At 43.9% G+C, this 60,948-nt stretch overlaps 1 protein-coding gene across 1 annotated transcript; it reads right to left on the reverse strand.

Moving 5' to 3' along the window:
• Positions 1 to 2,585: 2,585 nt before the first annotated feature.
• On the reverse strand, positions 2,586 to 60,388 carry CD38 (CD38 molecule). The gene is made up of 8 exons (XM_030314172.1): positions 59,793 to 60,388; positions 20,356 to 20,485; positions 17,443 to 17,578; positions 11,854 to 11,939; positions 8,236 to 8,309; positions 6,388 to 6,480; positions 5,990 to 6,076; positions 2,586 to 2,993 (listed from the first exon to the last, which is right to left on the reverse strand). The coding sequence occupies exons 1-8, from the start codon at positions 60,044 to 60,046 to the stop codon at positions 2,930 to 2,932; spliced, it is 924 nt and encodes a 307-aa protein (XP_030170032.1). The 5' UTR covers positions 60,047 to 60,388; the 3' UTR covers positions 2,586 to 2,929.
• Positions 60,389 to 60,948: the final 560 nt, after the last annotated feature.

A 60,948-nucleotide genomic window follows, 5' to 3' on the forward strand; every position in this document is an offset into this window, starting at 1 on the left:
AGTTGGGATGGTAAGAGCATATTCTAGAGCAGACACGAATAGAATGGGGAGATGGGTAAAGAATGAGACTATGAGCAGTAAGAAACTCAGTTGAAGATGTCACTTATAAGAAGAGGGATAAGGAGGATCTATTTATGTATGTGGACCAGAAAGTCCCTAGGGCTAGAGACGGCTGTATGGTCAGTGGCAAAGATACCCAAAGTTGGAACTGCAGACAGACAGGAAGCAGGGATGGGCATCATGGGAATGAAGATACAGAGATGGTATACAAGGAAAGAATTCCCCAGCTGCCTCTTCTTAGTCTCCCCCAGCTTTGAACTTGAACACTCAAATGAGTCTTCTTGGGGGAAGCCTCTCACGAACTGACTACTGCTCTGTTTTATCTAGAAGGGGACATAAAGAACGAAATTTTTCTGACACTTCAAGGAATATCCTGGTGAAGAAGGAAAGTACATTCAAGAGCCCAGAAATCAGCAAGCATACCCATCAGTAAGGCAAAGAAAGTCCTGAGAGGAAAACAGCCAGGTCACCCAGGGGGTTAGCAGGGACCTATCACTGAAGACATGCTGCAGGTGGAGTTCATTGAATCCTGGGGCAAGCCTGAGTCTTAATCAGAACTGGTCCTGAGCACCCATTTTCATGTCCAGCCCAAATGAAAGCCCATAGGATGTGCCTATGTGGACACGGGGGCCAGCAAAGATCCGTGGACTGCCCACAGTGGCTGTAACTACCATGGCTCCTGAAAGACACTGGATTGCCACCCAGGGGCTGGCAGAAAGTGGTCAAACTTGGTGGAGTGCTTGCTTACATACAAGGCACCGTGAAAGACTGTCGACTGTTGTCATCTTTTAGTCCTCACCACACCTTCATGGGGGTAAATTATAATCCTTGTTTGAGTGGCAAGGAAGCCAAAGTTCAAAGTTAGGTATTTTATTCAAGATAACAGAGCGACACCAAAATATGAACCCAGAAACTCCTGCCTCCAAAATTCATGCTGTTTTCAATAAACCTAATGGGTTCCCTGAAAGACCCTCAAATTAGTTTATTCTTCCTTCAACAATTCTACATAAAAAAAAAGAAAGGAAGAAAGAAAGGAAGGAAGGAAGAAAAGAAGAAAGAAAGAAGAAAGAAAGAAAGAAGAAAGAAAGAAAGAAAGAAAGAAAGAAAGAAAGAAAGAAAGAAAAGAAAACCTAGAAAATCTCCGGATGTTTGAAAATTAGGCAACACATTTCTAAATAACAATTAAAGTAGAAAATATTTTTTAATTGAATGATAATAAAAAGAGACACATGAAAACTTAAGATCTGCAAAAGCAGCACTGAGAAGATTTATAGTACTAACTGATGAATAAGAAAAGAAAGTGTGCTGAAAATCAGTGATTTGTCTTAAGCTTCTATCTTAAGAAGCTGAATAAAGTGGGGCACCTGGGTGGCTCAGTTGGTTAAGCATCCAACTTTGGCTCAGGTCATGATCTCATGGTTCGTGAGTTTGCGTCAAGCTCTGTGCTGTCAGTATGGAGCCTGCTTGTTATTCACTCACTCCCTCTCTCTCTCTGCCTCTCCCCTGCTCTCTCTCTCACTTTCTCTCTTTCAAAAATAAATATGTAAACATTAAAAAGAAAGAAGCTGAATAAAGAAGCCCAAGGAAATTAGAAAGAACTTTTATATCCCTAATAATAAAGAGAAGAGTGAAAAACAATTAAATAGAGAAAACAAAGCTAAAGGTCAGTTCTTTGGAAGAGTAATAAAAGTGATAAATCCTCAAACACAACGAATCAGGAAAGGGACAACAAATTGCCAGTATCGGAAACAAATATATGTTTTAATTGCCTATTATATAGGTAAGACACTGAGGAGGAGGAGGAGGAGGAGGAGGAGAAAGAGGAGAAAAGTGTATTTGTTTTGAAGCCATCCATAAAAATCGTAATTCAGATTCTATTATATTCAATTTAAACTCACATGCATTTATTAAAGAACATAAAGCATGTCTTTATAGGCCTAGAAAGAAAGCACATATTTTGGAGTCAGACAGAGCTGAGCTGAAATCCAGCCTCCACCTTGAGCTAAATGTATGACTTTAGGCATATTATATAACCTCTCTGAACTTCCAGTCTACCAAATGGAAGATAATAATACCAACCTCATAAGGCTGTTGGAAGAGTGGGAGGTAAAACACATGGGTGGCTTCTATCCTACAGAATTCTTTCCCCAACATGACCCATAACCATGGCATTTATGCTTTAACTATGTGTAGAAAGGATACAAAATAAGATCCTGAGACAAGGTCATTCATTCAGAAATGTATCATTTCTGAGAAGTGTCGGTATTTACCTTCCCTTAATTACCTGTATCAATAAGAAAGCTTTAGGGCGGTCATCTTCAAAACAAAGGCCATTACCAGGGCACCTGGGTGGCTCAGTCAGTTAAGCAGCCATCTTCGGCTCAGGTCATGATCTCACAGTTCGTGAGTTCAAGCCCCACGTTGGGCTCTGTGCTGACAGCTCAGAGCCTGGAGCCCGCTTCGGATTCTGTGTCTCCCTCTCTCTCTCTGTCCCTCCCCCACTCATGCTCTGTCCTCTCTCTCTCTCTCTCAAAAATAAATAAACATTTAAAAAAAGGCCGCTACCAACATATAAACAACATAAAAGCACATATGAAAACTAAAATGAAATAATTTAACATAAAATTTTCGTTTTAATTTCATACCATAATTTTTTCATGAGTATTAGAAAGTCAACGTAAAAACTATTCCAATAACATAAGTTATTTTTAAATTTTGGGGGGAAGGCTCCCAGCTCTAGTGTTGGCATCATGACAGAAGATCCCCCCCCACCAAGTCCTCAGCTTCCCAGCAGTAGCGTGTCTCCTGAGTTACCCATGCTGATGCAGACCACAAGACTCAAAGATCTGAAACCACCATGCTGATCGGCTCATATCTTAGATCTGCAAGATGAGTGCTCAGGATATTTCACACATTGAAGAAACCTGATAGGCCTATGACAAGAGAGAGGGGAAAAAAACAAAAACAAAAACAAAAACAGGAGATCAAGAGGCAGTACAATATATCTATGGTTCAATTCCCCAGTGCAAATAGCCTCTTCATTAGCAACAAAAGAATACATGAACCACTCGGCATCCAAACAGTTTCCTCTCCTGCGGTGACAACACAGAGAAAGGTCAAGTCCAGGAGTGAACAACTTAAAGCGTGGCCCAATCTGGTTTCATGTCACTTGTAAAGCCAGAGAAATAAATACTGAGAAGATATGTTTGATGACAATGTGTGGAGATGAAAACAAATGTCTGGCTCTAACATGTCACAAGTACGTGCTATGAATGTCAGCTGATGACCAGAAACAAGAGAGGCAGCAGCCTGAGATGAGGGATCTCCAATATTTTCTGTTGATTTGCTTTCTTCTCTCCAGAAGCTTCCTGAGAGAGGATTGAGCCACAGGGTCAGAGATAGAGAGAGGGTAAAGACTCTCTGGAGGAAGGCTGGTGGCCATCAGCAGGAAGACCGCACACCCTTTGCACAGAACAAATGCTAGATAAGAATCTAGCCAGTGAGGGTCTCTCAGTTTCATGAAAATGAGATAACAAATCAATAGGGTCCAGTGGGAGTGGCTGGTCTATGGAGAAGAGTGGAGAGTGAGGATTGTGGTTCATTAAATTGTAGCTGAACCTGATTTTGTTAAATGTGAGTCAAGAAAGAGAGAAATCTTTAGAGGCAGCAACCAGCACCCCTGGGCTTCTGGGATGGGCCATCTCAGGCTTGTCTCTAGCCAACTATCATCACCAGCTGGACACAGTGGCTCCAATCCTCGCCAATATGGTAACCTGGAATCCTCCACGTGAATACATTCTGGGGGAAAAAAAAGTGTCCTTTTCCTTAAGGAGATACTGCTATGGAAAAGAAATCCTTCTAAGACCTGAGAAGGTGGCTAAGATTCTGAAGCCACCTTTGCTTTATACTAAGTGAGGAGAACAGGAATACGTTCCTTAACTAGTTTTTAATTTGGGGAAACTCAATTTTGGAAAAGAAGTAGCAATTATGCTGTTAAGATGGTCTCTCTCCATAAATATGAAAATATTCATATCCAGTGTTCCAATAAAATGGACACACTTTGGATATGTTGGACAACATGCTGATGGATAGGGACAGTATATTTTGAAGTAACTTACAGGGAGTAGTGCACCCTTTAGGTTCTTAAAAAATATGCCACAAGGGGGCACTAACCAGAAAAACACGCTGACATTTTTCCAGTAATCCAAAAAAGTACTGTTAACCTTCTGTTGATTCCACTGGTTAAAACATGAAGAAATCCTGTAGAATCCTGAAGAAAATGTGAAGAAATCCTGTACACATTTCATCAGGACTGTGCGTGTGTGCATGCAGAAAAAAGGAAAAGGACGTGAAGGGGATACAGCCAAAGGTTAATAGTATTCGTCCCCAGGTGGGATTTATAAAGGGGTAACAGCAGAATCCACAGGAAGTCTGATCTATATAAATGTATTCACACTTCTGTTTGCCTATTAAACAATCACACCAAAACAGCTGGACAAAGTTGGCTAAATTGGAAGGTATGTCTGAGATGGAGTGATTTCAACTTCAGGATATGTCGATATGCATGATATTCACTGTAGGCTCCTGTGGGGACAAGCAGCTTTCTTGAAAAGCCACAGAACTCTTACCATACAAGGGGCCCCGAGGAGCAGGTAATTTAAAGAATCATGCTGAATATATTACAGCCTCATGGTTGGAGAAAAGGACCAGTGACTTCAAATATGACCCCCAAGTTTAAGGTCACATGAGCTGATGCTCAGCATGACAGGTGTTGGCTTACAAATCACTTCCTTTGATGTTGGCCACTTTGATGTGGGCCAAGTCCAGATGGAAGGTAGGCTTTTGCATCTTCCCAGGTAGAGAACGAGTGAGCTCAACTGGAGCCTGCAGTAGGCATGAATGAGGCTGACTGGTGGCCATTAATGAAAGAAAGGGGAATAATTAAAATGAGGGGGGGAGGGGAGAAGGATGTTGAGGATAGTTGAGGATGAGACCCAGGTACATCCCCCAATCTTCTCCTAGGTCTTTAGCGTCCCATTTTCCCGACACAACACATCTTTGAGTAACTTAGACGGGTCAGATGTCTGCAATGTTTCTTTTACAGTTGTTCTTGTCTCTTTGTTCTGATTGTTTTCCCATCTGACTGTGGTGGAAAGCGTGTGTTCTTCCCAGAGAGCAGTTTCCAGAGAGCAGCCAAATGACGGAATTCAGGTCATTTTGAGACAAAAGCCCTCAGTGAATATTCTTGGAATCTGTCCTTCTGCCTTTCTGCTAGGGTTGGTGGGAGAAGGTGGTGACAGAAGGAGACAGGAAAAGGGTTCTCGGATTCCAACCTCTGTGTTCTCTGAGAATTTTTTACTCTCTGCCTCAGTCTTATTGTAAGCCGTCACTTATGGGAAAATCTCCAAAGGTGCTTCTGGAAGGAGTCCCTGCTTAAAAATGAGTGAGGGTCCCAGTTTAGATAGCAGAGTTGCTGATGACTTTAAAAATATATACCTATCTGTAATTTTAAACTTTTCCCTAATAAACACATATTACTGGTAAAAAAAAAAAATTAAGATTTTGCATTTTCTAATTTATGAAAGATAAAGTTTGGTAGACTTCCATGTGGCAACTTACCAAGAGTCAGGCATCTATGCTGAGATCCAACTAAAGAAACTTCACATGCAAAATACTGCCATGTCACAAAGGTTGTACAAAATCTTTGCATTTGACAAAACATGCTTTTGTTCCCCTGCAAGTCAGCAGGTTTGCACCCCTGTGTCAGGCCTCTCACGTGGGAAGCCAGGAAAAGGTCATCATCCCAGATCACCATCAAGGCCCGAGAGGGGCTCCCACCGCCCTCCTGGCTCAGAAGAGGCTGAGGAAAGGGGGAAAAAATGCCTGTAGATGGCAAGACAGCCATTTCTTTTTTCCAGAAGTCAATTACCTGTAATTATTCTCGCAGGTAAATGTAATATTCCTTTTGCTTAGAATCAGTTTCAGATTTTTAATGGAGGCATCCGAACACGAGTCACTGGGAAAGAAAGAAAAAAGGAGTTAAATGACAAGGTCTTGCAACCATTTCCTGAGTCTCTCGGTTTCTTCTAGGTAGCAAGCCCTGGGCAAGCCCCTGGGAAAAGTGAAAGCAGAAGTTGCTTTTAAGAGCTCACAGGCCAGCAGGGGAGTGGCGATGAAATTGAGAGGTTGTTGCGATGGGCCGAATGCTGAGCCCATCATTTCCTGAGCCAACCTGTTCTCAATGCATTCTTGTGACTGTGGCTTTTTCCCTGGACCGATTCCTAAGATAACCCTGAGAATATATATGCACAACGTAGTAACATATACCTGGAAATATTTCTGATGTCCTGCATCACCCAGGCCTGTAGCGTATGAACCTTCTCTGGATGCAAATTAAAGACTTCCACACGTGCAAAAGTGCTAAGGTAAGAAGAGGCAGAGAACATTGTTAACCCCAAACGGAATCGTTCAGCCAACCACAGGCCTCGTCAAAAAGCAGCAGGCAGGGAACCACTGGACCGAGCCTGCGTTGTGGGATTGACCCATGATTTGCACTAGAAACGGCCATTCTCATTCATCGTGACCCTCGCTGAACAGGATTCTCAAAATAAGATTCTTCATCGGGACATTGATGATGATTCTTCAAGTACTTGCTCTTCAAAGAGGAGCCTCCCACCAACATCCTGAGCATCGTCTGGGACCTAGTTAGACCTAGAGAATCTCAGCCCACCAGCACCTGCTGAATCAGAATCTGCAGCGGAACAGTCCCCAGACGACCCACACTCAGTGACGCTCCAGATGCACTCCTCTAAGAGCCCCGGATGCCCTGCTCTGACCCCAGTCCTAAACTCTTCTCCACTGGTCTCGGACACCTGCCACTCTTGCGGCAAGAACTTGGACCCCGAATATCAGATTACGAAATCCCGGAATGTTGACGCTCTCACCCAAAAGCCTACAAGCTTGGGGTCAGAGGAAGACGATGGGGCGTCTGGGTGGCTCAGTCGGTTAAGCGTTCAACTCTTGATTTCGGCTCAGGTCATGATCTCACGGTTCGTGAGTTCAAGCCCTGTGTCGGGCTCCATTGACAGTACTGGGCATCCTTGGGATTCCCTCTCTCTCCCTCTCTCTCTGCCCCTCCCCGGCTCGTGCACGTGCGCGTGCTCTCCCTGTTTCAAAATAAATGAATAAACTAAAAAAAAAAAAAAAAAAAAAAGAAACTCTAAAAAAAAAAAAGAAGAAGACAAAAAGACAGATGCTTCTTTGCAGAAGTCAATATCAAAACCGGAGAGAAGGAAAATTAATTTGGGGTACCCAGGGTGCCAGGAGCACATCAATAGCCGCCCCTCCTCTCGATCCAGCCTTATCCAGAGGAAGAGTGACGAACAAAGTCTGGGAAAGTAACCATGTTAGTAACTGTATAGCAAGAGGTCAGAGAGGGAAGGCATTGGTGTGGCCCAGTTCAGCGCTGCAGATTAAATGAGAGAGTAATAGCTGCGACTCACTGAGCCGTCTCTGTGTTGTGAGACACAGAGCTCAGCACTTTCCATACATTATCTCAGTTCATCTTCAAATCATCAACACCTCTGCAGGTGCATGCCACAGGGGCTCCCAGGGGTCACACAGGAAGACCAGAGCCCCTACTTTTAACACTATCATAATACGGAAGTTAAAAGCCCCTACTTTTAACACTATCATAAGTTAGGAGCAATGCCTATAGAGATAGTTAAGGGCCAAGAACCCAGCCCAGTAGTGGTTTGACTGCTCAACTATGATGCCCACTCTTCACAGGGGACAGAGGAGTCAAACCAGGCAGGTCTTCGTGGATGGAGAGGATTAAACAGGTGGGTGTGGGGAGGGGAGCCAGGCATGGGCGAACCCCATGAACAAAGGTGGGAAATGGGAGAGCTCAGAACACTGCACCAGGCCTCAGAAAGCCAAGAGGAGGGACTGGACACAGTGCAAGGGCCATTAGGACATTTAGAGGATTTTACGAAAAGGAGACACCAGACAAAAACACTGACTTAGACAAATCTCTCCGTAGAAAACAAACATTTTACCTTTTCAGCCCAAATCTTCAGTACTGACTTAACCATGAAAAGCATATTCTTCTAGGGATGAAATATTTACCAGGAGGCTGTGCTAACACTTGCAAATAGGATGCAAAGAAACGAGTACCTTCTTTCATCAAAGGTGTTATGGACGGACCCATTGAGCAACACATGGACCACACCACAGGCATCTTCTGCAAACTTAAAAGGAAAAAGACAAGAAGCTGGCCATTCCTCAGCACGCAAATTTCATTGCCACACTCCAGCAGCTCCTTCCAAAATAACTCTCGGCTTTAGCTGGTGAAGGAGGGAGTAGCCTGTGTGTGTCTAGCTCAGTAATGCCAGGTGGATGTAATTTTCATCCCAAGCCATTGGCAGGATTCTGCTTCAGATGAGAATTCTGGAAGCAGATGCTGCCATCTGTGTTTGAACAATGAAGGTCAACATCATTGTCGACAGTGTCGTTAAACTGATGGCTCAGAAGTTGGAAGTCCAGGGAGTAAGAGAAATATTGCTGGAGGAGGAAGACAAAAGTGCTTTCTTGGCGCCATGCACTGTAGACGCTGCACATTTCCCTTAGGGAGAGCAGGGTGGACAGTTCAGGGGCAAAGGAAAAGGGGACACAAAAAAAGGGGAAACTGAGGAGAGAAGGTGTCACAGGCCTGCACAGGTGCAAAGGGAAAGAGAGAATGAATGAACGAATACATCATTGAGCAGGGAGTTATTTCTTCATGCAATAAACGTTCAGCTGGGATCTTTGCCAGGTGCTGAAAAAACAAAACGAATGAAGCAAAACAATCTACGTGTTCTCTCCCAGAAGCACCCCCCACACCCCTGGGACCAGCTCAGGTCCACGCCTGTATGATACTGTGCCAATGAGCTCATTGCGAGTTCAGTCGCCAGTAATGAGCACTCTTTGAGAGCTGTGACCTTGGCTGTCCTGCCTGTCACCACAGCCCCGGAGTCTTAGAGCTAGTGCATGGCACGGAATGGGCGCCCAGAGAAAATCTGTGGAGGGAAAACAGGGAAGGAGGAAGGGAGGGAAATGGAAGCAGGAAGTCCAAATACTCAGCGATGGAGATTAGGAAAGGAACAGAAAAAGCAGCCCAGAGGCCAACAAAAGCTAAGTCCAGCAGGACAGATAGGATCTCACCTGGTAAAGGCTGAGGCAGCTGCAAACAGAAAGGCCAAGGGGTCTGAGAAAACAGTAGTTTGGTGAAACCCTCAGTGGATGTGCAATTTGGGTAGAAAAGTGAGTTCAGGGCACCATGAATGCTTGGCCAAGGAATCTGGCCTTTATTCTGCAGGTGAGAAAACACCACTGAACAATCTGGAACCAAATTATTAGAATCCAGTGCAGCTTCTGTTTTTCTACTCGGACAAAGTAGAAAGAGGCCCATTAGTACCAATCAAAGTGCTAAGTCAACAGAGTCCTTCCGGGGTGCCAGAAACTCGAGTCCCCATGAAATAAGCGTTGGGTTAATTTGCCCCAAGGTCACATCACTTGGAAGCAAGGAAGCAGAGTGGGGATTCCAACCGAAAGCAGCTCTCTTTTGTCAGAAAAAGAAACGATTTTGGGGCACCTGGGTGGCTCAGTTGGTTAAGCATCTGACTTGAGCTCAGGTCATGATCTGGCAGTTCGTGGGTTCAAGCTCCGCATCCGGCTCTGTGCTGACAGCTCGGAGCCTGGAGCCTGCTTCGGATTCTGCATCTTCCTCTCTCTCTGTCCCTCCCCTGATTGTGCTCTGTCTCTCTCAGTCTCTCAAAAATAAAGAAACATTAAAATTTTTAAAAAAGAAAGGATCTTGTCTGATAAAACAAGGTTGTCTATGCACATCTATGAGCATTTGGCCAACAGAGAGCTGCGGCCCCAGGGGATGGCACGGCATCTTTGGTCACCTTCACCACTGTGCTCGCTCCTAGCTCCAAGTAGGTGCTTGACACATGTGAAATGTGACAGGGGTGCCTGGGTGGCTCAATTGGTTGAGCGTCTGACTCTTGATTTCGGCTCAGGTCATGATCCCAGGGTCATGGATCCAGCCCCCTGTTGGGCTCTGCACTGAGTGTGGAGCCTGCTTAGGATTCTGTCTCTCTCAAGGTGCCTGGTGCCTTGTTCGGTTGAGCAATCAATTCTTGATTTGAGCTCAGGTCACCATCTCATGTTTCTGAGTTTGAGCCCTGCACCAGGATCTGCATTGTAGGCACAGAGCCTGCTTGGCAATCTTTGTCTTCCTTTCTCTCTCTCTGACTCTCTCTTTCTTTCTCAAAAATAAACTAAAAAAAAAAAAAAAAAGGATTCTCTCTCTCCCTCGGCCCCTCTCCCATTCACACTCTCCCTCTAAAATAAAAAATTAAAATTAAAAAAATAATAAAAGATAAAAGCTGTTCACAATAGTACTGTCCCAAAACATATCAGAGCAGGAGACAATAAATAGGAACTCTTCTCAGAAACAGCAAGCAAGCGAACATACAATAACAACAAACTCTACAGTGCCTGTGTATAATTATACAGCACTTAGTAGGTACTCAGCAAATATTTGTTAAAGGAATGCATTCTGAGTTAGCGAAGATAGTGGTATTTCGACATAGCAGCAACCCCATGGGACAGGTATTATTCTCATCCCCATTTGGCAAGTGAGGAATCTGAAGGTCAGAACGGTTTAAAGAATCTGTCCAAGTTTAAATGGTCTCCTTACTTCAAATCCCAGACTAGCCCCTCGTCTCCACCATGCCAGAGTTTACCGGAATCTCCTTAAGGGTGTGAGGCTTTAGACTCCACTACTTACTAGCCCAAGTGACCTTGGATGGGACACCTAACCTCTGAGTCTTAGTGTCTTCACCTGTAACATGGGGATTTGCACCTTCCCACAGCACCTACTGTGAGGATCAAATGAGGAGACACAGGCAGAGCGCCTGGTCCAGAACTTGGCATAAATAGGCACTCAACAAATGTGAGTTTCACTTGCCCCAGCTCCTCAGATGTCTACACTCAGTTCCAGAGAATTATAAATAGTATAGACTTACTTTCTCCCGTTTTCTCTCTTTCGGTTCTTTCTTTCCTCCTTTCTTTCCCATTTTCCTTAGTTCGCTTGCAAAGCAGCAACTTATAAGAAAAATAAGTATGTGCCAAGGCAGCTTACAGTGAAGTCAGAAATAGATAGCAGTGGGGAAGGGATGAGTCCTTCCTTGCCTGAATTCTGGCTTTGGAGTCAGACAATTTGGGATAAACTCCCAGATCTGCCACTTACTACGTACGTTTAGTAGACGGTTTATTTACCTGCACCTCTGTTTCGTTATCTAGAAAATGAGTATGATACTCATGCCACCCACTTCATAGGACTCTTCTGGGGGTGAAAGCTTTTAACCCACGTGAAGATGCCTGTATCTGGTGCACAGTAAGTGGTCTGTAAATGTTGATTATTCAGACTCTCCCAGGAATCTAAGATTGGCCAATGCCTAGATCAGAGGATTAAACCAAGCTGGAGGTTCCTGGCAGCCAAAGCCCAAAAATGGGAAAGAGCAAGGACTCGTCATCTAGAGCCTACGGGACCTCTATGAATGCCCTAAAATTATATGTGAAAGTATTCTGATATGTGCTTTGGTACATTTTTCCTCAAGGAAGAATCCTAAACTTTTGTTCCTAAATGAGTCTGTGATCCAAAGAGAATGAACACCAACCACTGACTTGATGACCTCTTCAGTTCTTCGGTCGCCAAAATGCTAAAATTTCCCTTTTGGTACTTACCCTTTTGGACACAGTATTCCAGAATACAGAAACAGAGTTGTTGCTACAGTCTGTCCTCCGGTCTGGACAAGATTGATAGTTCATTTCTAAAAGACATAGTTTATAGAGAATAATTAAAGGAGGAAAGAAAGGGTATAATTAAAGTCCATTCCTCCCAGGCTGTTTGATCACCGTGGAGCCATCTTCCAACGGCATGGCTGCCAAGATGGAAGACGGGCAATGGACTCCTCTCCCCCTACTTTGACTAAATGCCCCTGAATCCCTTCCAAGTCCTTACCTTACCCTCCAAATCCCAGACAGGAACACAGTGACAAGGTTTGAGTCATCATTCTGGGAAACTGCAGCTGAAGTTCATCTGACAGAGACAAGCCCTCGGCATTATCCCCTCATCCAGGACAAACTAGAGCTCACACTGGGCCCGCAGGAGCCACTCTTGCCAAATATCCCTCTGCCTCTTGCCAGCTCCCTTGTTGACAGCTTTCCTCCCCCTCCTGATGCAGTCTCCACATGCCCAGGCTCAGAGAGCCCCCGAGTCCGTCTACACTCACTCTCCCCCATCAAGACAGGCTCAGGAGTTGGTGAGATACAGCACACGAGCACTTTGTTTCTGTGGCACCTCCCCCAAACGTATCTGCCTTAATGCACCAGCGTTTAAAAAAATTTTTTTGAGGTATAATTGACACATAAAATTGTAAGATATGTATAAATTTTTTAACGTTTATTCATTTTTGAGAGACAGAGACAGAGCGTGAGTGGGGGAGGGGGGGAGAGAGAGAGAGAGAGAGAGAGAGAGAGAGAGAGAGAGACAAAATCCGAAGCAGGCTCTAGGCTCTGAGCTGTCAGCACAGAGCCTGACCAGGGCTCAGACTCACAAACCGTGAGATCATGAGCCAAGCTGAAGTGGGACGCTTGACCAACTGAGCCACCCAGGCGCCCCCTAAAATTATAAGCCATTGAAAGTGTACAATGTGAGGATCGTACATAGAGACATATACATAGAGACATTGTGTAAAGATTCCCCCATGTGGAGTTAATGTAACACATTCATCACCTCCCGCGTTTACCTTTGTGTGTGTGAGCTGTGTGTTCGAGAACATTTAACTACTACTGTTTTAGCAAATTTCAATTAGTAATACAGTGTTAGCAACTCTAGTACATTAGAACCTCAGACCTTATTCACCTCATAACTGGAAGTCTGTACCCTCTTACCGACCTCTCCCTCATCCCACACCTCCTCCCAGCCCCTGGAAACCACTTTTCTCTCTGTTTCTAGGAGTTCGACTTTTTTTTTTTTTTTTGATTCCACATATAACTGATATCATGCAGTACTTGTCATGTGTCTGGCTTATTTCACTTTGCACAATGCCCTGAGATTTCTCCGTGTTGTTGCAAATGAGATTTCCTTTTTTAAAAAGAGAATGAATAATATTCCCTTGTGTCTGTATGTGTGTATGTGTACATACTTCCTGTGTTTTATCCATTGCACTTGACGACACGCACAGTAATTGAGACTTAGGTCCCGAGGATAAAGAGACGAATCCGATAGAAGCCCTCCTTTCAGAGACCACATGATCTAATACAACCAAATCAATGGGAGAAACATCAACCTGGGTTGGAGGGGGTATGCAGCACCATTTGGGAAGGCTGGTGCTGCACTAGGTTTTGCAGGAAGAATAGGAGTCTTCGGCTAGACCAGACAGAAAGGTGCTCTAGGCAGAGAGGACACATGCAAAGGCCCAACAGGTTTAGATTAGCACCACCAGAACAGACGGGTGAGGAGGGAATGATGGATGATAAGGCATAAGAAAGACAGAGCCCAGACCATGCTAAGGAACTTAGACTTTATCCTAGAGGTGAAATGAGGTTTCAGGTCAAAGACAGAAACCATCCCACTGCGGTGGCCACCTGGAGGCCAACCCAGAGAGGTAAGGAGTGAGCAGTAAGAATCTTACAACAGTCCCACCAAGAAAGCAGGGTGCGTTCGAGTGCTGGACTCAGGCAGCAGAAACGGCGATAGAAAAGGCAAACACGTTGGTGACTGACTGGATACGGGACAGGAGGGCAGAGTGAGAATGAGGGCAGAATCTGCAGCCGTCTGACTTCAATTCTGAATTATCAAGCAGGCAGGGCAGGTGCATGACGAGAGGCCCTGGAACTTTCTTCTGTCCCAAAAGTCAGGCACGGGGCAGCAGTTTCCTCTGTGGATATGTGTACAGCTGACCCTAGAGAAGCAGCCGTCTTTCTACCTCCTCCTGTGATGAGTTAAATTTTGTCCCCTCGAAAGATATGTTAAAGACTTAACCCCTCAGTACCTGGGAACGTGACCTTGTTTGGAAAAAGGGTCTTTGCTGATATAATCGGTTAAGATGAGGTCATTAGTGTGGGTGGGTCCTAGTCCGATAGGAGTGGTATCTCTTTTTTTTTTTTTTTTTAATGTTTATTTGTTTTTGAGATACAGACAGAGTACGGGGGGTGGGGGTGGGGGGCAGAAGCAGAGAGAGAGGGAGACACAGAATCCGAAGCAGGCTCCAGGCTCCGAGCAATCAGCACAGAGGCCAATGCAGGGCTCAGGCTTGTGAACCATGAGATCATGACCTGAGCCAAAGTCGGCATGCTGAACTGATTGAGTCACTCTGGCGCCCCGAGTGGTATCCTTTTTAGAAGGGGCAGTACATGCGTGGGGGTGCCTGTGTGGCTCACTTGGTTAAGCATCTGACTTTGGCTTATGTCATGATCTCATGGTTCCTGAATTGAAGCCCTGCATTAGGCTCTGTGCTGCCACCTCGGAGCCTGGAGCCTGCTTCGGATTCTGTGTCTCCCTCTCTCTCTGCCCCACCCCTAGCCGAGCTCGTGCACGCACACTCTCTTCCTCTCTCTCTCTCTCTCAAGAATAAGCAGTAAAGGGGGGGGGGGGGAGTATGCTTTAAAAACAAAATCACACAAATAAAAAAGGAAACATTTCCATGCATGGATGTAAATAATTACTAAATTATCATTCAAAATTAAATTTGAATCATCTCCCAACAGGGGCAAAAATGTTGATGATAATGGAACAAACACACATGTTGTACGGCTCTCCAAAGGTGCTACTGTTCATAGGTTTTCAAGAGCTCAAACTTTTTTGTCTTCACAATGACATCTGAGAAGTGCCCTGGGTTTTCACTTCCTCTTTCCACACACGGATGTCTCCCCCTTGCTACCTTCCATGATGCAAACATACCATTAAATAAAATTTTAAAGTCACGAGTGAAAAGAAAGGAAGGAAGTTTTACAACAAAGTAAGAGAAATTAAATTAAGTACATTAAAAAAGCAGAATTTGCCATATTTCTGGGTGGAAAGACTCTGGATTAAAGACTGATTTTAAAATTACAAAAATAAAGATACTACATAAAAAATATGGAAGATTCCCCAATCTAGACAGAAGAAAATCTAACCTCGACTTGAAGCCCAGCCGCCAAATAGGAAAGGGTCGGCAGATTCACTGCCTTTCTGCACAGCAGAAGACAGAATACAAACAGCATTAAAAGAAAAATACAAACTGGCAAAAATAGGCTTTCCACCAGTATGCCAGAGAAGAGGTGAGATGACACACAGTTAAGACACAAGGGCTCCAGCCAGGAAACCTGGGTTCGCTCCCAGCCCTGCCACTTACTAACTCAGGGAATTAGTGCTCAGGGAGCACTTACTAACGGGAAAATCATATAACAGCCCTCAGCCTCAAGCTTCTCATCTGTAAAATAGGATCATCACGGGACCTCCTGGGGCTGTAAGGAAGGACTCACTGAGTGGATACTCACATAGCATGTAGCACAAAGGCTGGGATTTTGTAAGTACCCATTAAGTACTAGCTACTACTATTAATTTATATAGAACCAACAAAAATAGTCAAAATATATGAACAGGCATCCAATAAAAATCATCAAGATATATGAACAGCCAGTTTATAAAAGAAATAGAAATATCTACCATGAAATATATAAACACGATTGGCCTTGCAACCAAAGAAGTGAAAAATAAGCCGAGGTATTATTTCTTTATCAAATTGGCAAGAGCATTTTCATAAGTGCGAACATCCAGTGTTGGCAAGGGTATGGGTGAATAAGTAATGTCACAGATTCTGATGAGAGTATAAATGGTGACCTCCTTTTGAATGACAAATGTATCTGTTTCTACCACAGTGTATTCAGCACCGAAATCTCATTTGTAGAAACGTATCTTTCCAAAGTGCTTCCACAAGCACTCAGCTGTACGTGAGCCCTGGGTGTGTGCCAGTGTGGGTGTGTGTAAGCATGTGAGTGTCTGTTGTGCACAGAAGCAACAGTTGCTAAGCAACAACATCTAAAAACAACCTAAATGTCCATCAACTGGAGATTGGGTTAAATAAATTATGGTACCATCCCCAGAGGAGATACATGAGGGCTTTTGAAAAAATATGGCTGTAATTTCTATCTACTAATTCTAAACGAATAAAGCAAAGTTGCAGATTGTGTATGTGTACGTTTTAACACATGTGTTTATGTGAGCACGGGGCCACGTGTGGAAGGATTCTTACCGAACTGTTGATGACAGTCCCCTTCGGGAAATAACATGGAAATGGAGGACTGGAGAAGGTACAAGGTGACCTTCACTCTTTTTAAACACTTCTGTACTTGGCAAGTAAGCATGCAGCCTTTTTATAATTGGAAATAATGTAAACCTGGGAAGAAGAAGCTACCATAATAAGTTTTTTTAAAACAGTCAAAAGCAATAAAAATAAGAACAAAATAATATAAATGGGGCATCTGGGTGGCTCAGTCAGGTAAGGGTCGAACTTGGCTCAGGTCATGATCTTGTGCTCCGGTCTGTGAGTTCACATCGGGCTCTGTGCTGTCAGCTCGGAGCCCGGAGCCTGCTTCGGATCCTGTGTCTCCCTCTCTCTCTCTGCCCCTCCCCTGCTCGCCCTCTGTGTCTCTCTCTCCTTCCCTCTCTCTCCCAAAAATAAATAAACATTAAAAAAAAAGAATAAAACAACATAAAGTAAAAATATCCACCGTATAAATAAAAAGAGAAAGAAAAACACAAAGAAGTGAAAACGGGCTCGATAGAGTTTTCTGGATAGAAAGCACCTCCCCACAGTGAGGCATTCTGGGTCTTTCTGGGCAAGATAAGGCGACCTCTGAACAATGACAGCAGAGCCATGCACTGGCCTGAGACGCAGAGGAGCCCGTCCACCTGCTGCCGTGGCCATTCCGTGGAACAAGGGCTGTGGCCTGGCTCCCTCTCAGGCCTCAGCCTGCTCTGCTATTCTCTAGTCCCGAATAATGCCCTCACAGAGAGCAAACACGTCCAGTTCAGAAGCAGGCTACCCCTGCTCTCAGAGTGGGCAGATCAGGGAGCACAGACGGGCCCAACCTCGCAAATCAGTTTTTTTCTAGAACGCTGAGTTGATCTAAGGAACGCTATTTTACGGGAACCTGAATGATCGCTAAGTGTGTAGATGGCATCAGGGCAGGTACCTGTGGCTCCTCCCACCACACCGATGCCCCTGGCAGAGCCCAGGGCTCCTTCGCCCTGCACTCCCTGCAATGCCAAACAGCCCAGACCCTCACCAGGAGAGCCTGGGTCTCCACACCACCTGAGGCCGTCCGCCATGTAGCCCAGCAGTGTGTTCTCCAGGGTGAACAACTCCCGCTGGACCCATGCGTATTCGTGCACCAGCTCATTTGTTTTGCTCCAAAGGAGGGTCTAGGAAAGAAAAACACAACCTGTTATGGAGAGCAATTCAGTGAGTCAAAAAGCAAAAACAAAAACAAAACCCACATCTTCTTAAATGAGAGAAAAATAGAAAAGACCAGAGTAAAACCCCTAGAGTAAAAGTGAGCGTTGCTGAGTGCATCACTGTGTTCTGTGTCCATGGATGGAGGCTGTGTGTGTGTGTGTGTGTGCGTTTTCTAGGTCACATTATTATTTTTGGTGGCAGTGAAAAAAAGTCTGAAAGCCACGGATGAGAATCTTACAATAAACACAGAACTAGAGCACATCTGGAGGAGACATTAGGAAATTCCTAAAGTCATCTGCAAAACAATTGTGTCTACGTGCTATTTTCTGGGAGAAGTGCTCTTGGGTTCTTAAAGGGCTCCAGGACCCTGTTTCCTTCCCCAAATCTTTCCTATTCCCACAAAGAAAAAGGAGAGAAAGGAAAGAACAAATACGGTAAATTTTTTTAGGGTCCCTTGTAAAGGTCAAATGCCAGAACAATCTTCAGCCCATGGATCTATTCCCCTTTTTTTTTTTTTTTTTAGTTTTAAATTAATTTTTTTAATTTTTACTTATTTTTTTTTAATTTACATCCGAGTTAGTTAGCATACAGTGCAACAATGATTTCAGGAGTAGATTCCTTAATGCCCTTAACACATTTAGCGCCTCCCCTCTCCCACAACCCCTCCATTAACACTCTATTTGTTCTCCATATTTAAGAATCTTAATGCTTTTGTCTCCCTCCTTGTTTCTCTATTCTTTTTGCTTCCCTTCCTTTATGTTCATCTGTTTCGTATCTTGAAGTCCTCATATGAGTGAAGTGCTATGATATTTGTCTTTCTCTGACTAATTTCACTTAGCATCACACCTCCAGTTCCATCCACATAGTTGCAAATGGCACCTTTTTTTTTTTTTAAGTTTATCTCTTTATTTTGTGAGGGGGTGAGGGGCAGAGAGAGAGAGAAGGAGAAAGAGAATCACAAGCAGACTCCACACTGTCAGCACAGAACCCAACTCGGGCTCTATCTCATGGATCATGCGATCATGACCTGAGCCAAAATCCAGAGTCCGAGGCTCAACCTACTGAGCCACCCGGGTGCCCCTCTACTCCTTCCAGATAGGAGGGTGTGGAGGGCATGGTTTGAAGCGTGGGCCCCAGAGGCACGTGCCCTGTGAAACCAGCGTCACTACTTACAGCTGCCTGACCCTGGGCAGCCAGAGCATCACTAAGCCTCACTTTCCCCATCTGTAAAATGGTATCGATAGTGACTGTAAGGAACCCGAGATGTGAGATGAAATGAGACAATTGCAAATAAAAAGTGCTTAGTCCCGGGTCTGTTGCCGAGTTAGGGATCCTTGGGGTTATTTGCCAAGCAGCTCTTCTGTACCGGCCCCGTGTCGGTGCACCTGGCCGGTTCTCTGGAATAACCCTAGCTCTCCACCGAGCGGATGAGAGGCTATAATAGGTGCCTGGCTCGGAGGCTACACAAAGTTGATTTGGGGTGCACTGAATTTTCACCTTAAATGCTGACTTGAGGAAAGATGTACGCCATTCCGCACTTGTTCCAGTACAGTCTATGTATAAACCCCAGGCCCCTCTGGCTCCAAATCCCAGGCTACCAACATTTCAACTGGTCACTTTCAAGGCCACCAAACGTAAGCAGTCACTGACCGCCTAACCTCACCAAGTCTCAGTGTTCTCACCGGTAAAATGGGGTTGTTGACTCTTGACTTGTTTATTCTGCAGGGTGGCTATGAATTATCATCATCATTGTCAGAGGTCAAGGGAGAATTTCACAGTTATATAAAGTTGGGTCCTTTTTGTTTGGGTTGGTTGGGTTTCCCATAGGTTTGCTTTGCCTGATTTTTGGTCACGTCTCCTTCCTCTTTCCCTGTCCCCGGTTCTCTCTTAATTTTCTTTCTCAGATGTCCCAAATCCAGATGATATCCAGGTGCCGCAAAATCTCCACAGACGCCATCTCGGCCAACCACGCATACACCCTAACCTCCAGATTTTTCTCCTCCCTCATCCTGGCCAAAATTTGGTCCTGTAGTCTCTTCCTTTGGCTTTTATCCTGTTTTGTTTTGTTGGGGTTTTTTTTAATGTTTATTTATTTTTGAGAGAGACAGAGACAGAATGTGAGCAGGGCAGAGGAAGAGAGAAAGGGAGACAGAATCCGGAGCAGGCTCCAGGCTCTGAGCAAGCTGTCAGCACAGAGCCCGACGCAGGGCTCGAACTCACAAACCGCGAGATCATGACCTGAGCCGAAGTTGGACGCTTCACCAACTGAGCCACCCAGGCGCCCCCTGTTTTCTGTTTTGTTTTGTTTTTTTTTTTCAGTTTATTTATTTTGAGAGAAAGAGTGCATGCACAAGTAAGGAGCAGAGAGAGAGAGGAAGTGAGAGAATCCCAAGCTGACAGCACAGAGCCTGATGCGGGGCTCAATCTCATGAACCCTGAGATCACGACCTGAGCTGAGATCGAGAGTTGGATGTTTAACTGACTGAGCCACCCAGGCACCCTTTTTTATCCTCAGTTTTAAAAATCAATAATTCGGGGTGCCTGGGTGGCTCAGTCAGTTAAGCATCTGACTTTGACTCATGATCTCACAGTTCATGAGTCTGGGCCCCACATCAGGGGCTGTCAGCACAGAGCCCACCTCAGATCCTCTGTCCGCCCCCCCTCTGCCCCTCCCCTGCTGGTTCTCTAAATAAATAAATAAATAAATAAACTTTGAAAAAAATCAATAACTCTATCCCGTTACCTTGTCACAAGGTACAGTTTGGTTCGTCAGTTCCATCAACGGCTCATAGTCCTGTTCCGTGCTGCCGCAAGGATCCTTAGAAAGAAACGCATTTGTGAATGCCTTCCCTATCTTTTGGCAATCTTTATGTCTGTGAGACAAAACACGGAAAACAAAACAAAACATGAAAGGTTAGGTTTTGAACATAATTACCTGGGCGCGTGTCATCTACGAAGCACGGGCTGCATGCCTAGAACTTCACGCACATCCGGACAGCATTTTTTAAGAGATGACCGTTATCCTCCCCGCCCTGCAACGTCCCTGCCTCTCCCAGAGCTGCTTCTCCCGTTAGAGACACAGACAGTAATCAAACAAGCAAATAAGTTAACAAAATCAGTACGGATTATTCCAAGTATTCAGAAAATCAAGGGGGCAGGGGGCGACAGCAGAATACAATCACCAGGTTAGGGAGGCTGGTCAGGACAGGTGTCCCTGAGAGATCATTTAAGCTAAGACTGAATGATGAGAAGGAGAACATTCCAGACAGAGGCTACTACAAGGACAAAGGCCCTGAAGCACACAGCATAGCTGCCACGGAAAGGAATAAGGAAAAGAGTGGTAAGAAATCAGGTCAGAAAAATAATCAGGCGGTAGATCACTTAGGTCTTTTGGACCAAAGAAATGATTTCAAATTTTACTCTAATTACTGGCAAGCCATTGGATCGTTTTAAGCATGAGAGTGGTCTCATCTGATTTTTTTTTTTTTTTTTTTTTTGAGCCACCACTAGAAAATTCTGAGCTGGCCCTAAAGATAGAAGTCTCTGAAATAGAATTCGGACTCCTCGTCCCCTCCAGACAGCCCCCAACCATGAGGAGGCAGGTGGGTGGGGAAGAGCGGAGGGAGGAGGGATGGGGGCACAGAGAGGGGCTAAGAAGACAGCAGCTGGAATCCCTTGTGTTCCTGTTAGCAGGTGCACAGAAACCCGTCATTTCCTCGGGACAAAGACGTGGGTCCCCCCTGGGAGCACTCAGGTATCACGATCGGGATAAACCCCAACCTTTGGGGGCCTAAATAAAACACATGGTAAATCCTTTCAGCACACTGCCCAGTACAGAATAAAGGTTCACTCAACATCAGCAATAATATTTCCTGTCTTTCTTTTCGGGCCCCTTGCTCAGACCTTGCTGGCTGTGAGCAGTCATCTGCAGCCCATAGAGGCAGGCGTGGCCCATATAACTCCTGGGCCAATTTAGGAATGGGGCTCATCCTCACAGGGCCCGGAAGGGCACACAGAGTTAGTAGGTCCTGCACCTGGGGTGGTGAGAACACCCGGCCCCTTGGGGTCAGATTAGGATGCAAACCCAACCCAGAGGGTAACAGTACTGCCCATCCCCTTGTCCGCAGGCAATATGATTGTCTCCTTGATCTTCCACTCGTGGTAGGAATCAGCCTGTAAAATGTAATGGCTTTGATATGCAAAAGCCACAGGACAGAATTCCAGATCAGTCATCCGGTAGCTGGGTGGGCTGAGGCAATAATAATAATAATAATTTCGTAGTAGTAGTAATAAACAATAACAACAAAAGGTAGCATTTATTGGGGGCTTAATATATATATTGCACATACATATCTCATCTAATCTCCTATCATTTCTCTGAGCAAATGTATCAGTATTTGATTCAACTTAGTAAGACTTAAAATTGCAGGGACGTAACAGAGAATTTTATTTCTTGCTCATATCTCAAGCTCAAGGCCAGTATCTGGGATTTCTATGACATTGCACATATCAGAGACCCATCTGCTCAGTCCAAAATGACTACTTCAGTTCCAGCCATCATGACTACATTCCAGCCAACAGGAAAGATTAAGGAAAAGAAAGAGGAAGAGAAAGAAGGAAGAGGAGGGGAAAGCAGCAGCAGCAGTGGGCACGTGGGCTGCTTCTTAAGGACAGGCTCTTAGAAGATGTTCTATTTGCTGTCATCTCATTTGCTAAGATGTTATCACAGGCCGCACCTAGCTGCAAAGGAAGGTGAGAAGCGCAATCTTTCACCTTGACGGCCATTGCAGATCTAAAATCACTACTTCGATTCTAGAGAAGAAAGGGCCTTGGTCACAGGGAGATCCTACCGTTGTCCCATTTTACTGATGAGGAAACTTGAAGGCTGCAAAGTTATAGAACCGGTCAGAGGTCACAGGATGAGTGAGTGGGAAAGCCGGGACAGGTCCCAAGTCTGTGTGACCCTGAAGGTCAGGCTCCCACCACTCTACTACAGCATTGCCTTGGAAGGCAGGCTAGAAAAGCGCCCCAGCCTCAGTTTCCCCATCTGTGAAAGGGAGGTAATATCACTTCACTCATGGGAGCTTCGAGAGAATTCGATGAGCTCACACACAACACCTGCAGGCTTCATGGAGGGCTCTTTCAAGCCGAGATCCCTCTACTCCCCAGTCTGCGCAGGACATTTCAACTGCCTCATGGCTTGCCTTCCAAAGCTGGGCCAGGAAACCATTATCCATCTGGCTTTCTTCATACACTGCACATTTCAAAGAAAACAGGTTATCGCATTATGTACTTCGATGTCAATCAAAATGTATGGGGCACCATCATGGCAAGTTTAGAGAAAAAGTGTTTGGTGGTTATGTCACTTTGGGGGATCATGTTTTATTTCCATTAATTTAATTCAGCGGCCTTCTCAAAAATGTCCTGTTCCGGACTCCAACTCCCTCATACAATTCTTCTACCAACATCTGCAGAACTTGAGGCAGACAAAGGCTGGAGGGGGAGAGATGTCTCCCTGAGATGAAGAGCAAGAGAACTTTCCACTACAAAAAAAAAAAAAAAAAAATCTGGCAGGAAAGAGAAATGAACGTGCACCAAGAACCCACTGTTTACCAGATGTTTTTATGAACATGTTATGTAATCACCAAAGACTTGATGGAGCCTCCGGGAGAACTCACGAACCTCTAAAATTATTTTTATGTTTCTTAGGTATGTAGACCCCCAGCTCAGGAGACACTACCTTCTGGGCTCAAGGATCCCCAGGTTGATAATAATTTAACGGAGCTCCTTGTCTACAAGGAGCAGAGTTCTAGAACATAAGCTGAAACAGACGTGAGAAGAGTTTATGATTTAACTGCCTTCCCTTTCTCTGTCTCAGAGACCACAGCCTCCTTGTGTCCACAACTGAGAGAAAATGAGGAGGAGCAATCAGAAGTCTGGGGTCAAGCTTTATGAAGCTACTTTTTTTTAAATGTATTATTTCTTTATTTTGAGAGATAGAGAGAACACAAGCGCAGGGAGGCACAGAGCGAGAGGGAGGGAGAAAATCCCAAGCAGGGTCCGAGTCTCAGCACGGATCCCAACGTGGGGCTCGATCTCACGACCTTGAGATCATGACCTGAGCTGAAATCAAGAGTCAGATGCTTAAGTGACTGAGCCCCCCAGGAGCCCCTGAAGTTTCTTTTTATCCTTAAACTCAAAAGTAAACATTGCACCCTGGATGTGCCAGTCACCATTTTGATCGGCATAAATACATATACAGAATTAAAAAGGCATTGGGATGGCACTGTAGGGAGGTGTCTGCAGTACTCATTTATAGATGTCAATGCAGAAAGGAGCCTCAAGTTCATTAGTGTGGCTTCTTTGCAAGAATCCCCCGTGTTCATGTTTGTTCCCCTGGGTAGAGCACCGTTCCATCAGATCAAATGATAGCCAAGCCAAGCTGCTCCGAGTAAATTGGCCGGTTATAAGAAACAGGTGGCCTCAGGAACGTCTGTGTCCAACAGAGATGGAGGTGCGCCTCCGACTGAAGAGGCGGCATGGGGGGCCCCTGGGTGGCTCAGTCCGTTGAGCGGCTGACTTCACCTCAGGTCACGATGTCACTGCTCATGGGTTCGAGCCCCACGTCGGGCTCCGCACTCACAGCTTGAAGCCTGGAGGTGGCTTCAGGTTCTGTCTCCGTCTCTCTGCCCCTCCCCTGCTGACATTCTGTCCATCTCTCTCTCTCAAATATAAGATAAAAACAACATAAAAAAATTGAAGAAGCAGCAGGGAAGGAATAAGAGCCATTTCTGGAAGTTGTTTTGTTGTTGTTGTTGTTGTTGTTGTTGTTGTTTTTGCATTAAAAATGGCTCTCCATTCCAAAATGGTGCTGCTTCCAGGCAGACCTGCTGCCTGGGATAGAGACTGTGAGCCCCAGGGCTATTCCCAAGAGCTGTCTGTGCCCAGATCAGACTGTGGGAAGTCATCGGGTCCTGTGGCTCTCAGCTCTGGCCACACTTGACCATCACCTGAGAGCTTCGGAAAAGACCGACTCCAGGCCAACCAAGTCAGAATGGCAAAGGTGGAAAGAGTAGAACTGAGAATTTTTCAGAAGCTTCCCCTTCCCCCTTCCTCCCAGGGGAACTGCACTGCCACTTTCTATCTCAGTGGATTTGACTACTGTGGGTACCTGTCTTTCCATCACTGGCTGATTTCACTTAGCGCAATGTCCTCACAGCTTACCCGTGTTGTAGCAGGTGTCAGAATCCCCTGCCCTTTCAAAGGCTCAACAACATTCCACTGTAGGCTTACACCTCATTCTGGGTATCCGTTTACCCACCGTGGACACTTGGGCTGCTTCATCACCCACTCTTTCCTTCCACAAATACTTCCCGGGGTCCTACCGAGAGCCTCCCACCAGGCACAGAGCTATCCTCAAGGCACTCAGATGATGGTTGAGGGCAGAGAAAGACCAGAACTAATTACAGTCAAAGCACCGGTGACTTTTGCCCAAGGCACTAAAACTTGAAAACTCAATACATAGTGGAACATTTTCTAATTCTCTACTACAGAGGATAGGCACGGGATTTAAAACCACACAACAAAAACAAAATCTCCTTGATTGAATGTTAAGCAGTCTTCTTTTTTGAAAATGATTTTTCTTTGTGGGCTCCCCTGTTGTTGTGACATGCAAAATCTATCTATATTTGTAACCGCCCGGGGTTTCTATGTGCCCCCTTTCTGGCTTCGCTGCCTTTGATGGGTTCCAGAGATTAGAGATGTGTAGCCAACAGAAGGGAATGGCGTCAAAAGGTGTCTCTGTTCAGTGGAAAACAAAACAGCCTTTGAACAACGTATTTATACAGAGCTTGGAATCACTTGGGGGATGTTTATTTTATGGTAAGTGATGAAAGGAGACCTCACCTTCTAGAAAACAGGAAAAAGATGCACACCAAACTGGTAATTGGGGTTGTCTCTTGGAAGAAAAATAAAGGCAAATTTCCACTTTCACCTCATATTTTTCTGTATTGTTGGTTTACAATAAAAATGGGCTATCCAAGGGGTGCCTGGGTGGCTCAGTCAGTTGAGCGACCGACTTCGGCTCAGGTCATGATCTCACAGTTTGCGAGGTCGAGCCCTGCGTCGGGCTCTGTGCTGACAGCTCAGAGCCTGGAGCCTGCTTCGGATAATGTGTCTCCCTCTCTCTCTGCCACTCCCCCTCTCAGGCTCTGTCCCTCTCTGTCTCAGAAATAAATAAACATTAAAAGAAAAAATTTAACAATGGATTATCCAAGCCAGCCAAAAAGGGGGGAAGGGGAGTTCAATTTTTTTAAATGAAGATATAGCAAAATCACAACCAATTTTTTAAAACTGAAAGAAAAAGAAACCACGGCAATCAAACCATGTTTGTTTGTTTGCTTGTTTGTTTTTTGATAGAGAGAAATAGAGAGCAAGCGGGGGAGGGACAGAGAGAGAGGGAGACAGAAATCCCAAGCAGGCTCCGTCCGCGCTGTCAGCACAGAGCCGGATGAAGGGCTCAGACCCACAAACCGTGAGATCATGACATGAGCAGAAGTCAAGAGTCAGACGCTCAATCAACTGAGCCACCCAGGTGCCCCTCAAACCATGTTTTAAAATACTTATACCTGGTTGTGAGGAGTATAAGGTTGCCTTGTAATCGTCCCATCCTTATACTTTGACTTTTCCTACAATAAACATATATTACAATAGCGATCATAACAAAACTTTTATTTTCTTTTAGAGTAGCTTGAGCAATTAGACCAAACACTTGAGAATCTTGGGAAGCTTAGGACTTGGGTTTAAAGAAAACATACCACCTTAGGAATTCCTGTATCCAGCAGAGACAGAAGAGGATCTCTACTCCATCACCACCCATCATTTCTGCACCCTCCCTCACGTCTGCTAGCTACAAAGTGTCTTTTCTACCCCTCATCCTGTTAAAAACAATAGCATGTAATCAGGCAAGATGCCCTGGCCCCACCACTCAAGGCCCAGTGATGTGATATATGATGTGATATATGAGTAGGGGTTAAGGCCACAGACTTTTTCCAGTGGAACTGTCTTCACTTTAAAGACTTTCTTGCATCCTCAAGCAAGACTGGGTTGTCAAATCACTCCTCATCACAGATCATACTCAGAGTCAGACTTGATGAATCATATCAAGGAGACAAGTCATTGAGAGGCTCAGTCAAAGGAAGGGAGGAAGGGATGCCACTTCCTATATCGCCCCTGGTGTCCTGCCTGCCTTCCTGCATGAGACACATGCTTTCTGGCCCAGAATCACGGATAACACCATGAAGTGACCTTTTGGGTTCTGTAGGGTTCATTACACAACGAGAAGGATTAAAAGGATGAAATATCTCCATTTTATTACCCAGAGAGTTCCACTGCTTACATGACTTTCCAGGGAATCACGCCTCACAGATGATGAATCTATTTTCTCTAAGTCGTCTTTAACCAAGGACGTCCTGTTAAGGGGATTCACGAGATAGGCCGCTTCGTTCTAGCAAATGGCGTTAGTCTATCTACCTGGAGGTCCAGTTGACCAGACCATTAGCCCACTCGCTTGCCTTCTTTCTTCCCCTCAGGATCATCCCTTCTTCCAAAATTAAGTAAAGCCATCACAGCCCAGCTGCTGTAGTTCCTTCCTCCTGGGGACCCAGAGAGAACAAGGTTATATATGGAGATGTTGGCGATGAAAAAGAGAATTGCGTTGGCCTGGTGTTCTCCTGTTGAACATAATTCAAGGGCACCTGACATCAAACATCTCTGTGACCCTGAGACTGTGATGTCAACAGACAATATCCACAACACACACACACACACATGCACACACACACACAGACCAAATACCCTTGTATCGTAGTAAATATCAGTGACTGCTCCCTCTTTACCAACGACAGCTTTGGCTTTGCTTCATGCTTGCAGCCTGGCAGACCCTATCACAGAATGACCCCCTTGCCCTGTGCTCCCTGGCAGCATCCAGGCAAAGCCAGCCTCTTTCCCCCAAAAGTTCATAAAAGAAGCCCCCATCCTATCAATCCTTTCTAACATGCTCACACTGAACCCTCCCCCGCCCCAGGGGCCCTCGTACTAGGGCTCACTCTTGGAAAGAGAGATGAAGCCCATCTTGTTCAACTGCCCTGTGTTCCTGGTGGTCTTGGGCTGAGGGACAATGACAGTAACCTCCAATCTTGAGAAGGATATTCAAGAATCAGAGGGCCTGTGAAAACCAGCATGCCTTAATCAGTGTTTATGCTTGGCAGAAGCTCCAAAAGCAGCTTCTGGAAGACTCGATTTGTTAGTAAGAAAGTCTGCAGGCTGAGGTGGTGTCTTAGCCATGACAGTATTTCTCTGCCTGCCTCCTTAGGATTCAAGGTCAGTGGCACGTCCTCCCCCTTCCTACCACTCTATTCCTTCCAGCAGACCCCAGATGGTTCCTCAGTTGCCCTATCCCCCATGAGTCGACCCTTCTTGTTGGCTTCTCCCCCTTTCTCCCTACTTCTGACCTACCCTGGCAGTTGTCTCCAGGAGCCCAGAGGCAGGAGGGAGCACTCGAAGGAAGAAGGAAAAGTGTATGACCACCACATAGTGCTCCCCACGTGCCAGGCACTGTGCTTACTCCTTAACTCATACTATTTAAATCTCACACTGGCCCTGTGGGGAAGTTCCTATCATTAGAGCTACTGAAGCTCAGAGTTTAGCAACAAGACCAAAGCCGAACAATTAGCAAGGGGCAGACCTATCTGACATTCCAAACTCCACTCTTTCTCTGAACAATGCTGCCCCCCATAGGAGGTGAAGTTGTTCCTAACAGAAATGAGGACCTAAGACCCCAGAGGGGCTGTCCTTTCCCTAGATCTCATGCAAAGATACAGACCAGAATAGACACTTGTTTCCCAAGTGATGGGATAAAGCCAATAGGGTACAGGGGATGGGCAGAGAGTTAAAGTCTTACACAAGGTGAAAACCAAGTACATTTCATGGTTAAATCTGTATGTTGTCAGCCTACTTCACACTTCCTAACTTGGTGCTGTCACCTCTCAGGATATGCTGTCACCCTTCCCACAAATAATGGTTCTATTTCAAAGTCCCCGCCAATAAAGCAACATCAACTACCTAATATGTTGCTCCCCCAAGAAAGCTCTCACAGCCTAAAATCCTCATCCCTAAAAGCACTTAGATCTCAAGGGGTAGTTACACTCATTCTATAACTTTTCCTGCCGTGAAGTCCTGCAGGGAACATTGTCTTGGCCCAAAGGAAACATGAGAGCCTGTTAACTCAGTGGTTAATTCTTTAATTTGAGACTGAGGGAGCCTGAATTGAAGGCAAAGATTGCCACCTTGTGGGCGAAGAGAGCAACCAGCAAGATTCCCTGAGGAAGTCAGAATTTTGCAAGTAGGGTGTTAAGACAGAAGAAGACTCTTGGGGCTCCCGGCTGGCTCAGTATGTGGATTCTTGATCTTGGAGTCAGGAGATCAGGTCCCACATTGGGCATAGAGCTTACTTAAAAAACTCTTCAGGAAAGAGTATCCAATAGAAAAAAGTCTCTTTAGCAAGTGGTGCTGGGAGAACTGGGCAGCAGCATGCAGAATGAAGTTGGACCACTTTCTTACACCATACACAAAAATAAACTCAAAATGGATGAAAGACCTAAATGTGAGACAGGAAACCATCAAAACCCCAGAGGAGAGCTCTTTGACCTCAGCTGCAGCAATTTCTTGCTCAACACATCGCCAAAGGCAAGGGAAATAAAAGCAAAAATGAACTATTGAGACCTCATCAAGGTAAAAACCTTCTACACTGCAAAGGAAACAATCAACAAAACTAAAAGGCAACTGACGGAATGGGAAAAGATATGTGCAAATGACATATCAGATAAAGGGTTAGTATCCAAAATCTATGAAGAACTTACCAAATTCAACACCTGAAAAATAAATAATCCAGTGAAGAAATGGGCAGAAGACATGAATAGACACTTTTCCCAAGAAGACATCCAGATGGCCAACAGACACATGAAAAGATGCTCAACATCACTTATCATCAGGGAAATACAAATCAAAACCACACTGAGATACCACCTCACACCAGTCATAGTGAGTCATAAAATTAACAATTCAAGAAACAACAGATGCTAGCGAGATGTGGAGAAACGGGAACCCTCTTGCGCTTTTGGTGGGAATGCAAACTGGTGCAACCACTCTGGAAAACAGTGTAGAGGTTCCTCAAAAAATTAAAAATAGAACTACCCTATGACCCAGCAATAACACTACTAGAAATTTATTTAAAGGATACAGGAGTGCTGTTTCATAGGGGCATATGTACCCCAATGTTTATAGCAGCACTTTCAATACCCAAATTATGGAAAAAGCCTAAATGTCTATCAACTGATGAATGGATAAAGAAGATGTGGTTTATATATACAATGGAATCCTACTCAGCAATGAGAAAGAATAAAACCTACCATTTGTAGCAACGTGGGTGGTACTGAAGGGTATTATGCTAAGTGAAATAAGTCAGGCAGAGAAAGACAGATATCATATGTTTTCACTCATGTGAAACTTGAGAAACTTAACAGAAGACCCTGGGGGAAGGGAAGGGGAAAAATAGTTACAAACAGAGAGGGAGGGAGGCAAACCATAAGAGACTCTTAAATACAGAGAACAAACTGAAGGTTGATGGAGGAGGGGATGGAGAAAATGGGTGATGGGCATTGAGGAGAGCACTTGTTGAGAGGAGCACTGGGTGTTGTATGTAAGCAATGAATCATAGGAATCTACCCCCAAAACCAAGAGCACACTGTATACACTGTATATTAGCCAACTTGACAATAAATTATATTTTAAAAAAATCTTCAGGAAAGCTTAGAAGTCACTAATTCCATTAATCTGGCCTGAAATGCCTGATACGCTCAAGAAACAGCAAAGAAGCCAGTACGGCTGGTGGCTGGAGCAGAGAAAGCCAGGTGGACAGTAGACAGAAAGGAAGGCATACTGGGTGGGGCTCCCAGAGCCATTGTCAGGAATGGAGCTTCTACACATGGAGAACTGTGGAGCCATAGAGGATCCACAGCACAGGAAGCACATGATATTACTTAAGTTTCAAAGGATTTCTCTGACAGCTTCAGTGAGTATAGTCCGGAAGAGGAAGATAGACCAGTACTGTGAGCAAGTAGCTGTGGTGATGTGGACCAGGGTAGTAGAAGGAGAGATGGTAAGAAGTGATAGATTACCTTTAGCCTTAAATTTCCTAATGGATTAGATGTGTGGTGTGAAAGAAATAAGGAGTCGATAATAATTCCAAAGTTCGTAGCCTGGGACACTGGAAGGATGGAGTTGCCATGAACTGGGATGGAGAGGTTTAGGTGGAGATGGCATTGATCAGTTCTGTTTCAAACACGCTGAGCTTGAAGTCTCTATTAGATGTGCAAGTGAGGCTGTGGACTAAACAGACGGGTGTCTGATCCTGAAGTTCAGGAGAGAGAAAGCCATGAAACTACCTGAGATTAGCAACCAAAATACAAAGGAGAGAAGATGATCAAGGATTGAGCCTTGAGGCAATCTGACAGAAGAGGTGGGGAGAAAAACCCAATAAAGATTGGAATGTAGGACAATAGGCAGGAGAATGGGTTATTCTGGAAGCCAAGTGAAGAAAGTGTATTAAGGTGGCAGAAGTGATGAACTGTGTCAGATGCTCTTGATTAGCCAAGGAATATGAAGACTGAGAACTGATTGTCTGAATTATCATCAAGGAAGGGCTGTTTTAATTCCAAATGCAATGACACTGAGACTGCTGGCCTTTTAACTTAGACTTTCCAGCCTCCAGAATTGTAAGAAATCAATTTCTGGGGGCACCTGGGTGGCTCAGTCAGTGAAGTTGTCCAACTCTTGATTTCAGCTCAGGTCATGAACTAACAGTTTTGGGAGTGCAAGCCCCACATCAGGCTCTGCACTGGCAGATTCTCTCTCTCTCTCCCCCTCTCTCTCTCTGCTCCTCCCCAACTCACACTGCCTGTGTCTCTCTCAAAATAAGTACACTTTAAAAAAAAAAAGGAAATGGGGCGCCTGGGTGGCGCAGTCGGTTAAGCGTCCGACTTCAGCCAGGTCACGATCTCGCGGTCCGTGAGTTCGAGCCCCGCGTCAGGCTCTGGGCTGATGGCTCGGAGCCTGGAGCCTGTTTCCGATTCTGTGTCTCCCTCTCTCTCTGCCCCTCCCCCGTTCATGCTCTGTCTCTCTCTGTCCCAAAAATAAATAAAAAACGTTGAAAAAAATTTTTAAAAAATAAAAAAAATAAAGAAGAAGAAGAAGAAGAAGAGGAAAGAAATTTCTGTTGTTCATTAGTCATCTGATTTATACTGTTCTGGTATAGCTGTCCAAACAGACTAAGGCATGATCAATTGATTTTCAGCAAAAGTGTCAAAGCAATTCAATGGGGAAAGGAAAGCTCTTTCGATAAATGATGCGACAGCAAATAGATTTTCATATGCGAAAGAAAACTGAAATCTACCTTACTTCATACCCTACACAAAATTAACTAGGAGTTGAGGACAGACCTAAAGCACAAGCTATACAGTCCCCAACTTACGATGGTTCCACTTATGATTTGATGCAAAAGTGATATGCATTCAGTAGAAACCGTACTTCAAATTTTGCATTTTTTTTTTAATTTTTTTTTCAACGTTTATTTATTTATTTGGGACAGGGAGAGACAGAGCATGAACGGGGGAGGGGCAGAGAGAGAGGGAGACACAGCATCGGAAACAGGCTCCAGGCTCCGAGCCATCAGCCCAGAGCCTGACGCGGGGCTCGAACTCACGGACCGCGAGATCGTGACCTGGCTGAAGTCGGACGCTTAACCGACTGCGCCACCCAGGCGCCCCTAAATTTTGCATTTTGATTTCCTCCCAGGCCAGAAGTATGCAGTCTGATACTCTGTTGTGACCACTGTAAGCTCATGTAAGAATTCCGAGCATACTTCAGGTAGGCTAGGCTAAGCTATGCTGTTCGGTAGGTGAGGTGTAGTAAATGCATGTTTGACTTATGATATTTTCAATATATGATGACTTTATTGGGATGTAACCCCATCATAAGTCAGGCAAGATATATATAAGAAAAAGTGAACAAGTTGGATCTTATCAAGATTAAAAAAAAAAACAACTTGATTCCTTAAAAGCCTCCATTAAAGAAGAATAAAAGGCATGTCACAAAATGAAAGAAAAACTTTCAGTACACATCTGACAATGGACTTGCATCCAGAATACCTAAACTGACAACTCAACAGTAAGAACAAAGACCGACTTTTTTTTTTACGATTGGCAAGAGATTTGAAAGCATACTTCAATAAGCCCACGAGACAATGCTCAACACCATTAGTCATGAGGGAAATGCAAATTCAAAGTGCCATAAGGGTGCCTGGGTGGCTCAGTTGGTTAGATGTCCAACTCTTGATTTTGGCTCAGGCCGTGATCTCACAGTTTATGAGATTGAGCCCCACGTTGAGCTTTGTGCTAACAGCTCAGAGGCTGCTTTGGATTCTCTCTCACCCTCTCTCTCTGCCCCTCCCCCGGTTGTGTGCTCACCATCTCTCTCTCTCTCTCTTTCTCAAAATAAATAAATAAAAGCACCATAAAAATACCACTACAAATGCATCAGAATGGCTAAAAGTGTAAAAGTCTGATAATATCAAGTGTTAGTAAGAATGTGTAGCAACTAGGGGCACCTGGGTGGCTCGGTCGGTTAAGCGGCCAGCTTCAGCCTAGGTCATGATCTCACGGTTCATGAGTTCGAGCCCCACGTCGGGCTCTGTGCTGACAGCTCAGGGCCTGGAGCTGCTTCGGATTCTGTGTCTCCCCCTCTCTCTACCCCTCCCCTGCTCATGCTCTGTCTCTGTCTCTCAAAAATAAATAAAGATTAAAAAAAAGAATGTGTAGCAGCTAGAATAATTGTACACTGATGGTGAACATGTAAAACTATACAATTACCTTGTAGGACAGTTTAGTAGTTTCTTAAATAGCTAAAGCATGTGGCTCTGCTATTTCAATTCTGGGTAGTTGCCCAAGAGAACGAAACTGTATATCCACACAGAAACTTTGTTCATAGGAGCTTTACTCACAATATCCAAAGTGAAATACAAGCCAAATGTTCATCAAAAGAGGAATGGATAAACAAGTTCAGGTGTATAAACACACAGTGGACTACTATTCAGAAATAAAAGGGAACAGACTATTAATACATACAACAGGGATGAATTTCGAAAGCATCACATGGAGGCCATGAAAAAGCCAGACACAAAGGAGTACACAGGATATGATTCTGTTTATATAAGGACTTCCAAAAAACGTAAACTCGGGGCGCCTGGGTGGCGCAGTCGGTTAAGTGTCCGGCTTCAGCCAGGTCCCGATCTCGCGGTCCGTGAGTTCGAGCCCCGCGTCAGGCTCTGGGCTGATGGCTCGGAGCCTGGAGCCTGTTTCCGATTCTGTGTCTCCCTCTCTCTCTGCCCCTCCCCCGTTCATGCTCTGTCTCTCTCTGTCCCAAAAATAAATAAAAAGCGTTGAAAAAAAAATTCAAAAAACGTAAACTAATATCTAGTAACAGAAATCAGACAGTGCCTGCTGGATATCCAGACATTAGTGATTTAAACAAGGTGGTAGTTGTTTAGGGATAGATTATAGAACAGATTAGAGAACCCAGAAACAAGCTAACAGGTCTGAAATGCAAATAGAAGTGGCATTATAAAGCCCTGAGGAAAGGATGAATTGTTTGATAAATAGTACTCACACAACTGACTATCCATCTGTGGGGAAAAAATGAAATTAAGTCCCTACCTTACACCACACACGAAGACAAATTCCAAGTGGATAAAAGAGTTCATTGCAAAAAGCAAATGTTTAACATTTTTGGAATACATGTGACCTTTATTGTGACCTCTGAGAAAATAAATTCTTAAATAGGGTACAAAAGGCACAACCACAAAAGATAAATATGATTACATTAAAATCATCAGCAATACAAGGAATCTAATAAAGTCAAGAGTCAAGACACAGATTGGGAGAACATATTTGCAATCTGCAAAACTAACAAAAAATTAGGATCTTGAATGTGTAGAGGAGACAGACAATTCAACATACAAACAGGCAAAATACAAAAATAGGTACTTTACACACACACACACACACACACAACACACAAACCAGAGCGGCCAATATAAGTGCATAAAAAGATGATCAGTTGTGTTAGTCATCAGGAAAATGAAAACTAAAGCCACAAAAAGATGCGCAAAATTGTTCCGAGCGATGGTGAGGACGGAGCAACAAGGACTTTTCCGAAAGTCAGGTGACACCACAAATGTGGAGACCCGTCTGGCCGTATGTAATATGGCAGACACTGCTGGTTCCCAGCCCAAACAGATTTTCCTCACTCTTCTTCCGTCTTGGCAAAGCATGCCTCCTATCACGTTGATTCAAAATATCAAAGAGCTCACAAGCCTCCTTTCCAGTTTGGGGAGCCGTGTGGCTCTATTCTGGCTAACGAAATTCAGCACAGAGGCAATTGAGAGAGGTCTCCCGAGAAAGATGCTATTCTCTGATAAAAAGAGACTTGAAATGGGGGCATTCTTGCCATCCTCCTGTTCTCTGTCCCTGGGCATCGCTCTATAAGGAAAGACATAATAGCTGGAACTGCAGCAGCCATCTTGGGACCAGAAGCCACCCAGGGAGATGGGAGAGCGAATAAGAAGACTTGGTCCATCACTGAGCAGCTGAACCGGACTCTAGGACCACGTCACTTCTGGTTGGCTGGTTATGTGTGTCTGTAAAAACCTCTTGTTTTAAACTACTTTCAGGGGCGCCTGGGGGGCTCAATGGGTTAAGCATCGACTTCGGCTCAGGTCATGATCTCACGGTTCGTGAGTTCGAGCCCCACGTCGGGCTCTGTGCTGACAGCTGGGAGCCTGGAGCCTGTTTCAGATTCTGTGTCTCCCTCTCTCGCTGCCCCTCCCCCGCTTGTGTGCGCACGCGCTCTCTCTCTCTCTCTCTCTGTCTCAAAAATGAGTAAACGTTAAAAAATATTTTAAATAAGTAAATAAGTAAACTACATTCATCTGAGTATTCTTTTACTTGTAGCCAAAAGCATCTTAATTGGTACACTCACTGTTATGGGATGAATTGTGTCCACCCAAAAGATGTCCCCCCACGACCTCAGACTGTGACCTTATTTGGAAATAAGGTCCTAGAAGATGTTCAAGTTAAGCTGATGATAGGGGTGGACCCTAGTCCAATATGACCAGGATCCTCATAAAAGGGAGCAAGTTGGACACAGGGAGAGACACGCACAGAAGAAAGACAATGTGAAGACACAGGGAGAACGGCCTATACTAGACAAGGAACAGCCAAGGCTTCTAGAAACTAGGATAGAGATATGGAACAGATTCTTCCTCACAGCCTTCAGAAAGAACAATCCCTTCTGACACCTTGACTTCAGATTCTGGCTCCAGAAATATGAGACAATACATTTCTTAAGCCACTCAGCTAGCGGTGCTTCCTTACTGCAGTCCTAGCAAACTAATACACTTGATAAAGGGGAAGATGGCATACGCCATGGCTTAGTATTTCTTTTTTTTTTTTTTTTAAACGTTTATTTATTTTTGAGACAGAGAGAGACAGAGCATGAACGCGGGAGGGTCAGAGAGAGAGGGAGACACAGAATCCGAAACAGGCTCCAGGCTCTGAGCCGTCAGCACACAGCCCCACGCGGGGCTCGAACTCATGGACCGCGAGATCGTGACCTGAGCCAAAGTCGGACGCTTAACCGTGACCTGAGCCGAAGTCGGACGCTTAACCGACTGAGCCACCCAGGCGCCCCCTGGCTTAGTATTTCTATCTGTAGCTAAATGCCTTAGGAGGAAATCAGATGCACGAGCAGACTTGTGTTCTGGCATTGTTTATGCAAGCAGAAACTGAGGATAAGGGAATAGATTAATTAATGTAAGATATGGTCATTCAGCAGGATCTCATACACGAGTTGAAACAAATGAACTGGAGCTCATATATCCACAAGGATAAATCTCTAAAACAACATGATTACGATTACCAAAATACATTGGTAACGGGAAAAAGCAAAGCTTACTCTGCAGGGCAAAACACAAAATAAATAATAATTAAAATCAGAATGCAGTAACATATTCCCTTATCAGATTGATAAAAAAAAATCAGAAAGTTTGAAAACACCCTATATTGTACAGGTATGGCAAAACAGAAACTTTTATTGCCTCAAGAGGTGATTTGCCTCATAGAAATTTGGCTGTTTTCAAAATTAAAAATGGGATAGCCTTGAATTTAGTGATTCCTCTTTCCAGATTCTATCTCACACAAGAATTTATTGCAGCACTGTTTGTAAGATACTACAAAAGTTTTTTAAAAACCTCAATTGCCCATCAGTACAAATCTAAAATATGGTAAATCCATACACTGGAATATGATGTAACCATTAGAATGAGACAGAACTACACTAATAATCAAGATACAACTGTAAAATGAAAACAGAAGAGTGAGGCACAGAGGGGACAATGTGTGGGGCGGGGGAGAGAATATGGGAAAAATGCTTATATATCCAGAGAGCATTTCTAAAAAGATGCAAGAGAGACACACAGCAGTATTTGCCTCTGAGAAAGAAGGGAAATTGAAGGGAGGTGTATTTTGATTTTCCCGGTCACACATTATTTCTTTAAGCCTAAAAAAAAAAAAAAAAAAAGACAAATCGAGAGGAGATACTGACGTGAGAATAAGGAATATTGAAGAAAGCAAAAGACGTCCCTCGAGAGGGAAGATGACATCAACTAGCCAGGTAAATACAAAGGAGGCTATTGGTGGTGGTAAATGGATGTGTTCCTATCCGGCAGTTTAACAGTCCTTTTGAAGAAATTGCATCTAGAAGTGCTAAAACATGAAATGTGATCGACCATCTTTGATCTAAGTCTCACACATTCTTTGAAATTTTACATCTCTCAGTTTCTGTATGTTTTTAGTCTTTCTTTGCTCTTGAAGAATTTCCAAGGAGATTTGGTTACTGCCAACTTTGACACTGCTCTGGATAAGTTCATTCATCAATAAATTCTTACTCCCAGGAGACGCAATAATGAAGAGGGAAATTTTATTATGAATTTTATAATATTTAAATTATGAGGGGCTCCTGGGTGACTCAGTTCCTTAAGCGTCAGATTCTTGATCTCGGCTCAGGTCATGATCTCATGGTCATGAGATCCAGCCCGGTGTTGGGCTCTGAGCTGACAGCATGGAGCCTGTTTGGGATTCTCTCTCTCTCCTTCTCTCTCTGCCTCTCCACCGCTCACACACTCGCTCTCTCAAAATAAATCAATAAACTTTAAAAAAAGAATAAACAAAAATAAACTGTGAGGTCCCAACACCACAATAACTATAATATTTGCTTGATAGTCATAATAAAAGTAACATTTGAACAGAATCAAGGCAAACATGGATGGAGACCAAAGAAATATATGCCTTGGGGAATTTCTAATGTCCCTTCAAGTCAGACTTTACTGATTCAAAGCATCCAAGGACCAAAGATGTAGATAACTTTCTACCACGTGGATGCATCATGTTTAATACATCCTACTAGGAAGTGGAAAACTGGACCTTAGCAATTTTTGTAAATGTCATATTATAGAAGGTATTTAAATTAGCTCTGTAAAACTGCTTATTCTGAAACCATCCATTTAAGCAGCTCGACACTTTCCTTTTTATTTATTTATTTTTTTTTATTATTTTTTTTTTTTTATGGTAACTGTGGCATTCATCACTATTTAGAATTCCATTTTGGGGGTCAAGTGATTTTGTATTCTTCTCTATATTTATGTATTTTTCTGAATATGCTCTAATAGGCTTGTTTTATTTTTGTAATTAGGAAAAAATAAGAGTCATTGCAAGGACAAAGAAAGTCCATTTATTCTTGAAATTTCTGATGTCAGTTTTCACTTTCTTTTTTGTCTTCAAAACAAGATTCTCATCATCCCATCCTTTCAGAGTAGATATTTACTGGTGATATTTTGTTGAAAAAGATGATGCCCTATTCCCCACTGAGGTCAATTACAAAAATCCATGAAAAAAATTATTCTTCCCCTACCAAACCCTGAGTCTTTGAAACACACACACATACACACGCGAAACACACACACACACACACACACACACGCGCGCGTGTGTGCGCATGAAATCAATTCTTGATTTTATCTCATCCAGCTTCCCGTTTTGTTCTTAACATCTTCATGCTAAAGAAAACTTGGTCTTACAGCACCTGCCTGGCTCAGTCAGTAGAGCGTGCAACTCTTGACCTCAGGGTTGTAGGTTTGAGCCCCACCTTGGGCATGAAGTCTACTTAAAAAATAAAAATAAAAATAAACCCACAAACTTGTAAATATGTTTTTACTTGTTTTAATTATATAATTTAATTGCACCATACATAAATTGGATATGTGGAAAAAGAAAAACCTTTTTTTAACTATGAAAATCAAGTTTTGTCAAGTATGACAATAGCATTTCAGCTATGTTTTTTAAATGTTATTTTTTTGTTAGCGATATAGACTGAAGTATTTATACACAAAATGACATGAAGTCTGGAATTTGCTTTAAAGTACTTTAGAGGGAAAGAAAAGTGAGGAGATTGAAGAAATAAGACAGCAAAATGTTGATAATCATTAAAGATGTGTATTAGGTAAATGGGGTTAACTACTATTCTTTCTAGTTGTACCTTTTTTTTTTTTTTTTTGAACATTTCTATAACAAAAACTTCCAATCCTACTGGGGCTTGTGCTGTTTCGCCTTGCCTCTGCACCTCTTCCTTTTGCCTAGAAGGCTCTCCCCCAGACATTTCTGGGTTTGCTCTCCCTCTTTATTCATGTCTTTGCTAAAATGTCAGCTTTTAGTGAAGCTTTTCTTATTTTATTATTGTACCTAACACCACCCCCGAGGCCACATTATAGCACTTTCCATCATCTGCCACACGGTATATTTTCCTGCTTTATTCACTGTCTGGACCCCAATCCCACTAGAATAAAAGACCCATGTGAGCAAGGGCATAGTCTGTTTTATTCACTACTCTCTCCCCAGGATTGAGAAGAGTTTCTGGAACATAACAGGAGCTTGAGAAATACTTATGGGATAAATGTGTTATGAAAATATTTACAATTTGGATTGGGCAGGATGTCCTTTCAATGTCTTAACGGGGCATTGTTTGATAGGTTTTCCCCGACAGTTATTTAATTATCTAGCAGAATGTATCTTTGTTATTTCTATTCACTATCAAAGCTTATGAAGTTAGATGGTAACAATATACATCCTGTTGGCTAAAGATGCAAATAATTTTTGTCTGATAGAAAAGATACATCCCAAAGGTTATGGCTTTTAATTAACTTGTAGAGCATTAACCAGTTTTGTGCCTAACCTATCTAATATTCTACTTCAAATATGTATAAATACTTAGTGCCCCCAAGGTGTTCTTTGAACTGACGTTATCATTTTACTGATTTCTTCATAAATGAGTAAATAAATCTTTGGCATGCGTTGCTTCTATTAATGAAAGGCGTGCTCTTAACTTGCTGAAACTTCTACCCTGACACATGAATTCCAGTCGTGAGGAGCTGTGCAAATGTTGGCTGTTATTCTTGACTTTTTGCTGCTTGAGGCTCTGATTCTGCCTTACAGAGAGAGCAACACAACGCACGCCTGATCCCTTGGCATTGAGACTATTCTTCAACCAAAAGAGACCCCCAGGTCACCCATACTCTGTCACGTCAGATTTCTTCAAGCCAAGCAGCCCCAGGCCCTCAAACTTCTTTATCCAGCTTCTTCTCCTGCTGCCCCCACTTCAGGATCAACTCACTTGTTAGTCACTCTTGAACTTAAGCACCTAGGACTGAAAACAGATGGGATGATGGTGGCTCTTCCCAGGTGGGATAAATAAGACTTTACACTGACCTACTTAGGCTGACAAGCAACACAGTTCTGACACAGAATGATGAATAGATCTCTTGGAATGTATGTTTCCGGCCAACTCCGGCCAACTGTAGGCATCTATGTGGCATGCTGTGTAGACAGTTTTGATGCTGGGCCAGGCTCACCCGGTGTGCCGGGATCACTCAGCAATGTCTTCCACAGGCACAGGATTAGGAGAGCAGAGCATACACTACCATCTTTCCTGACCCAGCTCTAGGAGGCGATGGTTCAAGAGGAGAGATAAGCCACAAAGAAAATGTTCTGGCCACCAGGCAGGACACGGAATTCTGCTGCTTTACCTGCAGAGATCCGTAAGTACAGTACGACGATGCTCTGGGCTCTGGGACCTTGCTTCCCTAAAAGGGGGAGCCCAAGGACCTCACACTGCGGCCTCATGACTCACCTTTGAGACAGACAAAATAACAGATGCCTCCATCGGGAGACTACACAAATGCTCCTATGTTAGGAATCGGCTGCCTCAGGCCCTGAGATGTGCTAAGAACACAGTCTTTTGGAAGTTGTAGGATACAATGGCTGCAGGCTGTGCAGTTAGTTCAAAAACCAGCTCTCCCACTTGCCAGCCCTGGTCCTTAGAAGAATCACTCCATGTCTCAGTTTTTCCATCAGTCTGGTGGGTCTGATGATCCCAAGTATGGAAAGAAGACTACTTTCAATCCCCACCCTGCCACGTACTAACTACAAAACCGACTTCGTGGGCATCTGACCAAAGCAGTCACATGGGGCCCTGGATTCAGAAAGTTCCCACACTTGGAGTTTAATGCTCTGCAGTTGCTGTCTAGAAATTCTCAATAATTTTGTCATTGCTCTGTGTCTTGTAGGAGAAGGCCAATGGGCAACTGAAGCCTGAACCAGGGGCTTGAAGCTTTGTTCAGACCTCTTACTGTTTTCTCACCTCCCAAGGGAGGGAAGGTTCTCCAGCTGCCACCCTCCACCCCCCGCAGGAGCATGAGTGCAGGAGGGTAAGGATCAGGTGAATTGTAGAGTGTGGCCCCAGGTACCTGGGAGGGTCAGCTTTGTCCCTGCAAGAATCCCAGTGTCCAAGGATCTCAACATTAAATAGCAAGTAAAAACCATCTGACCGGTGTGACAAGACCTCGGAAGAAAGTAAGAGCTTTCTCTGGCTTTTTGAACGAGCCTTGCGTTTTCATTTTGCACTGGGACCCACAAATTACCCAGCCTGTTCTGACTGTAGGGTAAGCCAAATTATTTAACCTTTCTCAGGCTCCATTTCCCCAGCCACAGGATGTGCATCCCGAGACTTTTCTGACACGATTCTGATAAAGTTTAAAAAGAGCCAACTCTCGCACCTGAGCGGGAGGGGAGCCACCACAGGCTCTGCAGTGATCTCAGGGGCACCCTGGGAGAGAGCAGTCCCTTCCTCGAGTATCGTGGGAAGAGGGTGTATTGCCCCCACAAGGACAAAAGACCCAGGGAATGTGAACTGGTGCAGCTATTCTGGAGAACAGTATGGAAATTCCTCAAGAAACTAAAAATAGAACTACAATATGACCCAGCAATTGCACTATTAGGTATTTGCCCAAAGGATACAAAAATACAGATTCGAAGGAGCACATGCACCTCGATGTTTATAGCGGCTTTATCAACAAGAGCTAAACTAGGGAGAGAGCCCAAATGTTCATCGACTGATGAATGGATAAAGATGTGGTATAAGCGGTGAGTCAAGCTGGCGGAGAAGTCGGAAGATTGGAATTTCCCTCATCCCTCAAACACAGCAGAATTGAGGCCAGAACAGTTGGAACACCAGGAATCCAGGCTCCAGAGTGACAGAAACATCCCCACAGACGTACAGAGACAGGTTGGCAGGACAGAGTTGTGTGTTTGTGTATCAGGAGAGATAAAAGGAGCAGCATAGGCATGGAGGGGATATCCCCTTTAGTGGAGAGAAAAATGGAAGAGAAAGAGAGGCTGTGTAAGTGTGGGATTGTATTTGGACAAGAGAAAACCTCTCTGGACCCCGGGGGGGGGGGGGACGAAAAATACGGACAGAGCCAGTTTCTACCTTGCAAACGGCCTTAGGAGCTAAAGATCAGAGTTTTCAGGGGTGCACAACTTGTTCCAGACCAGAGCTGGCTGTGTGTGTGCACCTGAGTGGGAGGGGAGCCGGCCACAGGCTCTGCAGTGATCTCAAGGACACACTGGGAGAGAGCAGTCCCTCCCTTGAGTATTGTGGGAAGAGGGTTTATTGCCCACACATGGACAAAAGACCCAGCAGGCACCAGCCAGAGGCCCTTCGTCAGCTGGGCAGAGTGGCACTACCCTAGACCCGGGCTGGGGAGGATACCTTAAGACATAGGGGTCTGAATCCAAGCAAAGCACCTAGGAGCTGCGGGAGACTGTGGAGCAGGGCGAGCCAGCCTGCCTGGGCTACTCTGTGAAGGCTGCCTGAGCAGCATGGTTTGAGATACTCAGTCCAGGGAGGAGAGACTGTCACCATTTTTCTTCCCATCACCAGCAAGGTGGGACTTCAGGGAGCAGGACAACAGCCTCCAGTGGAGGCGGGACCACTTACACCAAACCCTGCCCCTGCGGGTCTGCTAACTGCTTATCGACCAGAGTGAGATTGACACTGACGGAACCAGAGGGCCCCTCCTCCAGACCAGCACTGCCACCAGTTCCAAGGCACCAACAGACAACTGTCCTGTGGTTTTGTAGGTCTGTCTGTTCTTTTGTTGTTATTGTTTCGTGTTCTGTCTTTCTTTCTCTGTTCCGGTGTTTCTTTGTTTAATCAGGCACTTTTATTCTATTCTCTTTACACCTTTTCTGTATCTCCTTCTTCTTTATTTTCCTCTCTTTCTCTCTCTCTGGATTAAGCCCTATAGTTTCTTTGATTCTCTGCCTGATCTTTTTTTTTTTTTCTGCCCCTGTCATTTCTCTCTTTGTATATAAGATAAGGCTTCTTCCTTCCCCTCCTTTTTTCCTTTTTTCCAGGGTTACTTTAATGAACAAGTCAAAACACACCTGGACCAATCCACCACTACGAGCAGTGAGATAAACCAACAAAAAATGCAACAGAGTGCACACAACACACTCTAAAAACACTTCCTAAAGTGCCAGGCCCTGGACAGTGTATGACCCCTTTTTAATATAGTAGTATTTGCAGGTGCAGGACATATAACAAGCTATTAAAACACATAGAAGACAGAAAACTAGCCAAAGTGATGAAGTGGAAGAATTCCCAAAAGAAATTCCAGGAAGAAATAACAGCCAGAGAATTGCTCAACACAGATATGAACAATTTATCTGATCAAGGATTTAGAATAATAGTCACAAGACTAATAGCTGGGCTTGAAAAAAGCATAGAAGACAGCAGAGACTCTATCGCTGTAGAGATTAAGGGCCTAAGAAATAGTCATGATGAATTAAGAAATGCTGTAAATGAGATGCAAAATAAACTAGATGCAGTGACAGCAAGGATGGAAGAAGCAGAGGGGAGAATAGGTGAAATAGAAGATAAAATTATGAAAAATTATGAAGCTGAAAAAAAAGATGGATTGGAAATTACTAGACCACAAGGGGAGAATTAGAAACCTAAGTGACTCAATGAAGTGAAACAATACCCATATCATAGGAGTTCCAGAAGAAGAAAAGGGAAAGAAAGGGGCAGAAGGCTTATTTGAACAAATTATAGCTGACAATTTCCCTAATCTGGGGAAGAAAGCAGACATCCAAGTCCAGGAGGCACAGAAAACACCCTACAAAATCAACAAAAACAGGTCAACACAAGGACATATTGTAGTGAAACTGTCAAAACATAAGATAAAGAAAGAATTCTGAAAGCAGCTAGGGACAAACGGGCTTTAACCTACAAGCATAGACACACAAGATTTACAGCAGACCTATCATCCACTGAAATTTGGTGGGCCAGAAGGGAGTGGCAGGAAATATCCAATGTGCTTAATAGGAAAAATATGCAGCCAAGAATCCTTTATCCAGCAAGGCTGTCATTCAGAATAAAAGGAAAGATAAAGTCTTTCCCAGACAAACAAAAACTAAAGGAGGTTATGACCACTAAATCAGCCCCGTAGGAGATCCTAAGGGGAACTCTGTGAGTGGGAAGCAGCAAAGACTACAAAGGACCAGAAGCATCACCACAAGCATGAAACCTACAGAGAACACAATGATACTAAATCCATATCCTTCAATAATCATTCTGAATGTAAATGGACTAAATGCTCCAATCAAAAGACTAGGGTATCAGAATGATAAAAAAAAAAAAAAAAGAAAAGAAAGGAAAAGAAAAGAAAAGAAAAGAAAACAAGATCCATCTATATGCTGCCTACAAGAGACTCATTTTAGACATGAGGACACCTGCAGATTGAAAGTGAGGGGATGGAGACCATCTATCATGCTACTAGATGTCAAAAGAAGCTGGAGTAGCCATATTTATATCAGAAAAACTAGATTTTAAACCAAAGACTGTAACAAGAGATGAAGAAGGGCATTATATAATAATTAAAGTGTCTATCCATCAAGAAGAGCTAACAATTGTAAATGTTTACACCCCAACATGAAATCACCCAAATACATAAATCAATTAATCATAAACATAAACAATCTCACTGATAAAAATATGGTAATTGTAGGTGACTTTAATACTCCACTTATAGCAATGGACAGATCACGTAGGCAGAAAATCGATAAGGAAACAGTGGCCTTGAATGACATACTGGACCAGATAGACTTAACAGATATATTCAGAATTTTTCATCCAAAAGTAGCAGAATACACATTCTTCTCAAGTGCACATGGAACATTCTCCAAAATAGACCACATACTTGGTCACAAAACAGCCCTCAACAAATACCATTAATATTTTCAGATCACAACGTTATGAAACTTGAAATCAACCACAAGAAAAAATTTACAAAGCCCCATATACATGGAGGTTAAAGAACATCTTACTAAAGAATGAATGAGTCAACCAAGAAATTAAAGAAGAAATTCAATAATATGTGGAATCAAATGAAAATGAAAACACAACAGTCCAAACCTTTTGGGATGCATCAAAGGCAGTTCTAAGAGGAAAATACATTGCAATCCAAGCCTATCTCATGACACAAGAAAGATCCCAAATACAGAACCCTACCACATACCTAAAAGAACTAGAAACACAGCAGCAAAGAAAGCCCAAAGCCAGCAGAAGAAGAGAATAGTAAAGATTAGAACAGAAATAAACAATATAGAATACAAAAAAAAAAAAAAAAACCAGAACAAATCAATGAATCTAAGAGCTGATTTTTTGAAAGAATAAACAAAATTGATAAACTCCTAGCCAGACTTCTCAAAAAGAAGAGAGGACCCAAATAGATAAAATCATGAATGAAAGAGGAGAGGTCAAAACCAGCACCACAGAAATATGAACAATTATTAAAGAATACTGTGAATAATTATATGTCAACAAACTGGACAATCTGGAAGAAATGGACAAATTCCTAGACACACACACACACTACCAAAACTCAAACAGGAATAAATAGAAAATCTGAGCTGACCCATAACCAGCAAAGAAATTGAATACGTTATCATAAATCTCCCAACAAATAAGAGTCCTAAGCCAGACGGTTTCCCAGGGGAATTTTACCAGACATTTAAAGCACAGTTAATACCTATTCTTCTCAAGCTATTCCAAAAAATAGAAACTGAAGGAAGGCTTCCAGACTCATTTTATAAAGCCAGCATTACCTTCATTCCCAAACCAAAGACCTCACTAAAAAGGAGAATTACAGACCAATATCCCTAACGAATTCTCAACAAGATACTAGCAAATCGAGTTCAACAGTATATAAAAAAAATTATTCACCATGATCAAGTGGGATCCACTCCTGAGATGCAGGGATGGTTCAATATTCACAAATCAATCAATGTGATACATCACATTAATAGAATAAAGAGTAAGAACCATATGATGCTATCAATAGACACAGAAAAATCACTTGACAAAGTACAGCATCCTTTCTTAATAAAAACCCTCAAGAAAGTCAGGAGAGAAGCACTATATCTTAACATCATAAAAGCCATATATGAACAGCCCACAGCTAATATTACCCTCAATGTGGAAAAACTGAGAACTTTCCCCCTGAGATAAGGAACAAGACGGGGATGTCCACTCTCACCACTGTTGTTAACATAGTGTTGGAAGCTCTAGCCTCAGCAATCAGACAACAAAATGAAATAAAAGGCATTGAAATTGGCAAAGAAGTCAAACTTTCACTTTTCACAGATGACATGATACTCTACATGAAAAACCCAAAAGACTTCACCAAAACGCTGCTAGAATGATACATGAATTCAGCAAAGTCGCAGGATATAAAATCAATGTCCAGAAATCAGTTGCATTTCTATACACCAATAATGGAGTAACAGAAAGAGATATCAAGGAATTGATCCTATTTACAATTGTACCAAGAACCATAAAATACCTAGAAATAAACCTAACCAAAGAAGTAGAAGACCTGTATGCTGAAAACTATAGGAAGCTTATGAAAAAAATTGAAGAAGACACAAAAAAATGGAAAAACATTCCACACTCCTTGATAGGAAGAACAAATATTGTTAAAATGTCGATACTACTGAAAGCAATCTACACATTTAATGCAATCCCAATGAAAATAGCACCAGCATTCTTCACAGGGCTAGAACAAACAATCCTAAAATTTGTATGGAACCACAAAAAAAAACCCTGAATAGCCAAAGTAATGCTGAAAAAGAAAACCAAAGCTGGAGGCATCACAATCCCAGACTTCAAGCTGTATTACAAAGTTGTAATCATCAAGACAGTATGGTATTGGCACAAAAACAGATACATAGACCAACGGAATAGAATACAGAACCCAGAATTGGACACACAAATGTATAGTCAACTAATCTTCGACAAAGCAGGAAAGAGTAGCCAATGGAAAAAAGACAGTCTCTTTAGCAAATGGTGCTGGGAGAACTGGACAGCGACATGCAGAAGAATGAAACTGGACCACATTCTTACACCATACACAAAAACAAATTCAAAGTGGATGAAAAGACCTAAATGTGAGAGAGGAAACCATCAAAATCCTAGAGCAGAAAACAGGCAAAAATTTCTTTGACCTTGGCCGAAGCAACTTCTCATTTAACATGTCTCTGAAGGCAAGGGAAACAAAAGCAAAAATGAACTACTGAGACCTCATCAAAATAAAAAGCTTCTGTACAGCAAAGGAAACAATGAACAAAACTAAAAGACAACCAACGGAATGGGAAAAGATATTTACAATGACATATCAGATAAAGGATCAGTATCCAAAATCTATAAGGAATTTACTAAACTCAACACCTGAAAAACAAACAAACCAGTGAAGAAATGGGCAGAAGACATGAGCAGACGCTTTTCCAAAGAAGACATGCAGATAGTCAACAGGCACATGAAAAGATGCTCAACATCACTCAGCATCAGGGAAATACAAATCAAAACCACACTGAAATACCAACTCACACCTGTCAGAATGGCTAAAATTAACAATTCAGGAAACAACAGATGCTGGTGAGGATGTGGAGAAAGGGGAACCCTCTTGCACTGTTGGTGGGAATGCAAACTGGTGCAGCCACTCTGGAAAACAATGTGGAGGTTCCTCAAAAAATTAAAAATAGAATTACCCTACAAGCTAGCAATACCACTACTAGGAATTTATCCAAAGGATACAGGAGTGCTGTACCCCATTTGTACCCCAATGTTTATAACAGCACTATCAACAATAGCCAAATTATGGAAAGAGCCCAGATGTTCATCAACTGATGCACGGATAAAGAAGTGGTATATATATACAATGGAATACTACTCAGTGATGAAAAAGAATGAAATCTCGCCATTTGCAACAACGTGGATGAAACTGGAGGGTATTATGCTAAGTGAAATAAGCCAGTCAGAGAAAGACAGATATCATATGTTTTCACTCATATGTGAAATTTGAGAAACTTAACAGAAGACCATAGGGGAAGGGAAGGAAAAATAAGTTACAGAGAGGGAAGCAAACCATAACTCTTAAATACAGAGAACAAACTGAGGGTTGATGGGGGTGGGGGGTTGGGAAGGCGGGGAAAATGGGTGATGGGCATTGAGGAGGGCACTTGTTTGGATGAGCACTAGGTGTTGTATGTAAGGGATGAATCATGGGAATCTACTCCTAATGCCAAGACTATACTGTATACACTGTAAGTTAGCTAACTTGACAATGAATTATTTTTTTAAAAAAGAATATGTTTCATACATATATATATATATATGAATATATACATAATGGAATATTACTCAGCCATCAAAAAGAATGAAATCTTGCCATTTGCAATGATGTGGAGGGAGCTAGAATGTATTATGCTAAGCACAATAGGTCAATTGGAGAAAGACAAGTACCATATGATTTCACTCATATTTGGAATTTAAGAAATAAAACAGACAAATATATGAGAAGTGGGTGGAAGAGAAGAGAGGGAAACAAAGCACAAGAGATCCTTAATGGTAGAGAACAAACTATGGGTGACAGAGGGAGATGGGTGGGAGATGGGCTAGATGGGTGATAAGCACTAAGGAAGGCATTTGTTGTGATGAGCACTGGATGTTGTATGTAAGTGATTCATCACTGAAGTCTAGTCCTGAAACCAATATTGCACTGTATGTTAATTAACTAAAATTTAAATAGAGGCATGTGGGTGACTCAGTCAGTTAAGTGTCTAACTTCAACTCAAGTCATGATCTCACGGTTCGTGGGTTCAAGCCCCAAATTGGGCTCCATAATGATAGTGTGGAGCCTGCTTAGGATTCTCTCTCTCTCTCTCTCTCTCTCTCTCTCTCTCTCTCTCTCTGCTCCTCCCTCACTCATGCTTTCTCTCAAGAATAAATAAATAAATAAATAAATAAATAAATAAATAACTTAAAAATAATATTCTAGAGGCTCTCAGATGGTTCAGTTGGTTAAGCATACAACTTCGGCTCAGGTCATGATCTCACAGTTCATGAGTTCAAGCCCTGCATCAGGCTCTGTGCTGACAGCTCAGAGCCTGGAGCCTGCTTCAGATTCTGTGTCTTCCTCTCCCTGTTTCTGGCCCCTCTCCCACGCTTGCTCTCTCCCTCTCAAAAATAAATTAAAAAATTTTTAATTTAAATTTCAAGAAAATTTAAATTAAAAAATAGAAGCAAAAAATAATAAAATAAATACATAAAAATAAAAAAATAAGACAAATTAAAATATATATATAAATTTCTGAGTCATTGTAGACAGCCCATAAACATCGACTCCTAATCCTTCTCTGTTCAAAATTTCTAAATGGACTTCTGGCAACTGTTTTTCAAGGGCTTTCTTTCCAAAGACAAAAGGAGGAAGCAGACAAGTCATGAGTGTCCACTGTGATACAGAACAAGTTTTCTCCAGGAGGAATACTGCCCCTTCCCTCAGCTGTTAATAATAACACCAGAACAAGAAGCACGGACTGGATGTCAGCAGTGAGCACTCGTGACCTTTCTAGGAACTTCTGAAGCAAATCACAGAAGTAATGTCTCTCCTTTTCCCTCTTCCCTTACCTCTATCCTTCCTTACTCAGCCATCTGATGTGTTCCCAAGACTTTCAAGCAGGCTCCCCTTCTGGAAGATTCTACCCCAGAGCTACATTTTCTCAGGTGCCCTGGTAGCAGCTCAAGTCTGGAAGTTCTAAACACACTTTGTTTGCATGTGTACTCCACCCTTCCTTCCAGAGATAACTCAGCTCTGTGGCCCAACTTCCACATTTGTAATCACAGCAGCACCCAGGCCTACACTTTGGAAACCAATTTCACTTTCCCTATTTTGCCCTCCATGTTCAGTCAGGTGCATCTAAGACTCTGGCTACTGGTCTCTGTTTCAGAGCCCCAGAACGAAAAATGGGGTTAAAGGAAGCCTGATAATCATGATAGAACTAAGCATTGAGGACACACAGGTGAATGTGAGGCTATGAACTTCATTCTGCTCTAATGATGTTCAGGGTCTAGCTGGGAATACAGACACTGAGCTGGTGGTCATCCCATCACCCACAGGGAAAACATGCTAGAATTCTGTCCTGTGCAAATACACTCACGCTCATTCTCTCACACACTGAGAGGGTCCAGGTTGTGGGTGGGCCAACATGAGGTTCACACCCTCTCACCAGTGGGGTCCTGCCAAGGTCCTATAGCCTTTAAAGAGTTTTGGTCCATCCATTGGCCAGACTTCCTCCAAGAGTACCATCTTATCTGTCTCCCAGGTTCAGTCAACAGGTTAACACACACTCTTCAGAACACCCTTTGCTGAAATTCTATGGTAAAAGTAAGACCTCATACGTGACTTTTTTCATGAAGTCTTTCCCAACTCTGGTCCACCAGGTAGATGGTGCTCATTTCTGAAACCCTGTGGCATGGTGCAGGCACTTGGCTCAGAGCAATTCACATATTTTCTTGTTTGACAGGTACTTGAGTACCTCTTACCCCTACAGAATCTAACAAAGGGCTTAGAGCACAGAAACCACCCCTCCCTCCAAGGAGCCGCTCTCATCCACGTACACACCCATGTGCCATTACAGATCACACTGCCCTGCAGCACTGTCTCCAGGCCAGTCCTCCCAGACCTCCCCTCAGTCCTCCAAGACCTCCCCTCAGGACTCTGGACAGCAGGACTGGTGTTTTCTTCCTCTCTGAACCCCACTTCCCCCCGCAGGAGCCCCAGCATCAGGCGCACCGTGCGTCTTTATTACGTGTTTGTAGGAATTTGTATTTTGTACATTGTGGACTCATAAATTTCACTGAGTAGAAGTTAATAAAATGCTGTAGTCATTCAAATGGGAGTCATGGGGAAGTGAAAATGAAGAATTGGTCCCTGAGAAATCTTGCTAGAAATTTTGAAGAGGAAGGAGAAACAAAAAGAAATTGTGAAATGAAGAAAAAGGAATCAGAAATAATAGTCAATGCAGGCACAGGGCAGATGATCTTTCTGTGATCATCAGAAAGCAAGTTAAGATGGATGAAGAATGTTCTCTGATTAAGTCTGTAAATACTGTGTATGTCTATGTTTCAACAAGCATGATGAGGACTTCACTGAGTTCACCTTAGCAGGCATCTACCAAGGGACTATAATGTGACAAGCAATGCGCTGGACAAAAGAGGATGCAGGGGTGAGTAAAACAGTATCTTCCCTCAGGAACCCCAGCTTATATGGGGCAGGGAAGAAGGGAACTATCAGAAGAAGGCCCTCTCCTGTTCCTGAACAGCCAGCAGCTATCATCAATGCCTGAAATTCATGGGGAGGGCTGGTTTTCTCCAAGGCAGTAAGATTCCTGGAACTGAACTACACCTCTGGCTACCTCCCTGGAGGCCCATCTCTCCCTGGGTGCTGGCTATCCATTTCCACCTGCAGACTCTGCTCCACCCTCCACCCACATTCCCTGGGTCCTGACTATTGCCCGGACAGGTGACAGTCTCCCACAGTACCAATATTTCCAAATTGTCAGCACTAAGCACCTGATAACACTCTGGTGAGTCTTGGCCACACGTCTCTTAGGTCTCATGCCCAGGGCCATCTTAGGTCATAATGCAGCTCCTGGGTGTGACCTTGAGACAGCAGAACCAGGTGTCACCTGTTCGGGAATGTTCTGCCCCTGGTTTAACTTAAGGAAGTTCCATCTTGATAAGCAGGGACAAGTTTCAATACTTGCCTACCCACACTAAAAGACTGACAGAAAGTGACTTGTATGGGGGTAAGAGATTTTGGAAAAGGAAAATGAAGGAAAAGGAACATATAAAGAAGATAAAGTCCAAAGACCTACAAAGAAATACTGAGAAGCTATTATGTAAAAGAAACATCAATGCTCTATTAGCCTAAAATAGAGATTGATGAGGATTTGGGAGCAATGGTATGGAAGTTTGTTGGGGAGGTATATTTATTATAGCTCTGTTTCTTTTTATTATTCGTAATATACTGGCTTGTATACCGTTCATTTAATTCAACTATTTTTGCTTACTGTATTGCAGGCACTATTTTAGGTCATAAATATACACCACTCGACAAAAAGCCCCTAGATTCAATGAGCTTATATTCCAGGAGGCATGTATCATTTTTTATCATTGTTAAATCTAGTTAATAAAAGGTAATAATGTATAAAGAGCAATCGATGTCACAGAAGAACAAAAGAGACAAGAAAGAAATAAAAATTTTTTTTTTAATTTTTTTTTTCAACATTTATTTATTTTTGGGACAGAGAGAGACAGAGCATGAACGGGGGAGGCACAGAGAGAGAGGGAGACACAGAATCGGAAGCAGGCTCCAGGCTCTGAGCCATCAGCCCAGAGCCTGACGCGGGGCTCAAACTCACGGACCGCGAGATCGTGACCTGGCTGAAGTCGGATGCTTAACCGACTGCGCCACCCAGGCGCCCCAGAAATAAAAATTTTAAAACTAAAATAAAGGGATCCCTGGGTAGCTCCATTGGTTAAGCATCTGACTCTTGATTTCTGCTCAGGTCATGATCTCATGGTCCTGGGATCAGGCCCCACATTGGGCTCCATGCTTGGGATTCTGTCCCTCCCTCTCCCTTTGCCCCTCCTGCACTTGAGGTCTTTCTCCCTCTCTCCCTCTTGCTCTCTCTCAAAAATAAATAAATGAATAAATAAATACATAAATAAATAAATAAATAAATAAATAAATAAATTTTTAAAGTGTTTTAAAAAGTTTAAAAGCTAACATAAAGATACAGGAAGGACTAAAGCTGTCCACAAAATTTTTGTTACTCTTCTCATCACAGAGTAGAGCTTGTTTTCTCTCCTCTTGAACCTGGACAGGCCTGGTGACCATTTTTTTTATTTTTTTTTAATATATGAAATTTATTGTCAAATTGGTTTCCATACAACACCCAGTGCTCATCCCAAAAGATGCCCTCTTCAATACCTATCACCCACCCTCCCCTCCCTCCCACCCCCCATCAACCCTCAGTTTGTACTCAGTTTTCAAGAGTCTCATGCTTTGGCTCTCTCCCACTCTAACCTCTTTTTTTTTTTTTCCTTCCCCTCCCCCCCATGGGTTTCTGCCAAGTTTCTCAGGATCCACATAAGAGTGAAAACATATGGTATCTGTCTTTCTCTGTATGACTTATTTCACTTAGCATAACACCCTCCAGTTCCACCCACGTTGCTACAAAGGGCCATATTTCATTCTTTCTCATCGCCCTGGTGACCGTTTTAACCCGAAGAATGTAGTGGAAGAGACGCTGTGCTAGTTAGGGGTCTAGACCCAGGCTCCCCTGGAAAGAGTTGAGGAACTCTGAAGACACGTAGCTGCACCATGGTGAGGTCATGTGGGGGGGGGCTGTGAGGAGGAGACGCCCTGAAATGACACAGAGAAAAAGAGCCCTGGCCATCCCCGCTCTGCCCACGCACCACAGCACCACCACACAAGTACAACGTCTGGGGCATTCCAGTCGACTCAACCCCCCAGATGACTTCATTGAAGCAGATCATCCAACTGATGCTAGCCAACACGCAGCATCATGAAAGATAGTAAGTGATTGTCATTTTATGTCATTACAGTTTAGGGTAGTTTATTGGCAATAGGTAACCAAAACAGAAAGTGGAACCCGGAAGTGAGGTGCTTTGTAACAGAACCCTGACACATGAGCATGATGGCTCATTCTCTGTGTACACTTGACCGAGATATTTGGTCACACACATGTGGATGTCACACTTAAATGGATGGACTCTAAGTAAAGCTGATTGCCCTCCATAATGTGGATGGGCCCCATTCAATTAGCTGAAGCCTTAAGAAAAAGACTGACCTCCCCCAAGAAAAAGAGAATTCTGCCAGCAAATAAACCTTCAGACCCAAGCTGCAACATCAACTCTTCCCTAGGTCTCTAGCCTGTCTGCACCCCCTTCAGATTTTGGACTTGTCAGTTGCCACAATCGTGGGAGCTAATGCCTTAAAATAAACATCTCCTCTCCCCCCATCCCTGCCCCTCCTCACCTCTCTCTCACTCTCTCCCTCTCCCTGGAGAACCCCGACTACCACAGCGTGGCACCAGCATTGGGAGTGAGTGGCAGGCTGGGGTAAGACAGACTCAGGGAGGGGCACCCGGCTGGCTCAGAGGAGGGTAGGGCTGTTGATCTCAGGGTTCTGAGTTTAAGCCCCACCTTGGGTGTGGAGATTGCTTAAGTAAATAAAACTTTAAAAAGAAAAAAGAAAGACAGAAAGACCTTAAGGGGACTGTTCCTAAAGGCTGGACACACAGGAAGGAAACTGTCACTGGAGCCTAAGAAAAAGTTGACCCATGTTAGATGGTTGTGGTAACACTGTCCTCCGCAGTAATAGAAATACTTGAGGAACTTAGGAATTTGCCTAAGGAGATTTCCAGGCAGAATGTCAGAGGCGCACCTCATTTCTTTTCACCACACACGATAAGGTACAGATTCATTTTTAGACAGAATCAAGAGCAAACATTTCCAAGTCAGGATTTGCTGGGTTACAAAATAAAGCTGCTTTTCATTCCTAGTCTTTCCCGGTAAAAGAATATCAAACCAAGAAATGGTGACGAGGCAGTAATCACATCCAGGGGCTTCCAGTAAAACATCAAGGCTGGGACTCCCAGACTCTGAGACAGCAGAGAGACATTGTGATGGTCCACCTTTCCAGCATCCCCGGTAATGCCAGCCTTTCAGCAGACCCCTCCATGGTGTCCCTCATGTGAGTGATGTCCCCTGTATCTTGGATATGTCAACTTAGTTGAGCCCCCAAATAACTCCAGTCCCAGCCAACATCACAAGGAGCAGAAGAAACACGTAGTTAAGCCCAGTTGATCCAAGAGTCATGTAAAATAATGAAATGCTTTATGCTTTAGATCACTAAGTTTTGGAGTCGTTTATTATGTAGTCACAGATAAGCAAGATGCCAATTGTAGACCATTTGAAACTGAAGAATAATAAGGAAAGAAATCTACAAGAAACTTACTAAAAGCCTAAAATCAGTGGCGGAATAATAAGAATCAGCCGTTAACAATTCCCTTAACCCAGCAGTACCATATTTCACTGCCTTTCTTCCATTTACATTCAGTTTTATATAGTTACGATTGTCATATACATTGTTTTTGATACTGGTTTTGTTTTGCCTGGGATCACGTAACATGTCAAATTTGTGTATATTAACACGTAGTTATAATAAAGACCTACAGAGGTAAGAAGAACTAGAAATATCAGGTCAAAATGGAATTACAAGGTTGAATAATTGACATAAAGTGAAGTTCTGGCCCAGTATAAAAGACCAAAGCAGGAAACAGTGACCCAGCAAGGAGTGGATGGGAAAAGAGGATCGCAGGAATGATCTCAGAATTCATCAGGGTAAAGATTTCTGATGCTGAGAAGTATGACTACACGGGAAATAGCATGCCAGACTTTCAACAACATAGAAAGAAGATTAGTGACCAGAGTCATAACCTTGAAGTTAAAGTCTCAAGAGTCAGGGGAGCAACAGAAGTTTTAAGTGTTCCAAGGACAACAAGCAGAGAGAAAGAAAATACTACAGACATGATCTACAATATATAAAGAATGCCCGTAAGAAGAAATAAATAGGGGCAACTGGTTAAGCATCAGACTTCAGCTCAGGTCATGATCTCACAGTTTGTGAGTTCAAGCCCTGCATCGGGCTCTGTGCTGACAGCTCAGAGCCTAGGACCTGCTTTGGATTCTGTGTCTCCCTCCCTGTCTGCCCCTCCCCTGCTTGCACTCTGACTCTGTCTCTCAAAAATAAATAAATGTCAAAAATTTTTTTTAAAAAACGAATTTTTGTGTCTGTATTTATGAAGAATATTGATCTGAGGTTTTCTTTTCTTTCTTTTCTCATTTTTTATTTTTATGTTTTTGTCTGGTTTGGGCAATACTAGCTTTATAAAAAAAATTGGGAATTATTTCTTCCTCTTCTATGTCTGAAAGAAATTGTGTAGGATAGGTTTTCATTATTCTTTAAATATCTGGAAGAATTCTACACTAAAACCACTTGGGCTTGGAGATTTCTTTCTTGGTAGTTTTTAAATTAAAAATTCAATTTCTTTGGGGTGCCTGGAAGGCTCAGTTGGTTAAGTGTCTGACTTTGGCTTAGATCATGATGTCACGGTTCTTGGGGTCGAGCCCTGCATCGGGCTCTGTGCTGACAGCTCAGAGCCTGGAGCCTGCTTCAGATTCTGTGTCTCCCTCTCTCACTGCCCCTCCCCCGCTCGTTCTCATTCTCTCTCTGTCTCTCTCTCAAAAATAAATAAAAATATTTTTAAAATTAAAAAAAAGAAAATTGGAAACGAATTTTTGTGGACCGAAATAGTTACCTCTACCCTATAGAATGAGATAAATCAGGGGCACCTGGGTGGCTCAGTGGGTTAAGTGTCCTACTTCATTTTAGGTAATGATCTCTGTGCTGATGGCTCAGAGCCTACTTCAGATTCTGTGTCTCCCTCTCTCTCTGCCCTTCCCCTATGCATGCTTTCTCTCTCTCTGAAAAACAAAATAAACACTAAAAAAATTTTTGTTTTTTTTAATAATGAGGTAAATCTACCTGTGCTAACACGGAAAGATCTCCAGGGCCATGTGTTTAATTTTTTAAAAAATAACAGTAAAACAAAAAATTAGAAACAACATAAATTTGGGGCACCTGGTGGTTCAGTGGGTTAAGCTTCCAACTCTTGATCTCATCCCAGGTCATGATCTCAGGGTTTGGGAGTTCAAGCCTGCCACCCGGCTCTGTGCTGACAGTGTGAAGTCTGCTTGGGATTCTGTCTCTCCTTCTCTCTCTGCCCCTTCCCTGCTTGTACTCTCTTTCTGTCAAAATAAATGAACTTAAAAAAAAAAAAAAAGGAAACAACAAATTCCATCACTGGAGGACGGATACACTGAATTGTAATTTAAATAGCTTTAATACTAGGTATCCATTTTCATGTTGTCCTTGATCTCTATTTATTATTGTTAAAAGGTGACTGTGATACTGCCTTTCCAAAAACAATAGCATTAAGAACATTTGGTATATATCGGGATTATTCCTCCTAATCCTCAGAATTTCCACATGTGGAAGGTACCATCATTCCATTCTCCATTCTGAGATCATTGCAGCCCAGAGAAAGTATCTTGCCCAAAACTACACTGTGACTGACAGAGCCGAGATTTAAACCCCAGCCAGTGTCATTCCCGAAGTTGTGTCCTTAAACTCTCCGAGGATAAAGTGACCATACATTCTGGTATAAGTCTATGGACTCAGCATAATTAGTAACAGCATCCCCTTTGTCTTCAAAATGTCCCATAGTAAATTCTGTGGTCACTCTACGTACAGGACATACATAGGCAACACAGCACAGGGGGTGAGCTCAGTTTCTGGATCCAAATTTTGGGCAATTGACTCAAACTCTCTATTTCAATTTCTTCGTTTCTAAAATGGGGGCGGCAGTTAAGTGCCTCACACAGTTAGTTGTTACGGGACTCGGTGATTTCATATTTCTTAAGTGACAAGCACGTGGTACCGTATGAATTATTAACCCATTTACATAGTGTCTGCGTGTGTGAGTGTGTTTAATATTGACCCTGCGCCCTGACAAACATTTAAAAAGTCACGTGGTCCCTACGGAGCCTCGGGCTTGCTACCCGGTGGTGATAATCTAACCAATAGCGTGAATTTACATTGAACAACAACAGAAATCTTAAAACTGTTACATGGGGGCGCCTGGGTGGCGCAGTCGGTTAAGCATCCGACTTCAGCCAGGTCACGATCTCGCGGTCCGTGAGTTCGAGCCCCGCGTCGGGCTCTGGGCTGATGGCTCAGAGCCTGGAGCCTGCTTCTGATTCTGTGTCTCCCTCTCTCTCTGCCCCTCCCCCGTTCATGCTCTGTCTCTCTCTGTCCCAAAAATAAATAAACGTTGAAAAAAAAATTAAAAAAAAAAAAAAAAAAAACTGTTACATGAACATGAAACTTAAACGTCCGCGTCGATCATTACCAAGTCAGAATAGATAGCCTTGATTTTATCAACACTGTAAGTGTAGCCTAATGGAAACGCTTCAACTTCTGATATCTCAATTAACTATTTAATTACTGGGAAGCAAAACACTTACGGGACCGACCCCGGCAATCGTTGGCCTGGAAAAAATGTGCAAGAATCGAGGGGCGGAAAGCGCGCGGGGAGGCTGGCGGGGTGCGGGGTTGGGGTGCGGCTTGTACCGCTCGGCTCCCGGGGCTGCCGGTGGTTCGCAGGCGGAATTCACTGCGCGATCCCACACTCCCAACAGAAATTGTGGCTCCCGGTGCCCGCCTTCGGCAGCCTGAGAAGTAGCTTTTTACTTCCGGCTGGTTCTACTTCATGCACAACTTCAAAAATCAGTTCTGTGGGTGAAACCAAACCCTGGGAATGAAAGTCAAGAAAGCGGTTCTCTCTGGGGGTGATTAGGTGGGAGGAGGAAAGAGGAACCCTCTGGAAAGGTTCCGCAGACTGATGTGGGTGGTGTTTTCAGGTGGGTACCGATGCGTCGAACCGATGCACCTGACAGTGTAAATTTTATCTCACGTTCCAAAGTTAGTGTTTTGATTTAATTTTGTCACTGAGCTCTCTGTCCCATTTATCCCTGGGGGCGCAAGAAGTGCTGTTTTATATTCGTGAATAAAACTCACTGTAGTGGTCTGGCCCCTCTGATGCCATCCTTCCCCCTCCCCTCCCGCTCCCCCCGCCACACACACACACCCCTGCAGGCTCCAGAAGCCTCCCAACCAGGCAGGTGTCACCGGTAACTGTCCGAGCCAGAGCCCGCGCACAGAAGTCCCCTGCAAAGCAGAGAGCGCCCGCGATCCTCCGCGCCCACCAGTTGCGCGCCTGCAGCGCGGCGGCGAGCGCGGAGCGGGGCCCCTCCGGCGCCGCGCATGTTGCCCAGAAGGCGGGCGTCTGCGCCCAGGGATCGGCCGCCGAACCGCGAGCTCCCCGCCCGCCGGCGCGCGCAGGTGCCAACGCCAGGCGCTCCCGCGAGCGGCGCGGAACGTCAAGGCCAGCGCTCCCCAGCCGGCACTGGCCGGCGGGCTCTCCGCTGACCCGGAATAGAAGATGCTTTGTTTTCGCGCGCGGTGCCCCGCCGCGCCCCGCCGCGCGCCACCGGACACCGACTCACCCCAACTCGGGTCGCACGATTTGGGTGTAGGTGTAGCACCGTCCGAGGATTATCTCGTAAAAATGGGCGGTGGTGCCCGCCCCCTTCCACTCCTGGTGCTGGGGCGGCTGGCGCCACATCACGATCCCCACCACCGCCGCGATGATCACCACTACCAGGAGACCGAAAACCACGCAGAGACAGATCTGGGCTTTCTTGGAAATGTCGCAGCAGGGTTTCTCCCCGGACACGGGCCTGAACCTGTGGTCGGCCATGGGGTTCGCCGTGGGGTCCGCTCGCGAAGTTGCAGGAGAGACCACCCGCGGCCGGTCCGAAAGCGAGGACGGAGCTAGCCCGGTTCTGAAAATGCACCTCCCCTTTATCTCGCACGGCTTCCTTTCCCACCCCCACCCCCCTCCTCCAAAGTCCCTTGGCCGGCAGGACCAATAAGGATTTCAAGGACTTGAAAGGCCTCTACGACTACCGCCGCCGCTCACTTCCAGACTCATGAGCAGACAAGGACCACGCTTTGCAGTTGCAGGAAGAAGCCGCCTCCTTAAGCTTTCTCTGCAGGCCCCGGAAAAACACAATATATCCTTATGCTTCTCCACCAGCTCCCTTGTTAAACCTTGCACTTTACAATTTAGCCACACCCTCTCCTGGAAAGTGTGAAGGCCGGCTGCCTACCTCTGCACCTGCCCATAAGCAATGCTCTCTGCAGGGTAGGGGGAGAAGGAGAGGGAGGGTGTCCTACCTCTACTTGACAAGTTTGACAAATGCCTGCCCAGCCCTCTTCAAAAGCTCCACTCAAGCCTCGTCCCTTAACTCAAGTGGCATCAGTAATGAAACCTGGGTTGAAACTCAGCACCTCTACCCACTACTGGAGTGATACTGGGCACGTTATTTGATCTCTCTGTGCTTCAGATTTAAGACTGGGATAATGGCAGCGTCTACTTCATGGAGTATGGTGAGGGTTAAGAGAGTTCACATTTACAATGTGCTTAGCACCATGCCTGGCACAGGCTGAGTGTTCAATAAATGTTAACTATTACAACCTGCTTCTATAACCCATGGGATGTGCTTGGAAAAGTGTCTGGCATGCCGTAAGCACTCCAAGTGGTGGTTCAATAAATAATCGAGTGACTAGTCTTGGATATGCCCTGCCTGTCCTCTCTCA

Source organism: Lynx canadensis, chromosome B1 (genome assembly GCF_007474595.2).
Source record: "Lynx canadensis isolate LIC74 chromosome B1, mLynCan4.pri.v2, whole genome shotgun sequence".
Lineage (NCBI taxonomy): Eukaryota > Metazoa > Chordata > Mammalia > Carnivora > Felidae > Lynx > Lynx canadensis.

Bases quoted from the DNA above. Each gene is read 5' to 3' on its own strand.
- CD38 (XM_030314172.1), bottom strand. From the start codon at position 60,046: ATGGCCGACCACAGGTTCAGGCCCGTGTCCGGGGAGAAACCCTGCTGC. The intron at 6,077-6,387 runs GTATATGTTACT...TTTCTTTCCCAG, and splicing joins GACATCAGAAATATTTCCAG to TGACTCGTGTTCGGATGCCT. The intron at 2,994-5,989 runs GTAATTGACTTC...CTCTTGTCATAG, and splicing joins ACCTGCGAGAATAATTACAG to GCCTATCAGGTTTCTTCAAT.